This window comes from Salmo salar, chromosome 14 (genome assembly GCF_965601325.2).
Source record: "Salmo salar chromosome 14, fSalSal1, whole genome shotgun sequence".
In the NCBI taxonomy this organism is placed as follows: domain Eukaryota; kingdom Metazoa; phylum Chordata; class Actinopteri; order Salmoniformes; family Salmonidae; genus Salmo; species Salmo salar.
The window spans coordinates 94,809,016-94,881,104 of NC_138304.1; the positions used below are offsets into that span (position 1 = coordinate 94,809,016).

Genomic DNA, 72,089 nt, shown 5'->3' on the forward strand with positions numbered 1-72,089 from the left:
TGGCTGGCCCTCGCTTCATACTCGTCGCCAAACCCACTGGCTCCAGGTCATCTACAAGACCCTGCTAGGTAAAGTTCCCCCTTATCTCAGCTCGCTGGTCACCATAGCAGCACCCACCTGTAGCACGCGCTCCAGCAGGTATATCTCTCTGGTCACCCCCAAAGCCAATTCATCCTTCGGCCGCCTCTCCTTCCAGTTCTCTGCTGCCAATGACTGGAACGAACTAGAAAAATCTCTAAAACTGGAAACACTTATCTCCCTCACTAGCTTTAAGCACCAGCTGTCAGAGCAGCTCACAGATTACTGCACCTGTACATAGCCCATCTATAATTTAGCCCAAACAACTACCGCTTCCACTACTGTATTTATTTATTTATTTATTTTGCTCCTTTGCACCCCATTATTTCTATTTCTACTTTGCACTTTCTTCCACTGCAAATCTACCAATCCAGTGTTTTACTTGCTATATTGTATTTACTTTGCCACCATGGCCTTTTTTGCCTTTACCTCCCTTATCTCACCTCCATTTGCTCACTTTGTATATAGACTTATTTTTCTACTATATTATTGACTGTATGTTTGTTTTACTCCATGTGTAACTCTGTGTTGTTGTATGTGTCAAACTGCTTGCTTTATCTTGGCCAGGTCGCAATTGTAAATGAGAACTTGTTCTCAACTTGCCTACCTGGTTAAATAAAGGTGAAATAAATAAATAAATAAAATTTAACACAAAATCCGGGGAGAGCCCAGCTGAGTATAAGACTGTCATCTGCATAAAAATGGATGAGAGAGCTTCCTACTGCCTGAGCTATGTTGTTGATGTACATTGAGAAGCCTTGGGGTACTCCCTTGGTGACAGGCAGTGGCTGAGACAGCAGATTCTCTGACTTTATACACTGCACTCTTTGAGAGAGGTAGTTAGCAAACCAGGCCAAAGACCCCTCAGAGACACCAATACTCCTTAGCCGGCCCACAATAATGGAATAGTCTACTGTATCAAAAGATTTGGCTAAGTCAATAAAAATAGCAGCAAAACATTGCTTAGAATCATGGGCAATGGTGACATCATTGAGTTCTTTTAAGGTTGCAGTGACACATCCATAACCTGAGTGGAAACCAGATTGCATTCCAGAGAGAATACTATAGGCATCAAGAAAGCCAGTCAGTTGATTATCAACAAGTTTTTCCAACACTTTTGATAAACAGGGCAAAATAGAAATAGGCCTATAACAGTTAGGATCAGCTTGATCTCACCCTCTAAATAAAGGACAATCGTGGCTGCCTTTCAAGCAATGGGAACCTCCCCAGAAAGTAGAGACAGGGGGCAGCAACCTTAAAGAAGAAAGGCTCTAAACCATCTGACCCAGATGTTTTTTTTGGGGTCAAGTTTCAGGAGCTCCTTTAGCACCTCAGACTCAGTGACTGCCTGCAGGGGGAAACTTTGTAGCGGGACAGGGGAAAAAGAGGGAGAAGCATTGGGGATAGCCGCATTAGAAGGGGTGGGAGATGAGGAAATGTTGGACGGGTAAGAAGGCATGGCTGAGTTAAATAGGAATCCTGACTTAATGAAGTGGTGATTAAAGAGCTCAGCCATGTGCTTCTTGTCAGTAACAACCACATCAACATTAAGGGACATGAGCAGCTGTGAGGAGGATTTAATCGCCAGGTCTTTAACCATTTTCCAGAACTTCTTGGGGTTAGACCTACAGAGAGAGAACTGCTCCTTAAAGTAACTCATTTGGCGTTCCGGATAGCCTGAGTGCACTTATTTCTCATTTGCCTGAACGAGAGCCAGTTAGCCTGAGTGTGCGTGTGCCGAGCCTTTTGCCAAATGCAGCCAAATGCAATTATTGAGGTGGAGTAACTCTGTAAGATCGCGGTGGAATCTGTTTTTAATTCTCGTTTTCTTTATGGGGGCGGGTTAACAATATCACTGAAAATATCAAAAAAGAAGGTCCAAGCGTCTTCGACAGAGGGGATCAAGCTGATTCTATACCATTTTACAGAGGCCAGTTCATGAAGGAAGGTTTGCTCATTAAAGTTTTTTAGCAAGCGACTATGACAAATCAGGACAGGTCGTTTCACTGTGCAGCCATTACGAACACAGGCTGTAAAACAGTGATCAGTGAGGTCATTACAGAAAACACCAGTCTGATACCTACAGTTGAAGTCGGAAGTCTACATACACATAGGTTGGAGTCATAAACTCGTTTTTCAACCACTCCACAAATTTCTTGTTACAAACCATAGTTTTGGCAAGTCGGTTAGGACATCTACTTTGTGCATGACACAAGTCATTTTTTAACAATTGTTTACAGACAGATTATTTCACTTATAATTCACTGTATCACAATTCCAGTGGGTCAGAAGTTTACATACACTAAGTTGACTATGCCTTTAAACAGCTTCCAGAAAATGATGTCATTGCTTTAGAAGCTTCTGATAGGCTAATTGACATAATTTGAGTCAATTGAAGGTGTACCTGTGGATGTATTTCAAGGCCTACCATCAAACTCAATGCCACTTTGCTTGACTTCATGGGAAAATCAAAAGAAATCAGCCAAGACCTAAAAAAAAAATCGCAACCCTCCACAAGGCTGGTTCATCTTTGGGAGCAATTTCCAAACCACATTCATCTGTACAAACAATAGTACGCAAGTATAAACACCATGGGACCACACAGCCGTCATACCGCTCCGGAAGAAGACGCCTTCTGTGTCCTGGAGATGAACCAACTTTGGTGCGAAAAGTACAAATCAATCCCAGAACGACAGCAAAGGACCTGAAGATGCTGGAGGAAACAGGTACAAAAGTATCTATATCCACAGTAAAACAAGTCCTATATTGACATAACCTGAAAAGCTGCTCAGCAAGGAAGAAGCCACTGCTCCAAAATGTCCATAAGACTACGGTTCGCAACTGCACATCGGGACAAAGATCAACCTTTTTGGAGAAATGACCTCTGGTCTGATGAATCAAAAATAGAACTGTTTGGCCATAATGACCATTATGTTTGGAGGAAAAAGGGGGAGGCTTGCAAGCGGAAGAACACCATCCCAACCGTGAAGCACGGGGTTGGCAGCATCATGTTGTGGGGGTGCTTTGCTGTAGGAGGGACTGGTGCACTTCACAAAATAGATGTCATGAGGAAAATTATGTGGATATATTGAAGCAACATCTCAAGACAGTCAGGAAGTTGAAGCTTGGTCGCAAATGGGTCTTCCAAATGGACATTGACCCCAAGCATACTTCCAAAGTTGTGGAAAAATGGCTTAAGGACAAAAGTCAAGGTATTGTAGTGGCCATCACAAAGCCCTGACCTCAATCCTATAGAAAATTTGTGGGCAGAACTGAAAAAGCGTGTGCGAGCAAGAAGGCCTATAAACCCGACTCAGTTACACCAGCTCTGTCAGGAGGAATGGGCCAAAATTCACCCAATTTTTGGTGGGAAGCTTGTGGAAGGCTACCCGAAACATTTGACCCAAGTTAAACAATTTAAAGGCAATGCTACCAAATACTAATTGAGTGTATGTCAACTTCTGACCCACTGGGAATGTGATGAAAGAAAATTATATTATTCTGACATTTCACATTCTTAAAATAAAGTGATCTTCATAGATTTAGGACAGTACACATCTCCTTCCTGAGCGGTATGATGGCTGCATGGTCCTGTTTATACCTGCGTACTATTGTTTGTACAGAGTAACACGGTACCGTCAGGCGTTTGGAAATTGCTCCCAAGGATGAACCAGACTTGTCTACAATTCCCCCCCCCCCCCCCCCCCGAGGTCTTGGCTGATTACTTTTGATTTTCCCATGTCAAGCAGAGGCACTGAGTATGACAGCAGTTTTTTAAATACATCCACAGGTACACCGCCAATTGACTGAAATGATGTCAATTAGCCTATCAGAAGCTTCTAAAGCCACGCTGTTTAAAGGCAGTCAACTTAGTGTATGTAAACTTTTGACCCACTGGAATTGAGAGAGCGAAGAGTTTGACTCCAACCTATGTATATTTCCAACTATACGTCATCTCAACCAGCCTCCCGCCTTCCATTTACATTTAAGTCATTTAGCAGACGCTCTTATCCAGAGCGATTTACAAATGGGTGCATTCACCTTATGATATCCAGTGGAACAACCACTTTACAATAGTGCATCTAAATCTTTTAAGGTGGGGGGGGGGGGGGGGGGGTTAGAAGGATTACTTTATCCTATCCTAGGTATTCCTTAAAGAGGTGGGGTTTCAGGTGTCTCCGGAAGGTGGTGATTGACTCCGCTGTCCTGGCGTCGTGAGGGAGCTTGTTCCACCATTGGGGTGCCAGAGCAGCGAACAGTTTTGACTGGGCTGAGCGGGAACTGTGCTTCCTCAGAGGTAGGGGGGCCAGCAGGCCAGAGGTGGATGAACGCAGTGCCCTTCCCTCTGGAGACTTCTAGTGCAGATCTACACTGATCTCAAACTTCTCCAGAATCAGAATGAAAAAGTTCTGTCACTGTGCCAGATTTCTAATCCCAGCACAACTATCTTCTGACAGAGTTCTAGTCTATGGTTACTAGTCATGAGCCATAACAGTTACAACTACACTAGTGTTAGGTCATTGCTTTGTAACAAAACTCAGCCCAGGCAGAGGGGGTGGTAAAATGAAGCATATAAACCTTTATTGAACAGCTTCTTGAAAAAAATATTTACAAAGTGAATATACAGCAAAAGACACTGTTCAAGGGATTCAAGTATGCAACCATAGGGGGGAAAACTAGTTTCATGGGAGGGAGAAGATGGGAAAGGGGGCTAAACAGTGAACAGCCATGCACCACCTTGAAAATACATGTCTGACAAGTGATTATATGGGTGGGGGAGAAATAAATCAAGATTTCATATGATCCACGGTGTTCATTTTCAAACATAACTATATAATCGACTGAGGAACTAGTCCCTGACAGTTTTGGATGAGGAATAGGTCCATGAAAAGAGAAATCACCCATACCCTTATTTCCACATCCTACCCATTTCTCCACATAATTCTCAGTCCCTTTCCCAGTAAACAATGTTGTCCTATCACTAAAATATGTACCAAAGCACAGGCTTTCACCCAACTGCTCTGCACTAACACTATGGCTAAACATATTGTAAATGTCAAAAAAGTACAGGGGGCGAGAGAAGCGACATGAGAACAGTCCTGAGAGGCAGGATCAGGATGGAGGTCGAAGGTCAGGGGCCAACAGCTGGGCAAGGAAGGGGTGCTACTGCGCCTCATCCTCAGGACAGGAGTGCCAGGTCAGCCTCTCCTCGTAGAAGGAGATGACCACCTGAGGGCAGCGGGTGTTGGCCTCCCGGGCCGGGACTAGGTCTGCCTCGTCCGAGTCTTTCCTGAAGAGCCATGGGACAGTGGTTGGTGTTTACTACTGGCTACTGATAGGAATAATAAGGTTGACCTATTCAGCTAGTAGCACTATTCAGTATAATGAAGTCCAGGTGCACATTATAAAAATAGAATGCCAAGTACCCCAAAGCAGTCATTTTAGGAGGTGAATATTGTTATAAACAGGGAAGATAAATTACATGAGGAATGGCTTGGGCTGTGCAACACTGAAAAGGGGGTGATATTTAAGAGGAACAGCACAAGCTAGGAGGTTATGTTTCACAATTTGAGACTCACCACTTCATCAAGAACATAAGTTCTCCACTACTGTCAGTTGCACCGATGATCCTCTCTGGGTCCAGGCTCCTGGCAAAGCCCCGTGGCTTGTCACTCTGAAACACACAGTACAGAAATAAACCACAGCTTCCATGCAACCCATCTGGAAGATAATTCTGATGCAACCCATCAGAAGATAATGATACAATAACCATTGCACACAGACTAGCCTACACAACACCACCCTACAATGATTTTAAACACTCACCACATCCTTCTTCTTCTTGGCTTTGTTTTCCTCTGACTCTGGCTCATCTGTTGAGGACTTCCTCTTGTTGGAGTCAGGCTTTTCTACTACGTTCTTCTGGGCTTCCAGGAAGGCCGAGATCAGCTCAGGACAGTCCAGGTTATCCTCTGGCTCCCAAGTGTTATCCGCTCTGAAGGGAAAGAATAGTAAGTGTATATTTCTACAACAGACCATCAGCATGCTGGTACGAAGTCAGGGGCCACCAGCCCCTGACACATGCTCTAGAAATGCAGCAGACTTAACATTTTTCAAGTGAGCTATAACTAACTAAAATGGCAGTCAAATTCAATTCACAACTCAGATTAAACTAGCTAGGTTCTGCAAGATAAGCATGCCACAGACAAGCACAACCCCATATCAGGGAAGCACTTCCAGGCCATCAAGGCAGTGGGCCTGGGTCCCCGGAACTGTACACTCACTCTGTAAATCCTTTCCACTTGAGGAAAAATTCCACCTTCCCATTGACGATGCGCTGGTCCATCACCTTCTCCACAACATACTCCTCCGGCGGCTCTGCCTCCAGCACCTCCTTCTTGCCTTTGCCATTCTGCTTTTTACCCATGTTAGGCTGCGAAACAAGAGGGGAGGAGGTTTTCATCTTTTTAAAGAGACGAATTTGGGTTTTAATAACATGAGACCACCTGACAATGTTTACACAGGTTATTGTTCAGAACAGGGTTTCCCAAACTCTGTCCTGCACCCCTCCCGTCCCCATGCATGCTTTGTTTTACCCTCTAGCACTACACAGATGATTCAAACAACCAACTCATTCAAGCTTTGATTTTAGTCAGCTGTGTAGAGCTGGGGCAAAAACCAAAATGTGCACTCAGGACTGAGTTTGGGAAACCCTGGTCCAGAATATCAATACAATAATTATAACACTTGTAGTTTGCTGTACGCCCACAATAAACTGGCCAGTGAAAAGCTCCAAGTAAAACGGGGGGGCAAGAGTGTGCTTTAAGACCATGCAGACCACTCCGAGCGGTTGAGTCGGCTGTTGAGTGTTTATCCAACTGGATAATACATATACACTACCGTTCAAACATTTGGGGTCACTTAGAAATGTCCCTATTTTTGAAAAGCACATTTTTTGTCCATTAAAATAACAAATTGATCAGAAATACAATATAGACACCGTTAATGTTGTAAATGACTATTGTAGCTGGAAACGGCAGATTTTTTTTAATGGAATATCTACATATGTGTACAGAGGCCCATTGTCAGCAACCATCACTCCTGTGTTCCAATGGCACGTTGTGTTAACTAATCCAAGTTAATCATTTTAAAAAGGCTAATTGATCATTAGAAAACCCTTTTGCAATTATGTTAGCGCAGCTGAAAACTGTTGTTCTAATTAAAGAAGCAATAAAACTGGCCTTTGTTTAGACTAGTTGAGTATCTGGAGCCTCAGCATCTGTGGGTTCGATTACAGGCTCAAAATGGCCAGAAACAAAGGACTTTCTTCTGAAACTCGTCAGTCTAATCTTGTTCTGAGAAATTAAGGCTATTCCATGCAAGAAATTGAAGATCTCGTACAACGCAGTGTACTACACCCTTCACAGAACAGTGCAAACTGGCTCTAACCAGAATAGAAAGAGTGGGAGGCCCCTGTGCACAACTGAGCAAGAGGACAAGTACCTTAGTGTCTAGTTTGAGAAACAGACGACTCACAAGTCCTCAACTGGCAGCTTCATTAACCTGTTTAGGATAGGGGGCAGTATTGTCACGGCTGGATAAAAAAAACGTACCCGATTTAATCTGGTTATTACTCCTGCCCAGAAACTAGAATATGCGTATAATTATTTCATTTGGATAGAAAACACCCTAAAGTTTCTAAAACTGTTTGAATGGTGTCTGAGTATAACAGAACTCATATGGCAGGACAAAACTCCATACAGGAAGTGCCCTCTCTGACCATTTCTTGGCCTTCTATAACCTCTTTATCAAAAATACAGGATCTCTGCTGTAACGTGACATTTTCTAAGGCTCCCATAGGCTCTCAGAAGGCGCCAGAACGGGGAATGATGACTCTGCAGTCCCTGGGCGAAAAACAGTAGGGCTTCTGAGAACAATGACACGGGCGCGCGCGTGCATGTGAAGACTCCATTTTCTATTTTTAGTGTTTGAACGAAAACAAGGTCTCCCGGTCGGAATATTATCGCTATTTTACGAGAGAAATCGCATAAAAATTGATTTTAAACAGCGTTTGACATGCTTCGAAGTACGGTAATGGAATATTTTGAATTTTTTTGTCACGATATGCGCCGGCGCGTCACCCTTCGGATAGTGTCTTGAACGCAAGAACAAAACGCAGCTATTTGGATATAACTATGGATTACTTGGAACCAAAACATTGGGTGTTGAAGTAGAAGTCCTGGGAGTGCATTCTGACAAATAACAGCAAAGGTAATCCAATTTTTCTTATAGTAAATCTGAGTTCGGTGAGTGCCAAACTTGGTGGGTGTCAAAATAGCTAGCCATGATGGCCGGGCTATCTACTCAGAATATTGCAAAATGTGCTTTAATAATAATAAGTAATTTAGTAAATTCACCGGAAGTTTGCGGTGGGTATGCTAGTTCTGAACGTCACATGGTAATGTAAAAAGCTGGTTTTTGATATAAATATGAACTTCATTGAACAAAACATGCATGTATTGTATAACATAATGTCCTAGGAGTGTCATCTGATGAAGATCAAAGGTTAGTGCTGCATTTAGCTGTGGTTTGGGTTTATGTGACATTATATGCTAGCTTGAAAAAATGGGTGTGTGATTATGTCTGGCTGGGTACTCCTGACATAATCTAATGTTTTGCTTTCGTTGTAAAGCCTTTTGAAATCAGACAATGTGGTTAGATAAAGGAGAGTCTTGTCTTTAAAATGGTGTAAAATAGTCATATGTTTGAAAAATGGAAGTCTTTGGATTTCTGAGGTGTTTGTAATTCGCGCCACGCTCCATTATTGGATATTGGCGAGGCGTTCCGCTAGCGGCACATCTAGATGTAAGAGGTTAAATAGTACCCGCAAGATACCAGTCTCAACATCAACAGTGCAGCGGTAACTACGGGATGCTGGCCTTCTAGGCAGAGTTCCTCTGTCCAGTGTGATTTATTTTGCCTATCTTCATCTTTTTTTTATTGGCCAGTCAGATATGGCTTTTTCTTTGCAACTCTTTCATTTCTTTGCTTATTTTAGCAGTTCTTGCCATAATATGGACTCGGTCTTTTACCAAATAGGGCTCTTTGTATACCACCCCTACATTGTCTTAACACAACTGATTTTCTCAAACGCATTAAGGAAAGAAATTCCACAAATTAACAAGGCACACCTGTTAACTTCTTTGGGATCTAGGGGCAGTATTGAGTAGCTTGGATGAATAAGGTGCCCAGAGTAAACTGCCTGCTACTCAGGCCCAGAAGCTAGGATATGCATATTATTTGTAGATTTGGATAGAAAACAATGAAGTTTCTAAAACTGTTTGAATGATGTCTGAGTATAATAGAACTCAGATGGCAGGCAAAAACCTGAGAAAACTCCAACCAGGAAGTGGGAAATCTGAGGTTTGTAGTTTTCCAATTGCCTATCCTATATACAGTGTCTGTGGGGTCATATTGCACTTCCTAAGGCTTCCACTAGACGTCAGTCTTTAGAACGTTGTTTCAGGCTTCTACTGTGAATGGGGAGAGAATAAGAGCCATTTGAACCAGGTGTCTGGAAAAATGGCATTAGCTCAGTCACGTGCGCAGAGTTCCTTTTCATTTCTGAAGACAAAGGAATTGTCCAGTTGGAATATTATTGAAGATTTATGATAAAAACAGCCTAAAGATTGATTCTATACATCGTTTGACATGTTTCTACAAACTGTAATGCAACTTTTGACTTTCCGTCTGGACTTAGGCATTTGGAATAGTGAACTGAACGCGTGAACAAAAAGGAGGTATTTGGACATATGACTTTATCGAAACAAAACAAACATTTATTCTGGAACTGGGATTCCTGGGAGTGCATTCCGATGAAGATCAAAGGTAAGTGAATATTTATAATGCTATTTCTGACTTTTATTGACTCCACAACATGGCGGGTATCTGTATGGCTTGTTTTGGTGTCTGAGCGCTGTACTCAGATTATAGCATGGTGTGCTTTTGCCGTAAAGCTTCTTTGAAATCTGACACAGCGGTTGCATTAAGGAGAAGTGCATCTTTAATTCTATGTAAAACACTTGTATCAACGTTTATGATGAGTATTTCTGTAAATTGATGTGGCTCCCTGCAAAATCACTGGATGTTTTAGAGGCAAACATTACCGAACATAACGAGCCAATGTAAACAGATTTTTGGATACAAATATGAACTTTATCGAACAAAACATACACGTATTGTGTAACATGAAGTCCTATGAGCGCCATCTGATGAAGATCAAAGGTTAGTGATTCATTTTCTCTTTCTGCTTTGTGTGACTCCTCTCTTTGGCTGGAAAATGGCTATGGTTTTTTTGTTGTGACTAGGCGCTGACCTAACAATCATATGGTATGCTTTCGCCGTAAAGCCTTTTTGAAATCAGACACTGTGGCTGGATTAACAAGTTAAGCTTTTAAAATGGTGTTTAATACCTGTATGTTTGAGGAATTTGATTTATGAGATTTGTTGTTTTGAATTTGGCGCCCTGCAATTTCACTGGCTGTTGTTGAGGTGGGACACTAGTGTCCCACATATCCCAGAGAGGTTAATTGAAATGCATTCCAGGTGACTACCGCATGAAGCTGGTTGAGAGAATTCCAAGAGTGTGCAAAGCTGCCAAGACCAAAAGGTTGGCTACATAATCTCAACTATATTTATTTGTTTAACACTTTGTTACTACATGATTCCGTATGTGTAATTTCATAGTTGATGTCTTAACTATTATTCTACAATATAGAACATAGTATAAATAAAGAACCCTTGAATGAGTAGGTGCCCAAACTTTTTACTGGTCTATATATTTACCCCCCCCCCCCCCCCAAAACCGATGCATAAATTGGAGAAAAACTTCCTCAAACGTTTCAAAAATGCTTGCCATTATCCTCCTGAGGAAGATGGGGTGGCCAATAAGCTGTGTACTTTAATATTTTAAATGACCAGTACAGGTCCACAGGTACTCCCAAACCATTCCAACACAAAAGCTGCTTTTTAAAATGGTTACGTACTCACCATCTTTTGGAAATAAAACGATTTCACTCGTAGCGCAAATAATTGGTAATATTTCATAGAAATCTGAAAACACAGGACAGTTACTTTAAAGCTAAAAGTAGTGATACCGCTGTCCCATCGTTGTTTTATTATCCTTACCGAGCTATGAACAAGTCTAGTTGCCAAGCAACATTAGATCATTCGATCAGAATGCTCAAAGTGGCGGGAATCACAGAGCTCGTGCGCCTTGCACTTCATCAATATCCTCAGACAATGCTAACAACATAAATATTAGCTAAACAAAGGGCACACAGCTTGTCATTTTATTCTCGGTAACGTTTGCTAGTTATATTAAATTATAAACGTTTAAGCGCACAGAATCTAACGTTATGCACGATCCGTTGAGCCCCCTCCCCCAAAGCCATTTTTTTAATCAGGCCTAGTCTAATGCCTGTATTGTTTTTGCTAGCAAAGTTAAGTAGCTACTCAATTTTATATTTTTGTTTAACGTTCACTAGCATATAAACGTTACTTTCTAAACTATATTGTAGCTATATTGTCTAAACTCTTAATTTTACTCATTACGATCTATCCTGATGCCTAGTCACTTCACCATGCCTTCACACATCTACCTCAAAAACCTCGTACCTCTGCACAGCGATCTGGTACCCCTGTATATACAGTAATACATTCTTGTATTTTATTCCTCGTGTTACCGTTCAGATTTTGCATTGTAGGGAAGGGCTCGTAAGCAAGCATTTCACCTTAGTTCTAAACAAGCGCATGTGACCAAATTTGATTTGATTTGAAACAACCGGCGGGACCTTAGCCAACTAGGTAGTGTGCCAACATTAGCTAGCTAAATAAACGTTTATCCAGTTATGGTGGTAACTTGCTAGGTAAGTGGAATGTAACTATGTTCGCTAGCAAGCTTCCAGACGTTAGGTTAACAAAGGCCGGACAATTGTGATTGCAAGGCCCAAAACCTGCAACCTGAAAATAGCTACCCCAAGTTACCTAGTTGATTGGTCAGTGAGAATTAGACTGTCCTTTCCTAAGATGGCAGCTACCTAACAAGTTACATAAGCTTCCTAGCTAACACAATGGAAATCACTTTGTCAGTGTAGTTAGCTAGCTAAACTGTAGCAAGTTGGCTACTGGTGGCTAGCATGACCGTCCGCTAAAGCAAAAATAAAGACGACACATATGCATCACATCAATTATAAGTGTACAGCCTATACTTTGCATAATCATTTGACGTTGGATCTTGAGGGACTCACCTTGCAAATCACGAAAAAGCTGATGCAGAATGTACGACGGAAAAAGAACAAGCAGCTTCCTTCTTACCCGCGTGCGGTGCAGAATATATGTTGCTGCTGCGCGCGCGCCAAAAAATAAACCTCCCTTTTCTACGGGTGCCGCAGGGGTAACTAAACTTCCTTATGTGGTTGTTTCAAAATGAATCCAAACCCAGGAAGGTTCTTTAAATCCACAGTATGTAAAATGCACCCCCGGAAAACGCAATGAGATACAACGTAATCGTTTTACCTTTAAATCAAATAATCTAAATCAATCAAATGTTATTAGTCACACACACACATGTTTAGCAGATGTTATTGTGTAGCGAAATGCTTGTGTTTCTAGCTCCAACAGTGCAGTAATATCTAGCAAGTAATATCTAACAATTTCACAACAATACAATTTGGTCTGGACCTGGTTTCCCAAAAGCATCTTAAAAATAAAACTCCACCAAAAAAACTGTCTTTTGGTATTTGTTTCATTACTCCATTGTTGACATAGTCCCAAAATGTTTTACTTGTCAGCAATCAAGTTTTCAAACTACACTACAGTGCATTCGGAAAGTATTCAGACCCCTTTACTTTTTTCACATTTTGTTACAATACATACAGCCTTACTAGTTAAATATATACATTTTTTAAATAATCATTCTAAAATTTTGTAAATTGAGTAAATAAAAATAATATTTACTCATACACACAATACTCCAAAATGACAATGCAAAAACAGTTTTTTATACATTTTAGATGGAAAACATTTACATAATTACTCAGACCCTTTACTCAATACTTTGTTGAAGCTCCTTTTGCAGCGATTACAGCCTTCTTGGGTATGATGCTACAAGCTTGGCACACCTGTATTTGGGGAATTTCTCCCATTCTTCACTGCAGATCCTCTCAAGCTCTGTCAGGTTGGATGGAGAGGGTCGCTGCACAACTATATTCAGGTCTCTCCAGAGATGTTAGATAGGGTTCAAGTCCGGGCTCTGGTTGGGCCACTCAAGGACATTCAGAGACTTCCAAATCATGTCCAATCAATTGAGTTTACCACAGTTGGACTCCAATCAAATTGTAGAAATATCTCAAGGATGATCAATGGAAACAGGATGCACCTGAGCTCAATTTCAAGTCTCATAGCAAAGGGTCTGAATACTTATGTACTTATACTCAAGTTATTTGTTTTTATACATTTCTAAAAACCTGTTTTCGCTTTGTTATTATGGGGTGTGTGTAGATTGATGAGTAAAAATAAATAATTAAATATTTTAAAATAAGGCTGTAACATAACAAAATCTGGAAAAAGGGAAGGGATCTGAATACTTTCTGATTGAAATGTATATGTATATAAAAAAATATGTGGACACCCTTTCAAATGAGTGGATTCGGCTCTTTCAGCCACACCCGTTGCTGACAGGTGTATAAAATCAAGCATACAGCCATGAAATCGCCATAGACAAACATTTGGCAGTAGAATGGCCTTACTGAAGAGCTTAGTGACTTTCAATGTGGCACTGTCATTGGATACCACCTTTCCAACAAGTCAGTTCGTCAAATTTCCAGAGTGGTGCAGCGGTCTAAGGCACTGTGTCTCAGTGCTAGAGGCGTCACTACAGACCCTGGTTCGATTCCAGACTGTATCACAACCAACCGTGATCGGGAGTCCCATAGGGCGGCACACAATTGGCCCAGAGTTCGTCCGGGCTGGGTTTGGCCGGGATAGGCCGTCATTGTAAAAAAAGGATTTGTTCTTAACTGACTTGCCTAGTTAAAGGTTAAATTAAAAAAAGTAGCTCACAGAATGGGACCATCAAGTGCTGAAGTGCATAGCGTGTAAAAATTGTCTGTCCTCGGTTGCAACACTCACTACCGAGTTCCAAACTGCCGCTGGAAGCAACGTCAGCACAAGAACTGTTCGTTGGAAGCGTCATGAAATGGGTTTCCAGGGCCGAGCAGCCGCACACAAGCCTAAGACCACCAAGCACAATGCCAATCGTCGACTGGAGTGGTGTAAAGCTCACCGCCATTGAACTCTGGAGCAGTGGAAACACATTCTCTGGAGTGATAAATCACTCACCATCTGGCAGTCTGACGGACGAATCTGGGTTTGGCGGATGCCAAGAGAACGCTACCTGCCCCAATGGAAGTGCCAACTGTAAAGTTTAGTGGAGGAGGAATAATGGTCTGGGGCTTTTTAGGTTTTACAAGGTTAGGGCTAGGCCCCTTAGTTCCAGTGAAGGGAAATCTTAATGCAACAGCATACAATGACATTCTAGACGATTCTGCTTCCAACTTTGTGGTAACAGTCTTGGTAAGGCCCTTTCCTGTTTCAGCATGAAAATGCCCCCATGCACAAAGCGAGGTCTGTACAGAAGTGGTTTGTCGAGATCTGTGTGGAAGAACTTGACTGGCCTGCACAGAGCCCTGACCTCAACCCCTTTGAACACCTTTGGGAGGAATTGGAACGCTGACGGTGAGCCAGGCCTAATCACCTAACCTCACGAATGCTCATGGCTGAGTGGAATCAATGTTCCAACATCTACTGGAAAGCATTCCCAGAAGAGTGGAGGCTGTTATAGCGGCAAAGGGGTCCCCATGATTGCCCATGATTTTGGAATGAGACGTTCGCCAAGCAATTGTCCACATACTTTGTCATGCAGTGTTTGTAACTTTCAAAATCATCCCCTTATGATGCATTTTCTATCATATGATGCAAAATGTATCATACAGAGATGATGTCTGTATTTTGAAAGTTACATATCTTTTAAACTTGATTGCTGACAAGCAAAACATTTTGGGACTGTGTCAGCATTGGAGTAATGAAACAAATACCAAAAGATAGTTTTTGGGTGCAGTTTTCCTTTAAGTTCATCAATAGAACCATGAAACCAGGCCCTGCTGCAGTAGAGTAGCCTGTGTGTATATTGAGAGTGAGTCTTGAGGTGGGCTAAACATGCCGTCAATACGATTCCACATAGATGTGTTCAGACCAAAGACCTAACACAGACAACTTCGTTTTGTTAAACATTTAATTTTTTTTCTTAGGAAAGAACCATATCACCAAGAACATCATTAGTGCTCTTAGAAAAAGGAGATTTAAGTCACATAACTCAGTTTAACATCCTGCCTCGTACAGCTTTAACACAAATCAATCCCAGTCGAGCTAAGCCATGTTTATATATAAAACAATAAAGAAAAAAATGTTTTATTTATGGATTTTTTTAATTCATTCAGCCTCATTTACTCGAACACACATGGCAATCAGAAAACACACAAAACTAAAAGTGCCAAAAAATAAAAATAAAAAATACAATTCGAAAATGAAAAGATCTGTTCAACCTGGGAATCGGATTGGTTTTGTCCAAGGCAAAACTAACTTCTGAGACGTAAAGAAAATCTTCAATAAAGACCACATGTTTTCACTTGCTTGATGTAGGTACTATATAGCCTACCTTCGACTTTCTTGTACAACTCTGCACAGTATACTTTTTTTCTGGTTTTATCTTTCAGTACACATTTTCTTCAATCTCTGTGAGCATTTCTCAAATAATACACACACATACAACAAGAACACTTTACTTCGGAACACAAAAGTGGGTGAAGGAATTGTTTCAAGAAGTTAAGGAGGGTAAGGTCAGTTGTATCACCAACCTTGACCTACAGTGAAGCGTTTGCAGTGACTTGAGTGCACTTGTGTTCCCCAACCACTCATCTCCCCATGGAATAAAAAAAAATGGTCTCTCCCAAAATCAGCCCAAACCATCCATATAAATCCATTGTAGTTGTGAGGTAGAATGAAAACCATCAAACTCAAAGCCCTGTTTCAAAATATCAGAGAGAGGATGCATACAGTGCTTAAAAAAAATACAAATTGAATAAAAACATATAAAAAGTGATCATACATAAAGCAATATCTACATCTATGCATCACTTTTTTTTGAAAATGTAAAGTCTCAAATGTCATATTTCAAATGACATGTCTAACATGTCGCCAGTTAGATTCAGTTTTGAAAGAATTTCAACTTAAAACTCCAGAACTAGGATGTATGGGGGAACATTGGTCTTTAGAACTTTTCAGAATGTTAGAAATCTTTATCAGATGCCAAAAAACTACTATCAATTTCCAGTTGAGGTTAAAGGCCCAGTGCAGTCAACATTCTGTTTTTCCTGTGTTGTGTATCATATTGTAAAACAGCTGATGAAACAACACTATAAAAGTGTGAAAAAATGTGATCAGTGTTATTTTCTCATAGATGCTGGTTGAAAATCTACACAGGACCTTCTACATCAGCAGGCTTTGCATGGGTGGTGTTTCAACTTGCCTGGCGATATCACCAGGTGTTAAATTAGTTAATAGACCAACAAATTGAGTTCCAAACCGCTCTGCCAATAACAGCTAGTTTTCAGTGCCCCCCCCCCCCCCAGACAGTCCAAGCAAAATTCTTGCCAGCATTTTAATGGAAAACTATTACAGTAAGGTACTTCATTGTCACGCAGAAATGATTTGATATAAAAAGTCTGCATTAAGCCTTTAAGCTATATAATTGAAATTCCCTTTTTAACTAGCCTATAATTTATTTTAGTTGGAAATATTACAATTCTCCTTGTAAGAAATGCTTTAAATGATAAAACCCTTTCATTTATATAGCAAGAAACCATTAGAGTCCAGTGTTTGAGCTACGTTTCTTTTTCCAGAAAAAAAATCTCCATCATTCACACATATTCCGTAATATTTGTATTTACATGCACGTTTTTGGGTTACATTTTTTTCTGCATTTCTGTCCTTTTAGGCTCCCAAGGTCAGAGAGTCCAGACAAGAAGGAAGAGAAAGATCCGGAAACACAGTCACATGACCAGAATCTGGCCCATAAGTTCAGAGAAAACAATAGCACATCCTTAAAACTTCAAGTCTCAGCATCAAGGCTTCTTGTCCTTCTTCCTCTTGTCCGTTTTACCTCCAGCTGTCGTCGAGGCAACACCAGGCCGCCTGATCTGCTGCACCACGACCCTCCCATTGGCCCCACACTGCACGGTGTATCTCTCTGGGGTCAGGGGTCGTCCGGAGTCGTCCCTCAGCCTGGAAAGGACGTCCCTGGAGAGGTGCTCCATGCGCTGGCCTGCAGCTCCCAGAGCCTTGGCCGTGTGCTGCCTCTCCCTGAGCAGCCGATTCCTCTGGGCCTGCAGCCTCTCCACCTCCTCCTGGAGCCCTGTGATGGCATCCAGCTTGCGCTTGCGGCAGTTCTGTGCCGCCAGCTTGTTCTTCCCTCGCCTCCGGATATCCCTCAGGAGGGTGACCTGGGCTGCAGATAGGCCACGTCCCTCCAGCAGCTCCAGGAATTCCTCCACGGGCATGCTGACGATCTCCGTTGCCGAGAGCGGGACGTGCAACTCCCGGGCGCGGAGTTCGTCGCGGCTAAGCTCTCGATCTTCGTAATCCTCCCTGTCATCGTCTTCGTCGCTGAAAGGCTCCTGTTTGATGGTTTTGTGGGGGAATGTGGTGGCTGATGGGTGCGAGAAGGCTGGGGTGGAGTAGCTGTGGTCGTGCCACACACTCTCACTGAGGTCCACAGGTGACCATGTTGTGTCGTAGTCGGCGATGCCCTTGGAGGGGAGGGAGTCTGCCTCGCTGCTGTAGCCCGTAGCTCCGCCCTCATCCTCACAGAACGAACTGGAAGACGCTGACGACACCTCCGACGCACCTGGGAGTCAAATGTACATAGGAATATGTAAGCTACTTTAGAATGGAGATGTAGTATGCTCAACTAGCTATTCAAAAGTGTGCAATGCTTAGAATGCTGCAGATATACAGTACCAGTCAAAAGTTGACACCATTTTCTACATTGTAGAATAATAGTGAAGACAAACTATGAAATAACACATAAGGAATCATGTAGTAACCAAAAGAAGTGTAAAACAAATCAAAATATATATTATATATTCTTCAAAGTAGCTACCCTTTGCCTTGATGACAGCTTTACACACTCTTGGCATTCTCTCAGCTAGCTCTTCCAACAGTCTTGAAGGAGAACCCACATATGCGGAGCACTTGTTGGCTGCTTTTCCTTTCAAATGGTATCAAGAATATGCATATCCTTGCTTCAGGTCCTGAGCTACAGACAGTTAGATTTGGGTATGTCATTTTAGGTGAACATTTAAAAAAAAAAAAAATGTTTGGATCCTTTTAAACAAATCCAAATATATTTGAGATTCTTAAAAGTAGCGACCCTTCGCCTTGATAGCAGTTTTTCACACTCTTGGCATTCTCTCATCCAGCTCCACCTGGAATGCTTTTCCAATAGTCTCAAAGGAGTTCCCACATATGCTGAGCACTTGTTGGCTGCTTTTCCTTCACTCTGCGGTCCAACTCATCCCAAACCACCTCAATTGGGTTGAGGTAGGGTGATTTTGGAGGCCAGGTCATCTTATGCAGTACTCCAACTCTCCCCTTATTGGTCAAATATCCCATAGACAGCCAGGAGGCATGTTTGGGTCATTGTCCTGTTGAAAAACAAATGATAGTGTGACTAAGCGCAAACCCGATCGGATGACGTGTCACTGTAGAATGCTGTGGTAGCCATGCTAGTTAAGTGTGCCTTGAATTCCAAATTAATCAGCAACAGCGCCACCAGCAAAGCACCTCCACACCTCATCCTACATACTTCACGGTGGGAACCACACATGCAAAGATTTTAGTTTAAATCTTTATTTAACTAGGCAAGTCAGTTAAGAACAAATTCTTATTTACAATGACGGCTTACCCCGGCCAAACCCTAAACCGGATGATGCTGGGCCAATTGTGTGCTGTCCTATGGGACTCCCAATCACGGCCAGTTGTGATAGAGCCTGGAATCGAACCAGGGTCTGTAGTGACACCTCTAGTACTGAGATGCACTGCCTTAGACCGCTGCGCCACTCGGGAGCCAACATCTGTTCAGCTACTCTGCGTCTCACAAAGACACGGCGGTTGGAACCAAAAATCTCAAATTTGGACTCAGACTAAAGGACAGATTTCCACCTGTCTAAGTGCCCATTGCTTGTGGTTCTTGGCCCAAGCAAGTCTTCTTATTGGTGTCTTTTAGTAGTGGTTTCTTTGCAGCAATTTGACCATGAAGGCCTGATTCACGCAGTCTCCTCTGAACAGTTTATGTTGAGATGTTTGTTACTTGAACTCTGAAGCATTTATTTGGGCTGCAATTTCTGAGGCTGGTAAGTCTAATGAACTTATCCTCTGCAGCAGAGGCAACTCTGGGTCTTCATTTCCTGTGGCGGTCCTGATGAGAGCCAGTTTCATCATAGCGCTTGATGGTTTTTGCAACTGCACTTGAAGAAACTTTAATTTCTTGAAATTTTTCAGATAGACTGACCTTCATGTCTTAAATTAACGATGGACTGTCATTTCTCTTTGCTTATTTGAGCTGTTCTTGCTATAATATGGACTTGGTCTTTTACCAAATAGGGCTATCTTCTGTATACCACCTCTACCTTGTCACAAAACTGATTGGCTCAAACGCATTGAGGAAAGAAATTCCACAAATTAACTTTGAACAAGGCACACCTGTTAATTGAAATGCATTCCAGGTGACTACCTCATGGTTGAGAGAATGCCAAGAGTGCACAAAACTGTCATCAAGGCAAAGGGTGGCTACTTTGAAAAATCTAAAATATATTTTAATTTGTTTAACACTTTTTTGGTTACTACATGATTCCATATGTGTTATTTCACAGTTTTGATTTCTTCACTATTATTCTACAATGTAGAAAATAGTAAAAATAAAGAAAAACCCTGGTATGAGTCTAAACTTTTGACTGGTACTGTATGTGTGTAATCTATAGGCTACGGTTGAGGAGATTCCTTCTCTTGCAAATCAGAGGATCATCATGTCCCCTATCTGAACATTGCACCTTTCTAAAGCAGCCCCATAAGTCTGCCAACTCACCTGGGGAGGTTGGGCCTCGAGAGCTGCTCTCCAGAGAGAGGCCGGAGTCTGAGTCAAGGTCCTCCAGGACCCGAGGGTCGATGCCCTGTAGATTCCCCAGGAGCTGGGCATCCATATTGTCCAGGCAGCCCTCCAGCCCCAGTAGGTTGATCTGGTCAAACACTGCCTCGTCCAGACAGCCACCTAGTGCACCATGGGATAACATTCCGTTACTCATTCCGTTGACCACCGTGGACAACGGTAGTGCAGCCAGCCCCGTGGTCGTCCCTGGTGATGAGTCAGAGGAGTTTGTGGATTCTAGTTGGAAAAGGGGCCCTCTTGGTTGTCGGGCGACCAGGGTCCTGACTCCACCCCTTGGTGGGATCATATCGTAGGTGGAACCTGTTACCATGGCGTCACGGAGACTGACGTCCTGGCTGATGGCGCTGGAGATGTCGGCGTCGAGGTCAGACAGCTGCTGAGGAACCAGCGGGTCTAAATCCTGGGTAACACAAAACACACATTATGATGACGGGCCTGAAATACAAAGAGCAGAACACAGTATTACACAGCTAAATCACAGCATCTCCCAGGCAAGTCACAGCAACTCCCAGGCAAGTCACAGCAACTCCCAGGCAAGTCCCAGCAACTCCCAGGTAAGTCACAGCAACTCCCAGGTAAGTCACAGCAACTCCCAGGTAAAACCTAACATCTTTGGGGTATGAAACAGTTATGACTATAACTACAGTTCCCTGAAGGAGGGAAATTGGGTACAACATACTATGGGGGAGTCGCACTCTCACGACTTCAGTTGAAGGATCTACAATCCTGCCTGACAAGGCCAATAAAAATCAGACCTCGCTGGAGGCCCGGCCTTCCACAGGTGATAAGCGTGAGGTTCGGAATCATTCCTTCGATTTAATACCGCTCTTCACCGTGCCCAGGAACAGGCGGTACGGAGACAAATAGGTGTTGTACCTTGTTACCCTCCTTTAGGGAACAGTAGTTATAGTCATAATACTGGGAGCAGTGACTATATACTGGGAGCAGTAACATCCAAGCAATAAAACCTCCCAAAAGTGTATGGTGATCCACTGACTCCAGAGCCTTAAAAAGGGGGCCTCACACAGTGCCTCCAAAACCAGTGCCAAAGTTTAGAGGCGGGTCTAAGATGACATACACCTCTCACAAAATGCACCACCAGGGGATGAGCCCCTGCTGTGGTTCCGGCCCACATGACACGCTGAGACCACTTTTTCATTACATTTTTTATTTTAATTTGAACCTTTAACTAGGCAAGTCAGTTAAGAACAAATTCTTATTTACAATGACGGCCAACGCTGGTCCAATTGTGTGCCGCCCTATGGGACTCCCAATCACGGCCGGATGTGATGCAGCCTGGATTCGAACCAGGGACCGCAGTGACGCCTCTTGCACTGAGATGCAGTGCCTTGGTCTCCCAAGTGGCACAGCGGTCTAAGTGGAGAATGCTTGAAAAGCTCCTGTAGGAACATAAGGATGTCCCTCAGAGCACTGAAAAGTCCTTTATCTTGGGACTAGAGCTCAAACGCTTGCCACTTCTACACATACAGCCCTCTACAACTCTTGCAGACAATGGTAGCAATAACTTTCGGAGGTAAACCTTTAACCATCAGATCAGCCCTCTCAGGGGCCAAGCCCATGGGAACCAAATCTCTGGCCTCGATTGCCAAACCTGCCTGCGCGCCTAGGACAACATGAGTTTCCACAGATCCCCGCCTAAAAGCCGAATGATCTCCGCGAACCAAGGTTGCCTGGGCCAATGGGGAGCAACAAGACTCAATGGTAAGCCCTACCTGCGCACCCTCTCCAACGTGGGCTGAATCAGAACCACTGGCGGAAATGTGGAAAAGAGGGTCTGAGGGGCCCTCAACGTGCAATCGCATCTAGAGTCCGACCCATATTTTTTGGATCCGATTCCGATTTTAGAGTGGAATATTAACCGATAACATATCTGCCAATATTTTTATTCTTATAGTTGGAGTGGAATCTTTTTTATTTTTCTGTATGGATTGTGCTTAATTCCTTAGAGTCTAAGACGTTGGGGGTGCTAATGTGACATATGGAATTGTTTAAGATGGTCATACCATTACTACTAAAGCCCATAGAAACAAATAGAATAACACACACATGGCAAAAAGAAACAAGGTTGAATTATCTGTCCTATATCTAGGAGATTTTTTTTATTATATATATTTTTTTAAATCAGGAAATATATATATATATATATACTTCCTGAGTTTATAAACAGTACCAGTCACAAGTCTGAACACAACACCTCATTCCAGGGTTTTTCTTTATTTTTACATTATAGAATAATAGTGAAGACATCAAAACTATGAAATAACACATATGGAATTATGTAGTAACCAAATAGTGTTAAAGAAATCAAAATATTGAGATTCTTCAAAGTAGCCTCCCTTTGCCTTGATGACAGCTTTGCACATAAAAGTTAATTTGTGGAATTTCTTTCCTTATGTGTTTGAGCCAATCAGTTGTGTTATGACAAGGTAGGGGTGGTATACAGAAGATAGCCCTATTTGGTAAAAGACCAAGTCCATATTATGGCAAGAGGAGCTCAAATAAGCAAAGAGAAATGACAGTCCATCATTACTTTAAGACATGAAGGTCAGTCAATCCAAAACATTTCAAGAACCTTGAAAGTTTCTTCAAGTGCAGTCGCAAAAACCATCAAGCGCTATGATGAAACCGGCTCTCGTGAGGACCGTCACAGGAAATGAAGACCCAGAGTTACCTCTGCTGCAGAGGATAAGTTCATTAGACTTACCAGCCTCAGAAATTGCAGCCCAAATAAATGCTTCAGAGTTCAAGTAACAGACACATCTCAACATCAACTGTTCAGAGGAGACTGTGTGAATCAGGCCTTCATGGTGGATTTGCTGCAAAGAAACCACTACCAAAGGACACCAATAAGAAGACACTTGTTTGGGCCAAGAAACACGAGCATTGGACATTAGACAGGTGGAAATCTGTCCTTTGAGATTTTTGGTTCCACCCACTGGTTCCACCCACTGAAAGGCTGAGTAGCTGAACGGTTGATCTCTGCATGTGTGGTTCCCACCATGAAGCATGGAGGAAGTGGTGTGATGGTGCTTTGCTGGTGGCACTGTCGCTGATTTATTTAGAATTCAAGGCACACTTAACCAGCATGGCTACCACAGGATTCTGCAGAGATACGCCATCCCATCTGGTTTGCGCTTAGTGGGACTATAATTTGTTTTTCAACAGGACAATGACCCAACACACCTCCAGGCTGTGTAAAGGCTATTTGACCAAGGAGAGTGATGGAGTGCTGCATCAGATGACCTGGCCTCAACAATAACCTTACCTCAACCCAATTGAGATGGTTTGGGATGAGTCGGACCGCAGAGTGAAGGAAAAGCAGCCAAAAAGTGCTCAGCATATGTGGGAACTCCTTGAAGACTGTTGGAAAAACATTCCAGGTGAAGCTGGTTGAGAGAATGCCAAGAGTATGCAAAGCCGTCATCAAGGCAAATGTTGGCTACTTTGAAGAATCTAAAATAAAATATATTTGGATGTGTTAAAAACACTTTTTGGGTTACTACATAATTCCATGTGTTATTTCATAGTTTTGATAACTTCACTATTATCATACAATGTAGAAAGTAGTAAAAATAAAGAAAAACCCTTGAATGAGTAGGTGTGTACAAACTTTTGACTGTAACTGCATACGTGTGTGTGTGTGTGTAATATACACACACACACACAGTTGAAGTCAGAAGTTTACATACACCTTAGCCAAATACATTTAAACTCAGTTTCACAATTCCTGACATTTAATCCTAGTAAAAATTCCCTGTTTTAGGTCAGGTAAGATTACTTTATTTTAGAATGTGAAATGTCAGAATAAAAGTAGAGAGAATGATTTATTTCAGCTTTTATTCATTTCATCACATTCCCAGTGGGTCAGAAGTTTACATGCTACCAAATACTAATTGAGTGTATTGCCTTTAAATTGTTTAACTTCAAAATCAAATTTGTCACATACACATTGTTAGTAGATGTTAATGCGAGTGTAGCGAAATGCTTGTGCTTCTAGTTCCGACCGTGCAGTAATATCTAACAAGTAATCTAACAATTTCACAACAACTACCTTATACACACACACAAGTGTAAAGGAATGAATAAGAATATGTACATAAAAATATGTGGATGAGCGATGGCCGAACGGCATAGGCAAGATGCAATAGATGGTATAGAGTACAGTATATACATATGAGATGAGTAATGTAGGGTATGTAAGCATTATATAAAGTGGCCAGTGATACATTTATTACATCAATTTTTCATTATTAAAGTGGCTAGAGCTGAGTCAGTATGTTGGCAGCAGCCACTCAATGTTAGTGATAGCTGTTTAACAGTCTGATGGCCTTGAGATAGAAGCTGATTTTCAGTCTCTCGGTCCCCGCTTTGATGCACCTGTACTGACCTCGCCTTCTGGATGATAGCGGGGTGAACATGCAGTGGCTCGGGTGGTTGTTGTCCTTGATGATCTTTTTGGCCTTCCTGTGACATCGGGTGCTGTAGGTATCCGGGAGGAAAGGTAGTTTTCTCCCAGTGATGCGTTGTGCAGACCGCACCACCCTCTGGAGAGCCTTACGGTTGTAGGCGGAGCAGTTGCCGTACCAGGCGGTGATACAGCCCGACAGGATGCTCTCGATTGTGCATCTGTAAAAGTTGAGTGTTTTTGGTGACAAGCCAAATTTCTTTAGCCTCCTGAGGTTGAAGAGGCGCTGCTGCGCCTTCTTCACCACGCTGTCTGTGTGGGTGGACCATTTCAGTTTGTCCGTGATGTGTACGCCGAGGAACTTAAAACTTTCCACCTTCTCCACTACTGTCCCGTCGATGTGGATAGGGGGGTGCTCCCTCTGCTGTTTCCTGAAGTCCACAATCATCTCCTTTGTTTTGTTGACATTGAGTGTGAGGTTATTTTCCTGACACCACACTCCGAGGGCCCTCAACTCCTCCCTGTAGGCCATCCCGTCGTTGTTGGTAATCAATCCTACCACTGTAGTGTCGTCTGCAAACTTGATGATTGAGTTGGAGGCGTGCATGGCCACGCAGTCATGGGTGAACAGGGAGTACAGGAGAGGGCTGAGAACGCACCCTTGTGGGGCCCCAGTGTTGAGGATCAGCGGGGTGGAGATGTTACCTACCCTCACCACCTGGGGGCGGCCCGTCACGAAGTCCAGGACCAAGTTGCACAGGGCGGGGTCGAGACCCAGGGTCTCGAGCTTAATGACGAGTTTGGAGGGTACTATGGTGTTAAATGCTGAGCTGTAGTCAATGAAAAGCATTCTTACATAGGTATTCCTCTTGTCCAGATGGGTTAGGGCAGTGTGCAGTGTGATTGCGTCATCTGCAGACCTATTGGGGCAGTAAGCAAATTGGAGTGGGTCTAGGGTGTCAGTTAAGGTGGAGGTGATATGATCCTTGATTAGTCTCTCAAAGCACTTCATGATGACGGAAGTGAGTGCTACGGGGCGATAGTCATTTAGTTCAGTTACCTTCGCTTTCTTGGGAACAGGAACAATGGTGGCCCTCTTGAAGCATGTGGGAACAGCAGACTGGGATAAGGATTGATTGAATATGTCCGTAAACACACCAGCCAGCTGGTCTGCGCATGCTCTGAGGACGCGGCTGGGGATGCCGTCTGGGCCGGCAGCCTTGCGAGGGTTAACGCGTTTAAATGTTTCTCACGTTGGCTGCAGTGAAGGAGAGCCCGCAGGTTTTGGTAGCGGGCCGTGTCATTGGCACTGTGTTGTCCTCAAAGCGAGCAAAAAAGTTGTATAGTTTGTCTGGGAGCAAAACATCGTGGTCCACGACGGGGCTGGTTTTCCTTTTGTAGTCCGTGATTGACTACACCCTGCCACATACCTCTCGTGTCTGAGCCGTTGAATTGCGACTCTACTTTGTCTCTATACTGTCGCTTAGCTTGTTTGATTGCTTTGCGGAGGGAATAGCTACACTGTTTGTATTCGGTCATGTTTCCGGTCACTTTGCCCTGATGAAAAGCAGTGGTTCGCGCTTTCAGTTTTGCGCGAATGCTGCCATCAATCCACGGTTTCTGGTTGGGGAATGTTTTAATAGATGCTGTATGTACAACATCACCGATGCACTTGCTAATAAATTCGCTCACCGAATCAGCGTACTCGATGTTATTGTCCGACGCTATGCGGAACATATCCCAGTCCACATGATCGAAGCAATCTTGAAGCGTGGAATCCAATTGTTCGGACCAGCGTTGAACAGACCTGAGCACGGGCGCTTCCTGTTTTAGTTTCTGTCTATAGGCTGGGAACAACAAAATGTAGTCGTGGTCAGATTTTCCAAAAGGAGGACGGGGGAAGGCTTTATATGCGTCTCGGAAGTTAGAATAACAATGATCCAGGGTTTTGCCAGCCCGGGTCGCACATTCAATATGCTGATAAAATTTAGGGAGCTTTGTTTTCAGATTAGCCTTGTTAAAATCCCCAGCTACAATAAATGCAGTCTCAGGATATGTGGATTCCAGTTTACATAGAGTCAAATCAAGTTCTTTCAGGGCCTTCAAATGTGTCTGCTTAGGGGGGGGGGGAATATACACAACTGATTATGATCACAGAGAATTCTCTTAGTAGATAATGCGGTCGGCATTTGATTGTAAGGAATTCTAGGTCAGGTGAACAAAAGGACTTGAGTTCCTGTATGTTGTTATGATCACACCACGCCTCGTTAATCATAAGGCATACACCCCCGCCCTTCTTAGCAGAGTGATGTTTGTTTATGTTGGCGCGATGTCTGAAGAAGCCTGTTGGCTGTACTGACTCTGACGTATCCCAAGTGAGTCATGTTTCCGTGAAACAGAGATCGTTACAATCTCTGATGTCTCTCTGGAAGGCAACCCTTGCTCGGATTTGGTCTACCTTGTTGTCAAGAAGCTGGACATTGGCGAGATGTAGGCTCGGGAGCGGTGCGCGATGTGCCCGTCTACGGAGCCTGACCAGAAGACCGCTCCGTCTGCCCCTTCTGCGGCGCCGTTGTTTTGGGTCGCCGGCTGGGATCCAAGCCATTGATCCGCCTCGGGAAAGTCGTATTCCTGGTCATAATGTTGGTGAGTTGACGTTGCTCTTATATCCAATAGTTCCTCCCAACTGTATGTAATAAAACCTAATATTTCCTGGGGTAACAATGTAAGAAATAACACATAAAACAACTAAATACAGCATAGTTTCCTAGGAACGCGAAGCGAGGCGGCCATCTCTGTCGGCGCCGGAAGTCTAACAATTCGGGTAGCCTTCCACAAGACAAGTTGGGTGAATTTTTGCCCATTCCTCCTGACAGAGCTGGAGTAACTGAGTCAGGTTTGTAGGCTTCCTTGCTCACACACGCTTTTTCAGTTCTGCACACAAATTTTCTATGGGATTGAGGTCAGAGCTTTGTGATGGCCACTCCAACACCTTGACTTTGTTGTCCTTATTGTTGTCCTTTTGCCACAACTTTGGAAGTATGCTTGGGGTCATTGTCCATTTGGAAGACCCATTTGTGACCAAGCTTTAAATTCCTGACTGATGTCTTGAGATGTTGCTTCAATATATCCACATAATTTTCCATCCTCATGATGCCAATCCATCCTTTTTCCTCCAAACATAACGATGGTCATTATGGCCAAACAGTTCTATTTTTGTTTCATCAGACCAGAGGACACTTCTCCAAAAAGTCCCCATGTGCAGTTGCAAACCGTAGTCTGGATTTTTTTATGGCGGTTTTGGAGCAGTGGCTTCTTCCTTGCTGAGCAGCCTTTCATGTTATGTCGATATAAGACTCCTTTTACTGTGGATATAGATACTTTTGTACCCGTTTCCTCCAGCAACTTCACAAGGTCCTTCGCTGTTGTTCTGGGATTGATTTGCACTTTTCGCACCAAAGTACGTTAATCTCTAGGAGACAGTACGCGTCTCCTTCCTGAGCGGTATGATGGCTATGCGGTCCTATGTTGTTTATGCTTGCGTACTATTGTTTGTACAGATGAACGTGGTACCTTCAGGCGTTTGGAAATTGCTCCCAAGGATGAACCAGACTTGTGGAGGTCCACAATTTTTTTTCTGAGGTCTTGGCTGATTTTCCCATGATGTAAAGCAAAAAGACACTGAGTTTGAAGGTAGGCCTTGAAATACATCCACAGGTACACCTCCAATTGACTCAAATGATGTCAATTAGCCTATCAGAAGCTTCTAAAGCCATGACATTTTCTGGAATTTTCCAAGCTATTTAAGACACAGTCAACTTAGTGTATGTAAACTTCTGACCCACTATGATACAGTGAATTATAAGTGAACTAATCTGTCTGTAAACAATTGTTGGAAAAATGACTGGGGTCATGCACAAAATAGATGTCCTAACCGACTTGCCAAAACTATAGTTTAACAAGAAATTTGTGGAGTGGTTGAAAAACGAGTTTTAATGACCCCAACCTAAGTGTATGTAAACTTCCGACTTCAACTGTGTGTGTACATACACATATATATTTTCTTTTTTTTGTTACACATATTTAGCCTCTTCAGCATCTGATCCCGTTAGCGGGATCAAAATCCAGCGAAAAATCATATCGCCAATTAGCATTAAAAAAATATCATAATTTTTTTTTTTTTTTAAATATATATATATATTTTTTTTATAGATACACCTCTCCTGAATCGACCCACGTCGTCCGATTTCAAAAAGGTTTTACAGGAAAAGCAAATCATTAGATTATATTAGATGAGTCCATCGTAAAAAGCAGCTTCATAGCCATTTTCCGACCAACCACTTGCATCACATATAATCCATAAACAGCTAAATGCAGCACTAACCTTTTACAAACTTCATCAGATGGCACCCCTAGGACATCATGTTATACAATGCATGCATTCTTTTGTTCAATAAAGGTCATATTTATATATAAAACAGCATTTTACATCTCTGTCTGACGTTGACTACCTAATTTCCCCTCAAAAGCGTCCCGGTAAACAATGCTACATTTCAATAAATTGCTATACTATAACGATTTTTTAAATGTATATTGTCAATCTAACATTTATAGATGAATATCTCTTGAGAACACCCGTCATACCAGATTTTAAATTAACTTTACTGGGTAATCACACTTTGCGATAAAAGGAGATGCGATACTCAGAAAATGAGCTAATATACAGAGCTCGGCGCCATCTTGGACGCAACAACATGAACCATCTCATCTTCTATAATATTGTCAATAATCGCCTACCTTTAGTTGTCTTCATCAGAAAGCATCCCAGGTCCACAACAGATGTATTTTCGGTCAAAAAGTCCATACTTCACGTTCCATTAGCCTGATGTTGGTAGCGCGTCCTATGGCTCTCTCCAAGCGCAGCTCTGAAGTTCAGAATAAAAGCAATCCTCGCGCATGTAGGTTCGTTCAAACATGTCAAACGTTGTATAAAATAAATCTTCAGGGCCTCTAACACCAAGAGAGCCAATAAGATTCGAGGGGGATGATGTCATGGCCTTTAAAACCGTTTCCAAAGGTGGGGGCAGACATGGCCGCCGGCGTCATAATGGTGATGGCCCATCCCCTGTGACCAATTTCAAACTCGTGTCATTCACTGAGTTTTGACTCTATAAGGCTCAAACCACTGTGAAAGGACTGGCGACATCTAGTGGAAGCAATAGGAAGTGCTCACTGAACCATGGTTAACGGTGTGATTAATAAGGAAAGATGAGAAGTCAAGTCCACAATTCAGAATTCCACTTCTTGTTTCAATCGGTCTCGGGGTTTTGACTGCCATTTGAGTTCTGTTATACTCACAGACACCATTCAAACAGTTTTAGAAACTTTAGAGTGTTTTCTATCCATATATAATAAGTATATGCATGCCCTATCTTCTGAGTTTGATTAGTAGGCCGTTGAAAATGGGAACGATTTTTTTTTCAAAATGCGCTGTGGCGCCCCCTATCCTAGGGTATCCTCAACCCCTTTTTCTGGGTAGGACACAACTACCTTAATTCTTCCATTTTTTTAAACTGGTACTGGTTACCTTCAGACAAGTCCCGTGACACTGGTGGGTGAGCAAAACAGAGAACACCATCATGTTAATGAGAGTCTCCCCTTTCTATAATAGTTTATAGGCCAAACCTTTCAGATGCTACAGATGTTTTCGCGAGTAGACCAATTTTCAGAATGTCTCATGGTCTGACAAACACCGCTCTAGCTCTGCCACCTTTCATTGCAGATGCGGAAGTACGACATCGGTGGATTGAGATACATCCAATGCAAAAAAACATCTCTAGCTAAAACTGAACGACTTCCATCACAGAAGGCATCATCCTCAGTAGGCATAGGCACTGGCGAAAACAGAGCAGAGCCGGAACCCGGGCACCCTCTGTGGGGATAGAAAAGTGTGATACGCGAGTGAGTCTAGCTCAATACCCAGAAACAGGAATGCGCTGAGATGGAGTCAGACAGCTCTTTTTCTGGTTTCTTATGAAGCCTAGAATGAATATGGGACAGTAGCAAGGATGTGTGTAACACTGCTTGTACCATGGACTCTGCTCTAATAGCAGGCGACTGAGGTGCTTGCTGAGAGCACATATGTTTAGAATGGGATGGAAAGTCCAGCCCCTTTTCGTAACCAGAAAATATCATCTGTACCAGCCGTTCCGGATCTTCGTCATAGGAACCACTCAGATTTCCTGCTTCTGGAGACAGGAGTATATTTCCTCCCTTAAAACTGTTGCTGAGGCCTGGGGAACAGTCGACGTGATGATACTGCAGAAGCGTGGGGTATGCACAACAAATTGTAGCCTGTACCCTGACGTCACTGGTCACATGATCCAGGGCAACACTGTGCATGCGAGCCATTGGTTAGAGCCAGAGTATGTGAGCAGAGTTGAGCAGTCGGAAATCCCGCTCATCGCTCATGGAGCGGAGCCTCCACATCCATTCCAACCATTCCCCCAAAAAATTGTGTCGCTTCAAATTCGCTCCATTAATAAAAAATAAAACACAATTTAACCAACACCCATCTATTTGTGTGACTGTCTGGACCTTCCATTTAGTTAAGCATTGAAACCAAATCATATGATTTGAATGAAAAGTATTATAACAAACTATAAGACGCGCTCGTCATTTGAAATAGGCTACATGTTGTATTAAATGGAAGCCAGACAGGTAGCCTAAGGAACGAACATTTAATTGTTTAGGCTATATGATTTCAATTATTTCAAGGTTGTAGCCTACAAAGAAATACATTGAAGCATCTGCGAGTTTGACACTAGGCTGGCAGGGACATAAAGTGCTCAGCATTTAAACATTTCGTTGTATTAAATCATTATAGTCAATAAATTGCCCATATAGTCTGTGACTTAGAATGAAATACAAATGAAATGAAAAATTCAGTGCCTTTGAATTAATTTTTAGAAACAGGAGTTTGGCTAGAGTCTGGCTTCAGGCTCGTGCGATTGTGCCTGGAGAGCCGGCCAGCAGCAGAGAATATCCTTTCAGCGCTTGCAGAGCCACTGGGGATGCTAAACAGCCTTCAGGCCACTCGTCAGGCTGGGCAGGGATGCAGATTTGGTTTTTTACAGTTTTCTATAGGTAGGCAAAATAACCCTAAAAACCTTTAGGCCTATCAAAATGGAAAGCTCATTGAAAGAGGTAATGTCAGGCCTATTGGGCCAAAATCAATTATAGCCTATTGAATAGATAACTTTTCAGAGATCTGATGTTTAGTTTATAAATACTTTCCTACAATGACACAGCTAGCTACCCTCCTTGTTCCTTTCTGTTAGCATGTGCTAGTAAGTACACCATTATGCTTTCGGGATAGGTGTCTTTTCAGATTCCACAATGATTCTTTAGTTGTGGACATAACTTCACCGCACTCCCTCTCTTGCTCTTCCTCATCTTCGTAAGTCAGCTTGATATTGCACCTTTTTAAAATCTGTTTCATTATGAAAATATTTAGTGAACTCCATGACAGTAGCTAAATCAAGGCGCTATAGCAGCACACAAGTAGACTACAGATGTATGCTGGGCCGGGCATGCCCCGAGATCGTGAAGTGAGCAGGACTGGAGCTCCAGCCTTTGGGAAACTTGCTCCATGCGCCAGTCAAATTGGGCACGCTCCGCTCATCACTCATACTCTGGTCGGAGCAGACAGCGAGACTCCCGTGAAGTGCCCTCTGAAGGGGCGGGACCTTGTGGACTGGGAAAGATTGGAAATGGATGAAGAACCACCACTCTAGACAACCGTGTGTCTGAACATGGAGAAGGAACACTTCATCGAACTCGCATACGCGAGACAACGCTTAACCTCTCTAGGGTAGGGGGCAGTATTTTCACATCCGGATAAAAAAAAAACGTACCCGATTTAATCTGGTTATTACTCCTGCCCAGAAACTAGAATATGCATATAATTGTTTGATTTGGATAGAAAACACCCTAAAGTTTCTAAAACTGTTTGAATGGTGTCTGTGAGTATAACAGAACTCATATGGCAGGCCAAAACCTGAGAAGATTCTGTACAGGAAGTGCCCTCTCTGACCATTTCTTGGCCTTCTATAGCCTCTTTATCGAAAACAGAGGATCTCTGCTGTAACGTGACATTTTCTAAGGCTCCCATAGGCTCTCAGAAGGCGCCAGAACGGGGAATGATGACTCTGCAGTCCCTGGCTGAAAAACAGTAGCGCATTTGGATAGTGGTCGATCTGAGAACAATGACACGGGTGCGCGCTGGCACGTGAAGAGTCCATTTTCTTCTTTCAGTCTTTGAACGAAAACAACGTCTCCCGGTCGGAATATTATCGCTATTTTATGAGAAAAATCGCATAAATATTGATTTTAAACAGCGTTTGACATGCTTCGAAGTACGGTAATGGAATATTTTGAATTTTTTTGTCACGACATGCGTCCTCGCGTCACCGTTCGGATAGGGACCTGAATGCAAGAACAAAACAGAGGATATTTGAACATAACTATGGATTATTTTGAACCAAAACAACATTTGTGGATGAAGTAGAAGTCCTGGGAGTGCATTCTGACGAAGAACAGCAAAGGTAATCCAATTTTTCTTATAGTAATTCTGAGTTTAGTGAACGCCAAACTTGGTGGGTGTCAAATTAGCTAGCCCGTGATGGCGAGCTATCTACTCAGAATATTGCAAAATGTGCTTTTGCCGAAAAGCTATTTTAAAATCTGACACCGCGATTGCATAAAGGAGTTCTGTATCTATAATTCTTAAAATAATTGTTATGTTTTTTGTGAACGTTTATCGTGAGTAATTTAGTAAATTCACCGGAAGTTTTCGGTATGTTTGCTAGTTCTGAACGTCACATGCTAATGTAAAAAGCTGGTTTATGATATAAATATGAACTTGATTGAACAAAACATGCATGTATTGTATAACAATGTCCTAGGAGTGTCATCTGATAAAGATCAAAGGTTAGTGCTGCATTTAGCTGTGGTTTTTGTGACATTATATGCTAGCTTGAAAAATGGGTGTGTGATTATTTCTGTCTGGGTACTCTCCTGACATAATCTAAATGTTTTGCTTTCGTTGTAAAGCCTTTTTGAAAATCGGACAATGTGGTTGGATTAACGAGAGTCTTGTCTTTAAAATGGTGTAAAATAGTCATATATTTGAGAAATTGAAGTAATAGCATTTTTAAGGTTTTTGAATATCGCGCCACTCGATTCCACTGGCTGTTGACTAGGTGGGACGATTTCGTCCCACATACCCTAGAGAGGTTAACACCCGTGAACACTGGAACTTGGTAAAAAAAATAAATAAAAAATAACTCTACATGTGCCAAGATTTGCCTAAAGCCTGGCCCACTCTGGGTACACGGGCTCTGGCGATCAGTGACGTGCCCCGATTGGCTGTGCCACCTGGGGGTACTGTTGTCACAATGAGCCTCACTCGGTTTAGGCGGTAAGATGCGGTCTGGTAACTGTCTGGCACCCATCTCTGGACCACACGCATTGAATATTAACCCAAAGAAAAAGTATTTCATCATGGAGGTCACCCTACCGACCAGTCATAGGTACTGGCGACAAAGCGCCTCGTAACCTAGCTGGGAATGGGACCGACAGCCCTTCTGTTGTAACAGACAGGGGCGATTCATAATTGTATCTAATTCCTAGGAGTGTGGGATAATAGTGTGGGCGTGTCCAACCCTTCTCATTCCCTCGACTCCGCTAGAAACAACCAATCACCTATAGAGGCCATAAACTGAATCCCTAGACACATCATAGGGACGGCAGGTATCCTAGTTGTTAGAGCGCTGGGCCAGTAACCGAAAGGTTGCTGGATCGAATCCCCAAGCCGACAAGGCAAAAATCAGTCGTTCTGCCCCTGAACAAGGCAGTTAACCCACTGTTCCCCGGTAGGCTGTCATTGTAAATAATAATTTGTTCTTAAGTGACTTGCCTAGTTAAATAAAAAGGTAAACATTTTTTTTTTTTTATAAATAAAAACTAGTGAGCTATATGTAAGAATCAGCAAGGAATCCCAGTAATGAGCCAATTATGGGGGAGGGGCGCCCCATTGTGGACAGTGACCCAACTTATCACTCATCGTGGGGAGATCGATATAGACCGTGAACACCGTGGAACACGGGGTAACAGAGGGGGCAGGATTAAACATGGACAAGCTTCCAACATACGTTGTGCTTCCGTGAGACTGTATAGCCTGCATGAAGCCCGGCCCCTTTAAGTGCTCAGGAGGCTCTGGCAATTGCTGACGTAGTACCCAGTTTGCCAAACGTGGGGGTACGGTTGTCACAGTAATGTTTTTATGGAGGGGCACACTGGTCACTCAGACCCGTGTCACAGCCCCTCGGTCCGGGGGTTACCCCAGCTAAGTGCTCGGGGGGCTGCTTCTTCATCTGAGGTGCTCGCAAACCCAATTTCCATCACTCCAGGAACTGAAAATAAGAACGTGGTTGCCATAATGCTGGGGGAAAGCAAGTAAGTTACACTCGCCAGAAGTTAAGCATGCTAGCTGACACTAGCCAGGAGACTTTTTAGCATAAGCTAGGCTCACTAGCCTGACTGCAGCACAGTCCATTTAGAATGTCCAAGCGACTTAACACTACGTATACTAAACAAGAGCGCTACCCCAGCAACTCTACTGTGGGGAGGCAGGAATAAACAGTAATACAGTAGCTAGCTCACCTCTGCGAGTTAGCCAACCTGGCTAGCACGCTATGCAGCGCTCGTTTAGCTAGCCCGGTCTCGAAAAGTCCACGGAGGACCAGATCACTGAAGTGGGACCGGACTCTTCATCAACAAGTCTGGGAAGAGGGACAAGTGGTGTTTGGCCGAGGCAGACACAGGCGGCGGGGGGTACCCACCGAACCTGGCCACCCTCTCTCTTTGAGTAGCCTCCCGTAACTGGTGACAGAGCGCCCAGGAGCTGGGTTGGGCGCAGGCAGCCACCGCATAACCCAGGCAGCCACCGCATATGCTCTGACCACCCCATCCATTTCTGCTTCCTGCTCCTTGGTCCCAGCTGAGGTACCGACATCCAAGAAAGGAAAGTCGCCATCAGTAATGCCAAGCTTCCTCAAGAAGGCTACATGTGTTTCCAGAGAGTTTGTACGAAGTGCGTGAATATGCACACATGGACTGTTTCGAGCGGGGGCCGCCTGAGCGTACTCTAAGCCGAGACAAACCACACAGAGCGTAAGTATCTTTCAGAGAAATGCTATAACCGCCTGACTGGGCCATGACCTCCACCCAGAACCCGGCTTAGCCATCGTTGTCTCAGTGCGCCAGGAAATTAATGAATAACTAATTGTTTGTGATTCGAAAATATATGATAACTACAACCTTCCGCACACAACTCCCAGGGCGTGAGCACGCTCTACTACGGGACAGTTTAGTTGGTGCAACGCAGTCTCGTTTTCCAATTGTTTGTTTTAGTTAATCGTTCCTGTTCACACTGAGGTGAAGAGCGGAATAATTCAAGAAATGAATCTGAGCCTCACGCTTATCACCTGTGGAAGGCGGGGCTTCCAGAGAGGCGTGAATTGAATTTCATTGGCCTTGTCAGGCATAATTGTAGATCCTTCAAAACTAAGTCGTAAGAATACGACTCCCCCATAGTATGTACCGAAAACTGACTGACAAAGGGAACCATAATACCTAACTAACAAATTTCAAATCGCCTTCTCTATTGCCAAATATCACCATGACATCATCATCAAGGGACACCACTTACGTCAAATTCAGAGACGGGTAGAGACAGGAAGTGGCTCCAGTGCTGGTGGATGTCGATGGCAGGGGAACGGGGGTCCTCAGGACAAGTGAGAGAAGCTCCGCTAGTGAACAAACCCTGGAATCAACAACACACAGTCAACAAACACAGTAAAATCTGTGATGAAAAACATGCAACATGCACACAATGAAAAAATGTGACAAGGCAAGCACAGCACATACTGCACACACAAAACATGAGGGTCATCACAGACTGAGCTAATAGTATGATAAATGAAGACATGCCTACCTGTTCTCTAGCTAGCCTACATTCCAAGACACATTTATTTGAATTCTGTCTCGTCGCTGTGCGTACCTCTTGTTCTAGTGCTGAACTGAGAGCCAGCTGAGTCAGGGAAACCGGTTCCTCTCTGGCTTCATCACCATCAATCTGCCCATTCAGTAACTCAACCTCCTGATAACAGGAAAAGATGGAAAGGAACAACCAGAATAAATTGAGGAAGTGAGAAGTAGAGAGAAAGAAATATGTGGGGTGGATAATGAGAGTACAGAGGAAAAGGGAAGAAAGAGGACAGAAGATGAAGGTGGGAGAAAGAGACCAGGACAAAGAAAGACATTTGTTAGCCATTAGTGTTGCACGGTATATACCGAAACTTCTGTACAATTCCGATACTAGAACATGAAAAACGGTTCGGTACTAGAATTGGTTACTTTCGGTACTTCTGTCAAATGTGTCTTACGTCATATACGGATTGAGAGGACCGAGTCTGACAAATTACTAGACAATCTCCTCATGGGGGCAATAGCTAGGCAGGCTGCACTTGTGCATGCAGCTGACACAGCACGAGCCACTTTTGAGAAGCAGCACTACAGGGAGACAGGACGGACAGCTGATTGTCCTCGCAGTGGCAGACCACGTGTAAGACCTGCACAGCATCGGTACATCCGAACATCACACCTGCGGGACAGGTACAGGATGGCAACAACAACTGCCTGAGTTACACCAGGAACGCATGATCCCGCCATCAATGCTCAGACTGTCCGCAATAGGCTGAGAGGCTAGACTGAGGGCTTGTAGGCTTGTTGTAAGGCAGGTCCTCACCAGACATCACCGGCAACATCGCCTATGGGCACAAACCCGCTGTCACTGGACCAGACAGGACTGGCAAAAAGTGCTCTTCACTGACGAGTCGTGGTTTTGTCTCAGAGGTGATGGTCGGATTTGCGTTTATCGTCAAAGGAATGAGCGTTACACAGAGGCCTGATCTTTGGAGCGGGATCAATTGAGGTGGAGGGTCCGTCATGGTCTGGGGCGGCGTGCATCATCGGACTGAGCTCGTTGTCATTGCATGCAATCTCAACGCTGTGCGTTACAGGGAAGACATCCTCCTCCCTCATGTGGTACCCTTCCTGCAGGCTCATCCTGACATGACCCTCCAGCATGACAATGCCACCGGCCATACTGCTCGTTCTGTGCGTGATTTCCTGCAAGACAGGAATGTCAGTGTTCTGCCATGGCCAGCAAAGAGCCCGAATCTCAATCCCATTGAGCACGTCTGGGACCTGTTGGATCGGAGGGTGAGGGCTAGGGCCATTCCCCCCAGAAATGTCCGGAAACTTGCAGGTGCCTTGGTGGAAGAGTGGGGTAACATCTCACAGCAAAAACTGGCAAATCTGGTGCAGTCCATGAGGAGATGCACTGCAGTACTTAATGCAGCTGGTGGCCACACCAGATACTGACTGTTACTTTTGATTTTTAACCCCCCCCTCCCCCTCCCTTTATTCAGGGACACATTATTCCATCTGTTAGTCACATGTCTGTGGAACTTGTTCAGTTTATGTCTCAGTTGTTGAATCGTATGTTCATACAAATATTTACATGTTAAGTTTGCTGAAAATAAACGCAGTTGACAGTGAGAGGACATTTCTTTTTTTGCTGAGTTTAGAATATAATGTCAGTAAGTTACAGACCCAACAACATATTGTAGTATGCCCTTCACGTAACCATGTTTTCCAGTGACAATCTCTTCCCATTCAAATATTTTTGTTCAACACACAGTTCAGTAATAGACCCATGTAATTCTAGTTCATAGTGCGATGGTTGTTTTGTTTGAAATGTGCTGTCAGTGCGTCTGTATATTGTCTATAAAAGTGGATTGTCCTTCCTTTTAAAAGACCACATACGCCTAATAAAATACTTCAAATGGTAGGCTAACCGCAGAGTCAGGGTCTACCTCATGGCAGCTTGTTTGCTTGCACTTGCTTTAAGCTAAGGTGTTAATTATATAAGAACAAACATGAATTTACTGAACATAAATGTAATACTGTTTGTGTATGGTTCAAAACTCACATCGACATTCATTATTATTCAAGGAGAACGCGGTTCTTACCCAGTTACACAAATCCACAAGGAGTCAGCAGAAACCACATTTATTTAAGCAAGTCAGCCATAAGCTCCACTCTCGGGACAGCTTGGTGTAGACTAAACGTTTGTGGGCACCATTTATCACTGTTCTACTTAATTTAATGTACTGTTTAGAGTTGTGTAGTGGCTTCGCTGGCATGCATCTAAAAAAAAATGGGTTGTTTGCCTCACCAAGATTGACATGTTGAAATCGCCACTGATAACAGGAGGCGCTGTTTTCTGCTACAATGAACCCCAGTAGCGAAGTTAAATGACTCAGGCCCTACCTAACTGTTACTAGAGTGCTGTTAACCACAACTGTTATCCGTCTTGACAACTGCGGTCATTTACAAGGTTGATGCTAGGCTTCGATGGTACACTGTATACCGGGGTATTTGGAAATAGCCAGGGATGGTTTTTCAATACTGTTAAACTATTTCTTTGACGTTTTTCAATAAATATTATTTGTAGCTACTGCCTGCAGTCAACTGTGCAATAAGCTTGGAGATAAAGCAGATGGCGTACTTGATTTCACCTGTCACATTATGAAGCTTACAGTAGTTCCCCAGAACAGTTGAGCCAGTCATGAGTTTGTTTGTAAATAGCACAACGGGAAAAAGCAGGAGCAAGTGAGTACAGCTGTGTACTGACAGGGGTCGCGTTTTATCAGTGACGTGCAACTACAGTTTTCCTTAACAGAAAATACATTAGTGCAACACATTCAGAAGAAAATGGCTTCATTTTCATCAGATGATAACATATGTGCAATGCATTTGGCTGGCAGCCACACAAGTAAAATGAGCTACAATGAAAAAGAAAAGTAAAAACAATGCATGGCCATAATATTTCTAATGTTTAGCATAGAAAGAATGTAGCCAGCTACATTTCCTAGGGTTTTGCTTAAAGCTTGCATTTTACCAGAGAAAAGTAGGCTGGCTACAATGAGAAAATACAGAACAGAAATTACAATAAGAAGTATTTTAGATCTGCGTTTACAAAATGCAGGAAGATATTTCTTTGGCATGATCTTTTTTCCTGCGTGAAAACTAGGAAGGTAAACTTCATTTATCTAAGTATGTTACTGAATTGATAAGGTAACGGGGCATCATATTGTGTAAGTGTTCTGCCGTGTTTGAGAAGTCAAAGCCAATTGGATGGATGGATATATATATATATATATATAGTTTTTAATAAGATTATTTCATTCATTCAGATCTAGGATATGTTATTTTAGTGTTCCCTTTATTTTTTTGAGCAGTATATATATTATTTCTATAATATATATATATTATATATATAAGATATTATAGAAATAATATATATACTGCTCAAAAAAATAAAGGGAACACTAAAATAACATATCCTAGATCTGAATGAATGAAATAATCTTATTAAATACTTTTTCCTTTACATAGTTGAATGTGCTGACAACAAAATCACACAAAAATAATCAATGGAAATCCAATTTATCAACCCATGGAGGTCTGGATTTGGAGTCACACTCAAAATTAAAGTGGAAAACCACACTACAGGCTGATCCAACTTTGATGCAATGTCCTTAAAACAAGTCAAAATGAGGCTCAGTTGGTGTGTGTGGCCTCCACGTGCCTGTATGACCTCCCTACAACGCCTGGGCATGCTTCTGATGAGGTGGCGGATGGTCTCCTGAGGGATCTCCTCCCAGACCTGGACTAAACATCCGCCAACTCCTGGACAGTCTGTGGTGCAACGTGGCGTTGGTGGATGGAGCGAGACATGATGTCCCAGATGTGCTCAATTGGATTCAGGTCTGGGGAACGGGCGGGCCAGGCCATAGCATCAATGCCTTCCTCTTGCAGGAACTGCTGACACACTCCAGCCACATGAGGTCTAGCATTGTCTTGCATTAGGAGGAACCCAGGGCCAACCGCACCAGCATATGGTCTCACAAGGGGTCTGAGGATCTCATCTCAGTACCTAATGGCAGTCAGGCTACCTCTGGCGAGCACAGAGGGCTGTGCAGCCCCCCCAAAGAAATGCCACCCCACACCATGACTGACCCACCTCCAAACCGGTCATGCTGGAGGATGTTGCAGGCAGCAGAACGTTCTCCACGGCATCTCCAGACTCTGTCATGTCTGTCACATGTGCTCAGTGTGAACCTGCTTCATCTGTGAAGAGCACAGGGCGCCAGTGGCGAATTTCCCAATCTTGGTGTTCTCTGGCAAATGCCAAATGTCCTGCACGGTGTTGGGCTGTAAGCACAACCCCCACCTGTGGACGTCGGGCCCTCATACCACCCTCATGGAGTCTGTTTCTGACCGTTTGAGCAGACACATGCACATTTGTGGCCTGCTGGAGGTCATTTTGCAGGACTCTAGCAGTGCTCCTCCTGCTCCTCCTTGCACAAAGGCGGAGGTAGCGGTCCTGCTGCTGGGTTGTTGCCCTCCTTCGGCCTCCTCCACGTCTCCTGATGTACTGGCCTGTCTCCTGGTAGCGCCTCCATGATCTGGACACTACACTGACAGACACAGCAAACCTTCTTGCCACAGCTCGCATTGATGTGCCATCCTGGATGAGCTGCACTACCTGAGCCACTTGTGTGGGTTGTAGACTCCGTCTCATGCTACCACTAGAGTGAAAGCACCGCCAGCATTCAAAAGTGACCAAAACATCAGCCAGGAAGCATAGGAACTGAGAAGTGGTCTGTGGTCCCCACCTGCAGAACCACTCCTTTATTGGGGGTGTCTTGCTAATTGCCTATAATTTCCACCTGTTGTCTATTCCATTTGCACAACAGCATGTGACATTTATTGTCAATCAGTGTTGCTTCCTAAGTGGACAGTTTGATTTCACAGAAGTGTGATTGACTTGGTGTTACATTGTGTTGTTTAAGTGTTCCCTTTATTTTTTTTGAGCAGTATATATATATATATATATATATATATATATATATATATATATATATATATATATATATATACACACACACACACATATATGCCTAAAAAAATAACCCAATCAAAACAGAACGCTTCTTGAACATGGGAATATACCAGGCCTATTGGCCAAAAATCAATGATGACCTATTGTATATAGATAATAGAACAAAAATGAAAGAAACATTTAAGAGAACAGATTATTTATAAACCAAAACACTTTGCTACAAAAGACGTACTTAGTTATCTACCCAGCTCGTTCCTTTCTTTTAACATGTAGTAAGTACACCATCATGTTTTCAGGATAGGTGTCTTTTCAGATTCCACAATGATTCATTAGTTGTGGACACTACATCACAGCACTCCCCTCTTGGTTTTGGTCCTCATCTTTATAAGTCACCTTGATTTTGCACCTGTGTGTTTTATCAGTTTCTTTATGAAAATATTTTCTGAACTCCATGACAGTAGCTAGATCAAGTGGCTATGGCAGTACAGAAGTAGACTATAATGCATGCCCCGAGATCGTGAAGTGAGCGGTACTGGAGCTCCAGCCCTTGGGAAACTCACTCCACGCGCCAGTCAAATTGGGCACGCTCCGCTCCAGCTCTACTCACATACTCTGCTTCAGAGCCAGTGCCGTTCTTCCTTCAAACAAGCATGTGTCAAAATGTTGTTCATTTGCACAATGTCTCTTGTTCACATTCGCTTGGATATGACAGTCGGTAGCTCCTACCGACAATGCATTCGGGAAACTATTCAGGCCCCTTGACTTCTCCCACATTTTGTTACGTTACAACCTTATTCTATAATGGATGAAATCGTTTTTTCCCCCTCTCACTCTATACACAATACCTCATAATGACAAAACAAAAACTGGTATAGAAATATCACATTTACATAAGTATTCAGACCCTTTCCTCAGTATTTTGTTGAAGAACCTTTGGCAGCGATTACAGCCTAGAGTCTTCTTGGGTATGACGCTACAAGCTTGGCATACCAGTATTTGGGGAGATTCTCCCATTCTTCTCTGCAGAGCCTCTCAAGCTCTGTCCGGTTGGATTGGGGTGTCGCTGCACAGCTATTTTCAGGTCTCTCCAGAGATGTTCGATCGGGTTCAAGTCCAGGCTCTGGTTGGGCCACTCAAGGACATTGAGAGTTGTCCTGAAGGCACTCCTGCGTTGTCTTGGCTGTGTGCTTAGTGTCGTTTTCCTGTTGGAAGGTGAACCTTCACCCCAGTCTGAGGTCCGGAGTGCTCGGGAGCAGGTTTTCATCAAGGATCTCTCTGTACTTTGCTCCATTGATCTTCTCCTCTATCCCAACTAGGGTGGCAAAAGGTCGGAAACTTTCAGTGAAATTTCCCATGGGAAGTTATTTTGCAAATTTAGCTTAAATTCATCTAAAAAGTTAGCTTATAACAGTGAACCTTTTTTGTGGGTTACACATAAGGCAATTCTAGGTCTGTGGCATATTTTGGTTAAACTATCCCCAATTCAATGGAATTGCAACCCTCTGCATTCCTCCATCACATGTACAGCTGATTCTCAAGATCTTGCACACTAATGAGATGCTATTGAGCCCACACTACAACACTGTATGAGCCAAGGACTACATGCTTTCTGGTAAGATTTGATTACAATACTGGGTGGGGTGAATATATTTTATATGACATACAGGATTTTTTGTTAACTAGTAAATAGTAGCCTACAGCAAAGTGTGTTTAAATAATTTGTAATTTGTTAACATTTTCTGCTAGTTAGTTTTAGCTTGCTTCAGCCTGCTAACTGAGGAGTGTTAATTCACCTGTTTCCATACATGTTTCATTTAAAAACATTTACTCGGGGTTACAAAAGGAGTTGTTTAATCTAACTGCTTAATGGTACTTGTTTCCCCCCCCTAATCTTTACAGGAAAATGCCACGTACACTATGTGATGTGTGGAGACACTTCACTGCAGCTAATGTAGAAGGAAAAGCTGTGTACATTTGCAAATAATGTGCCAAATCATATGTGAAGAATGCAACAAAGATGCAGAATCATCGGGCCAAGTGCATAAAGTTCCCTCAGCGCTCACAACAAGCAACCTCTGACAAAAGTCCCTCTACTTCTATTCGAGGTGAAAATTATGAACCAGGCACTTTATCGATAGCAACAGCCCATGGTCCTCCTGGAATCGGATGTTTTCTTGACTCAATGGAGGAACGTAGTCAGCGAAATGCTGATGAATGTCTTGCTCGAGCTGTGTATGCAACTGGTTCACCTCTGATGCTCAAAGGCAATGTGTATTGGAAGAGATTAATGAATGATCTTCGCCCAGCATACACCCCTCCAACCAGACATGCTTTATCTACTCATTTGCTGGATGCAGAGTTCAGAATTCAAGTGAAGGTCAAGCAAATCATAGAGAAAGCAGACTGTATTGCAATCATCTCTGATGGGTGGTCGAATGTTCGTGGGCAAGGAATAATTAACATCATCGCCACCCCTCAACCAGTATTCTACCAGAGCAGACAAGGGACAGACACCGGTCTCTACATTGCAGATGAGCTGAAGGCAGTCAATGACCTTGGACCACAGAAGGTATTTGCACTGGTGGCAGACAATGCTGTGAACATGAAGGCTGCTTGGTCTAAAGTGGAGGCCCATTGGCTGTGCTGCTCATGCATTGAATCTGCTCAAGAACATATCACTGAAAACAATGGATACACTCAACAAGAGAGTCAAGGAAATGGTTAGGTATGTGAAGGGTCATCAAATTATAGCAGCAATCTACCTCACCAAGCAAAGTGGGAAGAATAAGAGCACCACATTGAAGCTGCCCAGCAACACCCGTTGGGGTGATGTCATCATGTTGGACAGTCTCCTGGAGGGGATAGAGTCTCTCCAAGAAAATGGCTAGATCACAGTCTGCCAATATGGCCAGCCCCATCAAGAGGATCCTCCTAGATTATGTATTTTGGGAGAGTAGTAAGCAGCCTGAAACCAATAGCAGTAGCCATTGCACAGATTGAGGGAGACAATGCCATCCTGTCTGATGTTCAGACTCTGCTTGCAGATGTAAGTGAAGAAATCCATACTGCCCTGCCCACTTCACTGTTGCTCCAAGCAGAGGAAATTGCAGTTCTGAAATACATCAAAAAGCGTTAAGACTTATGCCTGAAGCCCATACACACCGCAGCGTACATGTTGGACCCCAAGTATGCTGGAAAGAGCATCCTGTCTGGTGTAGAGATCAACAAGGCCTATGGTGTCATCACTACCGTGTCTCACCACCTTGGCCTGGATGAAGGCAAGGCTCTTGGCAGTCTGGAAGAGTACACTTCCAAGCAAGGGCTTTGGGATGGAGATGTAATATGGCAGTTGTGCCAACATATCTCATCAGCCACCTGGTGGAAGGGACTTTGTGGATCTGAGGCTCTTTCCCCTGTTGCCTCCATCATACTCCAAATCCCGCCAACATCAGCCATCTCAGAGCGCAACTGGTCCTTGTTTGGGAACACACACACCAAAGCAAGCAACAGGCTGACCAATACAAGGGTTGAAAAATTGGTGGCCATCCAGACAAATGAGGCTTTTTGAGCCTGACAAGCCATCCTCAACAAGGTTGGAAAGTGACGATGAGGCCACAGAGTCTGATGTTCAAGAGGTGGACATTGAGGAGGTCCAGGGAGAAGACATGGAAGCCTGAGAGGAAGACAACCAAAGCTTTAGTTTCTAGACTATCATTTTACAGATGTATGTTGAAAATGTTTTTGGGATATGTGATGGATCATTGGGGGATCATTCAATATTCCCTTTCTTTTGTTGTTCAGTGAGCTAATCCCATGTGAGGAGTCAACTCAATTAAGTTCAATTCGTAAAAACATTTTTATTTAATTTTTTTCTATTGGAAGGATTTAATCATTTGCAATTATGTCTACTTATGATAAGGTTTATGTTTCTGTCTCCATATGATATGGTAAATATATCCAATGGAAAAAAACAACTACATTTAAATGGTATTAATATTAATTTGCAAATATTCCCGTTAATTCCCAAATATTCCTGTTAATTCCCACGGAAAGTTTCCACCTCTGAATATTCCCAAAATTGGCAACCCTTATCCTGACTGGGCTCCCAGTCCCTGGTGCTGAAAAACATCCCCACAGCATGATGCTGGCACCACCATGCTTCACCGTGGGGATGCTGCAAGGTTTCCTCCAGATGTGACGCTTGGTATTTCAGGACAAAGAGTTCAATCTGTGTTTCATCAGATCAGAAAATCTTGTTTCTCATGGTCTGAGAGTCCTTTCGGTGCCTTTTGGCAAACTCCAAGCAGGCTGTCATGTGCCTTTTACTGGAGGAGTGGCTTCAGTCTGGCCACTCTACCATAAAGGCCTGATTGGTGGAGTGCTGCAGAGATGGTTGTCCTTCTGGAAGGTTCTCCCATCTCCACAGAGGAACTCTGGAGCTCAGTCAGAGTTACCATTGGGTTCTTGGTCACCTCCCTGACCAAGGCCCTTCTCCCCCGATTGCTGAGGTTGGCCGGGCGGCCAGATCTAGGAAGAGTCTTGGTGGTTACAAACTTCTTCCATTTAAAAATGGAGGCCACTGTGTTCTTGGGGACCTTCAATGCTGCAGACATTTTTTGGTACCTTTCCCCAGATCTATGCCTTGACACAATCCTGTCTGGGAGCTCTACGAACAATTCCATCGACCTTTGAGCTTGGTTTTTGCTCTGACATGCACTGTCAACTGTGGGACCTTATATAAAACAGGTGTGCGCCTTTCCAAAACATGTGCAATCAATTGAATTTACCACAGGTAGACTCCAAGTTGTAGAAACATGTCAAGGATGATCAACAGAAACAGGATGCACCGGAGCACAATTTCCAGTCTCATAGCAAAGGTCTGAATACTTAAGTAAATACATTTACAAAGAATTCTAAAAACCAGTTTTTGCTGTGTCATTATGGGGTATTATGCATAGATTGATGAGGGGGAAAATATTGATTTAAATGGACAGTGCTTTCTAAGGTGATGATTGGGCGGAATATCACCGGTCACACAGCTCCTCAAACATCAACTTTTGTTACAACGCTCTCCGTGTGTTATCTAGCCTATGCAATGGTCTATATAAAATGGGGTGTTACTAAGGCTGTTGAGGTAACCGTATTACAGCCACACTGGCCGTCATGAGTCTTGACCGCAGTAAACATGCTAATGACGACCAGGTCCTAATGGCCTGGTACTCAGGGCTCTATTGTCTCTCCATCAGGTCCTGATTAGAGGTTGACCGATTATGATTTTTTGATGCCGATTATTGGAGGACCAAAAAAATCTGATACCGATTTAAATCGGAGAATTTTTTTTAATGTATTTATTTATATGCAATAATGACAATTACAACAATACTGAATGAACACTTATTTTAACTTAATATAATACATCAATCAAATCAATTTAGCCTCAAATAAATAATGAAACGTTCAATTTGGTTTAAATAATGCAAAAACAACATGTTGGAGAAGAAAGTAAAAGTGCAACATGTGCCATGTAAAAAAGCTAAGTTTAAGTTCCTTGCTCAGAACACATGAAAGCTGGTGGTTCCTTTTAACATGAATCTTCAATATTCCCAGGTAAGAAGTTTTAGGTTATTACAGAACTATTTTTCTCTATACCATTTGTATTTCATATACCTTTGACTATTGGATGTTCTTATAGGCACTATAGTATTGCCAGTGTAACAGTATAGCTTCCTTCCCTCTCCTCGCCCCTTCCTGGGCTCGAACCAGGAACACATCGAAAACAGCCACCCTCGAAGCAGCGTTACCCATGCAGAGCAAGGGGAACAACTACTCCAAGTCTCAGAGCGAGAGACGTTTGAAACGCTATTAGCACACACCCCGCTAACTAGCTAGCCATTTCACATCGGTTACACCAGCCTAATCTCGGGAGTTGATAGGCTTGAAGTCATAAACAGAGCTGTGCTCGAAGCATTGCGAAGAGCTGCTGGCAAACGCACAAAAGCGCTGTTTGAATGAATGCTTACGAGCCTGCTGCTGCCTACCACCGCTCAGTCAGACTGCTCTATCAAATATCAAATCATAGACTTAATTATAACATAACACACAGAAATACGAGCCTTAGGTCATTAATATGGTCAAATCTGGAAACTATCATTTCGAAAATAAAACGGTTATTCTTTCAGTGAAATACGGAACCGCCCCGTATTTTATCTAACGGGTGGCACCCATAAGTCTAAATATTCCTGTTACATTGCACAACCTTCAATGTTATGTCATAATTACGTAAAATTCAGGCAAATTAGTAAGCAACGAGCCAGCCGGCCCAATCTGTTGCATATACCCTGACTCTGCGTGCAATGAACGCAAGAGAAGTGACACAATTTCCCTAGTTTAATATTGCCTGCTAACATGAATTTCTTTTAACTAAATATGCAGGTTTAAAAAAAGATATACTTCTGTGTATTGATTTTAAGAAAGGCATTGATGTTTATGGTTAGGTACATTTGTGCAACGATTGTGCTTTTTTCGCAAATGCGCTTTTGTTAAATCATCCCCCATTTGGCGAAGTTGGCTGTCTTTGTTAGGAAGAAATAGTCTTCACACAGTTCGTAATGAGCCAGGCAGCCCAAACTGCTGCATATACCCTGACTCTGTTGCACAGAACGCAAGAGAAGTGACACAATTTCCCTAGTTAAAATAAATTAATGTTAGCAGGCAATATTAACTAAATATGGAGGTTCAAAAATATATGCTTGTGTATTGATTTTAAGAAAGGCTCTTTTTTCGCGAATGCGCTTGTTAAATCAATTGTTAACAGACAGATTATTTCACTATATAACAATTCCAGTGGGTCAGAAGTTTACATACACTAAGTTGACTGTGCCTTTAAACAGCTTGGAAAATTCCAGAAAATGTCATGGCTTTAGAAGCTTCTGATAGGCTAATTGATATCATTTGAGTCAATTGGAGGTGTACCTGCGGATGTATTTCAAGGCCTACCTTCAAACTCAGTGCCTCTTTGCTTGACATCATGGGAAAATCAAAAGAAATCAGCCAAGACCTCAGAAAAAAAACATTTGTAGACCTCCACATGTCTGGTTCATCCTTGGGATCAATTTCCAAATGCCTGAAGGTACCACGTTAATCTGTACAAACAATAGTACGCAAGTATAAGCACCATGGGACCACGCAGCCGTCATACCGCTTAGGTGCGAAAAGTGCAAATCAATCCCAGAACAGCAGCAAAGGACAGGCAGCCATCATACCGCTCAGGAAGGAGACTCGTTTTGTCTCCTAGAGATGAACGTACTATTCTGCGAAAAGTGCAAATCAATCCCAGAACAACAGCAAAGGACATTGTGAAGATGCTGGAGGAAACAGGTACAAACGTATCTATATCCACAGTAAAACGAGTCCTATATCGACATAACCTGAAAGGCCGCTCAGCAAGGAAGAAGCCACTGCTCCAAAACCGCCATTAAAAAAAGCCAGACTACGGTTTGCTACTGCACTTGGGGACAGAGATCGTACTTTTTGGAGAAATGTCCTCTGGCCTGATGAAACAAAAATAGAATTGTTTGGCCATAATGACCATCGCTATGCTTGGAGGAAAAAGGGGTAGGCTTGCAAGCCGAAGAACACCATCCCAACCGTGAAGCACGAGGGTGGCAGCATCATGTTGTGTGGGTGCTTTGCTACACGAGGGACTGGTGCACTTCATAAAATAGATGGCATCATGAGGGAGGAAAATTATGTGGATATATTGAAGCTACATCTCAAGACATCAGTCAGGAAGTCAAAGATTGGTTGCAAATGGGTCTTCCAAATGGACAATGACCCCAAGCATACTTCCAATGTTGTGGCAAAATGGCATAAGGACAACAAAGTCAAGGTATTGGAGTGGCCATCACAGAGCCCTGACCTCAATCCTATAGAAAATGTGTTGGCAGAACTGAAAAAGCGTGTGCGAGCAAGGAGGCCTACAAACCTGACTCAGTTACTCCAGCTCTGTCAGGAGGAATGGTCCAAAATTCACCCAACTTATTGTGGGAAGCTTGTGGAAGGCTACCCGAAACGTTTGACCCAAGTTAAACAATTTAAAGGCAATGCTACCAAATACTAATTGAGTGTATATAAACATCTGACCCACTGGGAATGTGATGAAAGAAATAAAAGCTGAAATAAATCACTCTCTACTATTATTCTGACATTTCACATTCTTCAAATAAAGTGGTGGTCCTAACTGACCTAAGATAGGACATTTTTACTAAGATTAAATGCCAGGAATTGTGAAAAACTGAGTTTAAATGCATTTGGCTAAGGTGTATGTAAACTTCAGACTTCAACTGTAAGTGTTCTTATGCTTATTTCTCAGCTGCTCATATTAAGTACAGCTCCGCTGTAAAAACGAAGTAGTCTACCAGGCATCATTGAAAAATGGACTGGCAGGAAAGCATGCTGCCTCTATTCGCTATTCCTGCCCATTGGATAATGGTCCATTTAAATTAAAACAAATTTGACATATTAGTAAAGACAAGATTACATTTTGAATAGTCTGATGTGTGAAAATATGGTCACTTGATGAGAAAACAGCTGTGCAGCCTGAGGGAAGTCTTCCCTGTGGCTCAGTTGGTAGAGCATGGTGTTTGCAACGCCAGGGTTGTGGGTTCGATTCCCATGGGGGGCCAGTACAAAAAATAATATATATTTAAAAAATGCATGAAATGAAATGAATGAAATGTATGCATTCACTACTGTAAGTCGCTCTGGATAAGAGCGTCTGCTAAATGACTAAAATGTAAATGGAATGTAAATGGAAGGAACAGTGCACAAGCTTTTTCTGCGACTCTTTCAAATCAATAGGCTATTGTCAAATCATATGTATTTATAAAGCCCTTCTTACATCAGCTGATATCTCAAAGTGCTGTACAGAAACCCAGCCTAAAACCCCAAACAGCAAGCAATGCAGGTGTATAAGCACGGTGGCTAGGAAAAACTCCCTAGAAAGACCAGTACCTAGGAAGAAACCTAGAGAGGAACCAGGCTATGAGGGGTGGACAGTCCTCTTCTGGCTGTGCCGGGTGGAGATTATAACAGAGCATGGCCAAGATGTTCAAACGTTCATAGATGATCACATCATGCAGCCCAGATACGTTTTTCATTTCTAAAACATTAAGGTTTGTATCATTCACAATTAAAGTTGCCAAACAACTCTAAACCTAGCATATAGGACCTGTTTCAAATGATCACTTTTACACTCAACATGGCCAATTTACTAGGCACACTCTTGCTCCGGAAAGGGAAAAATATCCTTTCTATTTTAGTCAATTATATTCAAAGGTTAAATTATATTCTTCATACTATAAAATCATAAAATAATAGCACGGGACTTATGCATATCTTGTCTTCTAAATGAACCAGCCTACAGCATGGAGCATAGCCAGGCCAACTCATTCTGTTCTTAGGACTTGACTCAAATAAATTATGGATTTATTGTGATGTACAGTATATTAAATTGATTTACTATACTTTTTAAATGTAAATGTTTCGAAGGCGGGCATCAGTAGCTTGTATGCATGGATGCCTGGAAATGCTAAACGTGCTTATGTTAATTAACGGTCAATTACCGTGAGACCGGCACGCTTTTGCATGACAATAACCAGCAGACAAAATGTCATGACCGCCACAGCCCTAGGTTACACAACACAAATCTAACAGCTGCAAGTGAAGTCGTGGGGGATAAGATAACCCGGTCTTTGACATTGGACACTCCCAAGCCACAGCAGTGTTTTTCACCACAGTGAGTGTGGGCCTTTGTCCCTACAAAAACACACCCAAGGCCCAAAGAGTGTAACCCTATGGGTGGAGAGAATAAGTCATTCAAAACCCACAACTTACATAACAGGGTCCGTCATGTTTTACCACAGGGGTGGATGAGAAAACAGCAAGAGTAGTGTTTGCATATACGTTAATGCCAGAGGCAAAGGGGATGACTAAAATTGAACTTAATCCCAGTCCTCTTCTGACTAGCTCTGTCTGGACATGTAAATTGTGAAAGTGGAACTTCAACTATAAGAAACAAAGTTTTGTAGCCTAAATCCAACTGTCATTGTTGTAAGAATGTAGAATTCCCTGCACCTTCTTTGGAAAGTGTTAGTATGTGATCTTCTGAACAGAAAAACTGAAACAAGGTTAGTATTAAATTAAACTCCCAGACCAAAAAAAATCGAAGTAAATTGATGTCATCCAAATCGTCTTTAACCTGTTGGGGATAGGGGGCAGTATTTACACGGCCGGATAAAAAACGTACCCGATTTAATCTGGTTACCACTCCTACCCAGTAACTAGAATATGCATATACTTATTACATATGGATAGAAAACACCCTAAAGTTTCTAAAACTGTTTGAATGGTGTCTGTGTGTATAACAGAACTCATTTGGCAGGCAAAAACCTGAGAAGGTTTCATGCAGGAAGTGGCCTGTCTGACAAGGTGTTGTTGTTCTTGCTTCTGTTTATTGAAGAGTCAGGATCTTAGCTGTAACGTGACATTTCCTACGGCTCCAATAGGCTCTCAGAGCCCGGGAAAAACCTGAACGATGACGAGGCAGCCTCAGGCTGAAACACATAATCGCCTTTGCCAAGTGGCCCATCAGAGGACAATGGAATTAGGCGCGTGCCCGATTCGACCCAGTGATATATTTTCCTTCGGCTGTTTACCTAATTGCAGATTCCCGGTCGGAATATTATCGCTTTTTTACGAGAAAAATGGCATAAAAATTGATTTTAAACAGCGGTTGACATGCTTCGAAGTACGGTAATGAAATATTTAGAAATCTTTTGTCACGAAATGCGCCGTGCGCACGACCGTTATTTACCATTGGGATAGTGTCTAGAACGCACGAACAAAACGTCGCTGTTGGAACATAACTATGGATTATTTTGGACCAAACCTACATTTGTTATTGAAGTAGAAGTCCTGGGAGTGCATTCTGACGAAGAACAGGAAAGGTAAGACCATTTTTCTTATAGTAAATCTGATTTTGGTGAAGGCTAAACTTGCCGGGTGTCTAAATAGCTAGCCCATGATGGCTGGGCTATGTACTTAAAATATTGCAAAATGTGCTTTCACCGAAAAGCTATTTTAAAATCGGACATAGAGTGCATAGAGGAGTAATGCATCTATAATTCTTAAAATAATTGTTATGCTTTTTGTGAACGTTTATCGTGAGTAATTTAGTAAATTGTTAGTAAATTCGCCGGAAGTTTGCGGGGTATGCTAGTTCTGAACGTCACATGCTAATGTAAAAAGCTGGTTTTTGATATAAATATGAACTTGATTGAACAAAACATGCATGTATTGTATAACATAATGTCCTAGGTGTGTCATCTGATGAAGATCATCAAAGGTTAGTGCTGCATTGAGCTGTCTTCTGGGTTTTTGTGACATTATATGCTAGCTTGAAAAATGGGTGTCTGATTATTTCTGGCTGGGTACTCTGCTGACATAATCTAATGTTTTGCTTTCGTTGTAAAGCCTTTTTGAAATCGGACAGTGTGGTTAGATTAACGAGAGTCTTGTCTTTAAATAGCTGTAAAATAGTCATATGTTTGAGAAATTGAAGTAATAGCATTTCAAAGGTTTTGAAAATCGCGCCACAGGATTCAACTGGCTGTTACGTAGATGGGCCGAATTCGTCCCGCCTAGCCCAGAGAGGTTAACTTCTTTGGGATAGGGGGCAGTATTTTCACGGCCGGATAAAAAACGTACCCGATTTAATCTGGTTACTACTCCTGCCCAGAAACTAGAATATGCATATAATTAGTAGATTTGGATAGAAAACACTCTAAAGTTTCAAAAACTGTTTGAATGGTGTCTGTGAGTATAACAGAACTCATATGGCAGGCCAAATCCTGAGAAGATTCCATACAGGAAGTGCCCTGTCTGACAATTTGTTGTCCTTCTGTTGCATCTCTATCGACATTACAGCATCTGTGTTGTAACGTGACACTTTCTAAGGCTTCCATTGGCTCTCTAAAGCCGACAGAAAGTGGAATGGGTTGTCTGCTGTCTCTGGGCAAAGTATAGGAGCAGAGTTTGTAAGTGGTCAGCCTGGGGACAGTGAGACTGGAGATGCGCGGTCACGAGAACTCGCCATGTTTTTCTTTCTCTCTTTGAATGAATACAACGTTGCCCGGTTGGAATATTATCGCTATTTTACGAGAAAAATAGCATAAAAATTTATTTTAAACAGTGTTTGACATGCTTCTAAGTACGGTAATGGAATATTTTGAATTTTTTTGTCACGAAATGCGCTCGCGCGTTACCGTTCGGATAGTGACCTGAACGCACGAACAAAATGGAGGTATTTGGATATAACTATGGATTATTTGGAACTAAAACAACATTTGTTGTTGAAGTAGAAGTCCTGGGAGTGCATTCTGATGAAGAACAGCAAAGGTAATCCAATGTTTCTAATAGTAATTCTGAGTTTAGGTGACCCCGAAGTTGGCGGATGTCAAAATAGCTAGCCGTGATGGCCGAGCTATGTACTCAGAATATTGCAAAATGTGCTTTCGCCGAAAAGCTATTTTAAAATCGGACATAGCGATTGCATAAAGGAGTTCTGTATCTATAATTCTTAAAATAATTATGTATTTTGTCAATGTTTATCATGAGTAATTTATTAAATTCACCGGAAGTTTTCGGTGGGTATGCTAGTTCTAAACATCACATGCTAATGTAAAAAGCTGTTTTTTGATATAAATATGAACAAAACATGCATGTATTGTATAACATAATGTCCTAGGAGTGTCATCTGATGAAGATCAAAGGTTAGTGCTGCATTTAGCTGTGGTTCGGGTTTATGTGACATATATGCTTGCTTGGAAAATGGCTGTGTGATTATTTGTGTCCATGTACTCTCCTAACAATCTAATGTTTTGCTTTCGCTGTAAAGCCTTTGAAATCGGACAATGTGGTTAGATTAACGAGAGTCTTATCTTTCAAATGGTGCAAAATAGTTGATTGTTTGAGAAAATTTAATTGTGGTATTTTAGTTTGTTTTGTATTTCGCGCCGTGCGATGCCATTGGCTGTTGGCTAGGGGTTCCGCTAGCGAAATGGCTGTCCTCAACAGGTTAACTAGACTTGCCTTGGGCCTGCTGTATTTAACTTTTTAGGGTATAGGTGGCAGTATTTTCGATTTCGGATGAAAAGCGTGCCCAGAGTAAATTGCCTAATACTCGGGCCCAGAGTAAAATATTTGAATATTATTAGTAGATTTGGATACAAGACAATGAAGTTTCTAAAAAACTGTTTGAATGATGTCTGTGGTATAACAGAACTCAAATGGCAGGCAAAAACCGGAGAAAAATCCAACCAGGAAGTGGGAAATCTGATGCTTGTAGTCTTTTCAAGTCATTGCCTATCTAACACACAGTGACTTAGGGCTCATTTTGCACTTCCTAAGGCTTCCACTAGATTTCAGCAGTCTTTAGAACCTTGTTTCAGGCTTTTGCAGTGAACAGAGAGCGAACAAGAAGGCCGGGAAGTTGGTGACTCAGAAAATGACATGAGTTCATTGGTGCGCATTGATGTGATGAGGTAGCTGTGTTCCATAATGTTTTTCAAGACATTGGAATCGTCCGGTTGGAATATTATTGAAGTTTTATGTTAAAAAGGCCATAAAGATTGATGCTATACAACGTTTGACATGTTTCTACGAACGTAAATATAACTTTTTTTTTACTTTTCGTCGTGCTTCCTACATTTGGAGTAGCTTATTGAACGCGCAAACAACAAGGAGGTATTTGGACATAAATTATGGACTTTATCGAACAAAACAACATTTATTGTGGACCTGGGATTCCTGGAAGTGCCTTCTGATGAGGATCAAAGGTAAGTGAATATTTATAATGCTATTTATGATTTTAGATGACTCAAATGGCGGGTATCTGTATTGCCTGATGTATTTTTCTGAGCGCAATACTCAGATTATTGCAAAGTGTGCTTTCCCGTGAAGCTTTTTTGAAATCTGTCACAGCGGTTGCATTAAGGAGATGTTTATCTATAATTCTTTGAATAACAGTTGTATATTATATCAACGTTTATGATGAGTATTTTTGTAAATTGTTGTGCTGATTCACCAGAAGTTTTGTTGGCAAAATATACTGCTCAAAAAAATAAAGGGAACACTTAAACAACACATCCTAGATCTGAATGAAAGAAATAATGTTATTAAATACTTTTTTCTTTACATAGTTGAATGTGCTGACAACAAAATCGCATAAAAATAATCAATGGAAATCCAATTTATCAACCCATGGAGGTCTGGATTTGGAGTCACACTCAAAATTAAAGTGGAAAACCACACTACAGGCTGATCCAACTTTGATGTAATGTCCTTAAAACAAGTGAAAATGAGGCTCCGTAGTGTGTGTGGCCTCCACGTGCCTGTATGACCTCCCTACAACGCCTGGGCATGCTTCTGATGAGGTGGCGGATGGTCTCCTGAGGGATCTCCTCCCAGACCTGGACTAAACATCCGCCAACTCCTGGACAGTCTGTGGTGCAACGTGGCGTTGGTGGATGGAGCGAGACATGATGTCCCAGATGTGCTCAATTGGATTCAGGTCTGGGGAACGGGCGGGCCAGGCCATAGCATCAATGCCTTCCTCTTGCAGGAACTGCTGACACACTCCAGCCACATGAGGTCTAGCATTGTCTTGCATTAGGAGGAACCCAGGGCCAACCGCACCAGCATATGGTCTCACAAGGGGTCTGAGGATCTCATCTCGGTACCTAATGGCAGTCAGGCTACCTCTGGCGAGCACAGAGGGCTGTGCAGCCCCCCCAAAGAAATGCCACCCCACACCATGACTGACCCACCTCCAAACCGGTCATGCTGGAGGATGTTGCAGGCAGCAGAACGTTCTCCACGGCGTCTCCAGACCTGTCACGTCTGTCACGTGCTCAGTGTGAACATGCTTTCATCTGTGAAGAGCACAGGGCGCCAGTGGCGAATTTGCCAATCTTGGTGTTCTCTGGCAAATGCCAAACGTTCTGCATGGTGTTGGGCTGTAAGCACAACCCCCACCTGTGGGCGTCGGGCCCTCATACCACCCTCATGGAGTCTGTTTCTGACCGTTTGAGCAGACACATGCACATTTGTGGCCTGCTGGACGTCATTTTGCAGGGCTCTGGCAGTGCTTCTCCTTGCACAAAGGCGGAGGTAGCGGTCCTGCTGCTGGGTTGTTGCCCTCCTACGGCCTCCTCCACATCTCCTGATGTACTGGCCTGTCTCCTGGTAGCGCCTTCATGCTCTGAACAGTACGCTGACAGACACAGCAAACCTTCTTGCCACAGCTCGCATTGATGTGCCATCCTGGATGAGCTGCACTACCTGAGCCACTTGTGTGGGTTGTAGACTCCGTCTCATGCTACCACTAGAGTGAAAGCACCGCCAGCATTCAAATGTGACCAAAACATCAGCCAGGAAGCATAGGAACTGAGAAGTGGTCTGTGGTCCCCACCTGCAGAACCACTCCTTTATTGGGGGTGTCTTGCTAATTGCCTATATTTTCCACCTGTTGTCTATTCCATTTGCACAACAGCATGTGACATTTATTGTCAATCAGTGTTGCTTCCTAAGTGGACAGTTTGATTTCACAGAAGTGTGATTGACTTGGAGTTACATTGTGTTGTTTAAGTGTTCCCTTTATTTTTTTGAGCAGTGTATTATCTGAACATCACACGCCAATGTAAAATGGGGTTTTTGGATATAAATATGAACTTTATCGAACAAAACATACATGTATTGTGTAACATTGAGTCCTAGGAGTGTCATCTGATGAAGATCGTCAAAGGTTAGTGCTTAATTTTAGCTATATTTCTGGTTTTTGTGACCCCTCTCCTGCTTGGAAAATGGCTGTGTGGTTTCTTGTTGACGCTCTGTCCTAACATAATCTAACTTTATGCTTTCGCCGTAAAGCCTTTTTGAAATCGGACAATGTGGTTGGATTAAGGACAAGTGTATCTTTAAAATGGTGTAAAATAGTTGTATGCTTGAGAAATTTGAATTATGAGATTTTGTTGTTTTGAATTTGCCGCCTTTCAGGCTGTAATGCCTGAGAGGCTTTCTGAAACCTTTGGGTCTTTCAACAAATCTTTCTGGAAAATGTCATGAAGTTAAAGTTAAGTAAAGATAAGGGGGAAATTAACTTGTTTTATGCAACAGGGCCCTGGCCCTTTAATTGCGCATCTAGCACGTGATGAATGTGCCAGTCCAGCAATGGTTCTGTACTGATGCTGCTCATTTCATGTCAACGTTTGAAAATAAATATATACAAATGATATACTTCTGCCAGGTTAGCCTACTTTGCCGTTAACATTTAATTGACAAGGGTTTGGGGAAAGTATTTCTGTCAACCCACAAGATGATTATCACATCAACTGGCTACACACGGGAGTGAGACAAACATGCACCAGAGACAAATGCTGGAAATGAATTGGCAGATATTGTGTTAGGTTTGGCCATGTAAGCCAATAGTGGCTAACCAGGGATGTGATAATGTCAATGATGATTAGATAGTAGCTTGCGGTGTCTGGTACTTGTGAAATTTGTTCGTGGCTGTTTGCGGTGGAACACTTAAATTGCATGTACTTTCAGAATTGTTTGGTGGGCTGCGCTGGTAGCTCGCTATCGACCTGTTGGAGAGGAGACTGTCGATAATTTATTACGTTGTGCTTAGTCAGGAGATACCAATCTAAAGGTCATCTAGTTTTAAAAAAAAAAACATTCAACGTGAAAGTGAATGTAAAAGTTCAGCATGCCATGTGCATAGAACCTCAGTTGGTGTCATAACAGCAAGTTAGCTAGCTGGTAACGTTATTGGCCTAACGTTAGCTGTTTAGCTGGCTATCACAATACACTTGTCATTCCCACTGTCAGCTACACTTAGTGTAGTTAAAGGCCTAGTTCGCATTTCATCACAATAACTTCATGGGCGACACATTAGTTAGAGTAGATTAAGTTTGAAACCAGAAAGTTAGCTAGCTGGCTGCAGTACTCGCCTGTTTGGGTATCTCGCAGGCTCCGGTGCTGGGATAAGGCCCCGGCTCGGTGCTTAGTTGGGTGGCAGTCTGGCACTCCTCCTGCCGGCCTCTCAACCTAGCGCTAACAGTAGAACAGCTCTCGTCCTCGGCGAGAAGGTCAGAGTCGCTGGTCTCTTCCCCGGTGCTCTCTGACGACAGCCCCGCGTTAACATTACTGCTACTCGTGCTGTTCGGTGGCTCTCCGAATTCCGATCTGTCAGGTACTTGGTGCACGAGCCACGCGCTCAACTGCGTAGGGAACCGGGCGGGCGACCCAAGCGCCCTCACCTCGTCCAGAAGCCGCCGGCTGGCGAAGAAATAGTCCAACTCCGGACATTTGGGGTGCACGCTGTACCCGTCCCAATTGTCCCTCAAACTGTGAAACGGTGTCTGGATAAAGGCTGAGCTGGGACCCTCGTTAATCTCTAACGGTGAGTAGTAGCCGTTCCAGTAGCTGTCGACATCCACGCGAACTCCGATCAAACTGAGTAAGATCGTAAACTGGATTAGTCCCTCTGTGAAGTATTTCTTCACGTTTTGCATCTTTTTATTTTTTGGTGGAAGAACGTCAATAAAGAGAAACGCTGGTCCCAGAGTTCCCTTTAGCTCACTAAACAAAGACAATGCAAAACAAAAGAGCACGAGTTCCTTTCCCCTGTCAGACAAAGAGGTCCGCCCGTCCTCGGCGAAAACGTTAGCTAGCTACTGCACTACCGGCTTCTGATAACTTCCTGACAGAAACATGCTCTTAAACGAACAACTGTACCACGATCACATATAATTAACAATTTAATCATAGATGAAACTATAATTCACTGGAATCTCCCTTGTTTATTTGTCTGCCTTGTTTTAATCTAATTATAATATAAAATATATTCCGAATCGGTTCTCTCCAGGGTTTAACGTTTATGGCTCTCTCACTCCCTACCCGCGGCGTGGAGGAGTCTTGGGGAAAGATTTGCATAGTTTACACAAACTAGGCCCATAGCTCATCGCAACAGGCTGAAAATGTATTCTGTCATGTAGTGAGCCAATTGTAGCATCCCACCGCTCTTAGTTAAATAAAAAATAACGCCCCCTTCGTTGGATTTCTTGCCCAAACAAGAACATACATTTATACTTAGCAATGTGCTTGAAAGTAATTTTATTTAATCTTGCAATATCTTAAACGGTTTACAATGTGTATCACAAGAACATTACCGTTATTTTGGAATGTTACTTTGTCCTTTAGTGTCAGGGGCGGGACCTCGACAGTACTTCCGGTGACATTTTCTTCATGACGTTTGTCCCACTGTCCTGCTTTCAACACTACACAATATGCACAGTACAGTGTTCACAACCATGTACCAAACAGGTCATGTTGTTCTTGGGAACTCAGCAATTAATTCAAACATGTTTCAATAAAGTCTTTAGTTATGAATGATAGGTATGAAGAGGATTAAGTAACTATGTGAAACATAAGGCTTCCACGAGAGAGTGCTGCTGTTGCCAATCTATTGCCTGTCTGGAGGTTGTGTTCCATGACAGAACACAGTCCTTCATCTCCTTCTCCCACCCTCAATAATGATATATATTGGTACATTTGATTTGTATTTTCTCTCACACAATAAAAAATATTGATGCCTAGAAAAATAAAAATGTAAAGACAGAAATGGTTAGATTTCTATAAAATGTTGAACAAGTGCATGACACTTTCTTCAGTAGAGGTAGAGCTAGTGGGCCTAACTAAGTAGAATTATCAAATGTTTGATTTGAAAGTACAACACTGCCATCCTCTCTTGCTTAGCCAGCCAGACCCTGACAACAGATGATCCAATGGTGATGCATGTTCTGTGATCTTTTGGGAAACCAAGAGGCATAGTTGAAACAAAGCGCGTTATACAAATGCCACGTCAGCAAAACGATGACCATATTCTGTGAATGTTGTAAGGGATTAATGTAGTATTTATCAGGCTATGCTTGTGTCACAGAACACATAACTGACTTCCTTTCCATTCCTCCATGACGGAGAGAACAGTGTCAGGCAACACTTACTCCCACTAGGTATCACCCTCCAAATACTTTTAGATTCATGGGTGTGAAGGAACACAATAAGGAAAGGAAGCTTTGCTACAGTATTGGACCAGAGAGCACAATTCAAATCATGATGAATCAGTGAGTTGTAATGTTCACTTTTATCTAATTTCACATGGAATGTGAGCCTACTCTATAACCTACTCTGTAACCATATAGGACTTGGGACAAAATGTTGTTTGGATGATTTGACATAGGCTTGTTATAAGTTGTCAATTAAACAATAGCCAACAATCCACTGTGGTGGGGTGTGAGGTATGTGGTGGTGGTGATCATGATAATGATTTAGAAAAAAAAGCAGTAGGCTACTTTTGGTCAAATATGGCTCCTACACACCCCCTGCTGGTGGTTAATGGAACATTCAATGGCAATCAGACATTGGAAGGACCTTGCATGGGGGTTTGCCATCACATTCAGTGTGGACCAGCCATGACCTACTGTAGGTATACAGGTGAACAACGTGCTTATTTGCAGCACATTATGATACAGCATTATTTCCTCACAAAAATACCCCACTTTTCTATTCAATGCAGCATGTATGTCTACAGGCCTACTCTGTTTATCACCTCTTTTGATTCCATTGATTTCATTTTGTGCCATTGATAAATGTAGCTGTTTACTAATTGCTCCAACGGTCTATTTCGCCCTTTACATTTACATTTTAGTCATTTAGCAGACGCTCTTATCCAGAGCGACTTACAGTAGTGAATACATACATTTCATACATTTTTTTTCTGTACTTTAGTCATTAGGATGAGCTTCTTCAGTTAGGTCCTCCTTAGAATACGCTTTCCTTTGCTAATGTAGTTTACGATAGTTCAATTTGAATTGCTCGTCACTTTTACATTTATCTAGTAAGCACAATATAATTCACATCCTGTCTCACAGGCATAGCAGGTGTTCATATGGTAGCTTTTATAATGTTACCTCATTAGCAGAGCAGGTATTTATTTATATGGTAGCATAGGGCAATCTGTCATCAGCATCTGTCTGGAACTATCATGGTCCACACACATCAACACAAGCCGTGAAGAGGGCATGACGCTTCTTCCCCCTCAGGAGGCTGTAAAGATTCAGCATGGGCCCTCAGATCCTCCAAAAGTTCTACAGCTGCACCATTGAGAGCATCTTGACTGGCTGCGTCACCGCTTAGTATGGCAACTGTTGCGCATCCGACCGCAAGGCGCTACAGAGGGTAGTGCATACGGCCCAGTACATTACTGGAGCCGAGCTCCCTGCCATCCAGGACCTTTATACCAGGCGGTGTCAGAGGAAGGCCCTAAAAATGGTCAAAGACTGTTCTCACTCTCTGCTACCACACGGTAAGTGGTACCGATGCACCAAGTCTGGAACCAAACAGGACACTGAACAGCTATAAGACTGCTAAATAGTTAGTTGAATAGTTGACCAATAACTACCCAGAATATCTGCATTGACCCTTTTTGCGCTAATCTCTTTTGACTCATCACATATGCTGCTGTTACTGTTCATTATCTATCCGGTTGCCTAGTCACTTTATCCCTACCTATATGTACATATCTACCTCATATACCTTGTACACCAGCTCATCAACTTGGTACTGGTACCTCATGTACAGTGCCTTCAGAAAGTATTTATACCCCTTGACTTATTCTGACATTTGTTGTGTTACAGCGTGAATTCAAAATTGATGAAATATTTTCTTTTCTCACCCATCTACACACAGTACCCCATAAGTGAAAACATGTTTTTAGAAAATGTTCCTAATTTTTTTAAATGAAATACAGAAATATCTAATTTACATAAGTATTCACACCCGTCAGTCAATACTTTGTAGAAGCACCTTTGGCACCGATTACAGCTGTGAGTCTTTCTGGGTAAGTCTATAAGAGCTTTATACACCTGGATTGTGCAACATTTTCCCATTATTCTTTTCAAAATTCTTCAAGCTCTCTCAAATTGGTTGTGGATCATTGCTATACAACCACTTTCAGATCTTGCCATAGATTTTCATATAGATTTAAGTCAAAACTGTAACTCGGCCACTCAGGAACATTCACTGCCTTCTTGGTAAGCAACTCCTGTTTAGATTTGGCATTGAATTTTAGGTTATTGTCCTGCTGAAAGGTGAATTCATCTACTAGTGTCTGGTGGAAAGCATTCTAAACCAGGTTTTCCTCTAAGATTTTGCCTGTACTTAGCTCCATTCCATTTATTTTTTATCCTGAAAAACTCCCCAGTCGTTAACGATTACAAGCATACCCATAACATGATGCAGCCACCACTATGCTAAATATGGAGAGTGCTACTCAGCAATGTGTTGTGTTGAATTTGCCCCAAACATAACACTTTGTATTCAGAACAAAAAGTGAATTGCTTTACCAATTGTTTTGCAGTTTTACTTTAGTGCCTTGTTGCAGACAGAATGTATGTTTTGGAATATTTTTTATTCTGTACAGGCTTCCTTCTTTTCATTCTGTCAGTAAGGTTAGTATTGTGGAGTAACTACAATGTTGTTGATCCATCCTCAATTTTTATTATGGCCATTAAACTTTGTAACTGTTTTAAAGTCACCATTGGCCTCATGGTGAAATCCCTGAGCAGTTTCCTTCCTCTCCAGCAATGAAGTTAGGAAAGACACCTGTATCTTTGTAATGACTGGGTGTATTGATACACCATCCAAAGTGTAATTAATAACTTCACCATGCTCAAAGGAATATTCAATGTCTGCTATTCCATTTTAAATTCAGGCTGTAACACAACAAAATGTGGAAAAAGTCAAGGGGTGTGAATACTTATCATTACTCATTATATATTTATTCCTTGTGTTATTATTTTTCTATTTATTCCTGACTTATTGATTGTAAAACGAAATTGGAAGATTTTTCTTACTCTATAATATATATATTTATCTCTTTGGAAGGGCCCATAAGTAAGCATTTCACTGTTAGTCTACACCTGTTGTTTACTAAGCATATGACAAATACAATTTGATTTGGCCCCCGAGGAGCATACCTTGGAGATGAGGCCTACCCCAAACTATTCAATAAAATGCCATGTTCAATTCTGTCTCTGTTGTCATTCAGTTAAGACTGTACTTGATTGAACTCGTTTTGCTTATTTTCTGGGGTATGTAAAAAATTATTATTCAAGCATTTCGTAATCAATTTGCAATCATATATAGTGAAATTTGATTGGCTATTGATTTGGAGCCACGTTGTAGAAGACTTCTCAACATTTATCTGAAATTATTAATTTCTGTCTCTAGAATAATCACTAATCATTTCAAGTAATTGGTCAATATAAAGATATAAATAACATTATTAATTTGTCAATAATTATCTGTATATGTTTCTTGCATAAAACCATAGGATCATAAAGATTCCAAGACATTCCTTCACATCACTAACGTTATGTAGAAAAATGGCATGCCTTTTTCATGACGGTAGTATTTGAGGCAGAGATGACCAAATAGGGCAGGAGAGCACGTCCCAGTATGCTTCTTCGATTTTTCATTGGTTCAATTTAGTTTTGACCTCGCCCAGGGGTTGGGGGAATATTATTAAAACCACTCCCACATCTCCTTCTGATTGGCTTAACTGTGTACTAGGAACGCCCAGCTGTTGAATACTATGTTACCTACTTAACCACTTCGACGCTGGCGTCATCATGTCCAGGAATTCATAAAGCACATTCATTCGCATATTTTCGTTCGTTTGCTCAATAGTAAATACATTTAGTTGCATGTACAATTACAATTTCCTTTCCTGAAAATGTCTACAATTTATTTCTGATGTATTTGTAGCCTAGGCATATACTACACAGGGCTATTTTTATTGCAGAAGTATATACCAAAAATGTTCAGGCAAAAATGCATGCGTAAAAAAACAATTAATGTGGAGTACAATACATTATTAGCAATATTATTACACATTCATTTCTACACAATATAGACTACACGTTTGTAAAATTGTAGTTTTTAGGCCATGACTGATACTAAAAATATTTTCAAAGTGTAAAAGTGATTAAAATATAATGTTGGCCTACAATTTTAATAAAGCATGCAGCGCAAACTATAGGCCTAAACTGACCTTATTTTATAAGAATTACCTGGAATTAAATTACTTTTAGTCCTAAAACTATTAATCAAATCGAAGCAAACAATTTTGTAACTTTTTTATTAACACTTTAATTTGATTAATCTGTTAGAATTGACTTCAGGGCCACTGGATAACCAACACAAATAAAAGAAGAATGCATTCAGCATTTTAAGTTTGATAGTGAAGAAAACGAATTCTGTAGACTCAAACAACTTCAATTAGTTGCCCTGGTATAATAACTCAACTACAACAGTTTGGCAAAGCAGGGTTGCATTTAAGATCTGTCAATAAGAGAACATGCCAGCTTTTCAAATCCACTGGTTAGGGACGGTGCGACAAATCCAAAATGCATGAAGGCACGATCAAGTTTGAAGTCCTCAAGTTGTGGTGTTTAGCTTTGATATCCATAAATAATGATCGAGCTCGTTGATCTAACGCCAGCTTCCACGGCTTGATTAATCCGCAAGTATTTTCATAACGACGTGAAACACAGTTAAATCAACTTTGAGACGTTCTGGACAGATTTATTGTGGAAAGCTCTTAAATCACAGCGTGAGCTGCTCATAGAGAGAAGGGGATTGGTCGGCAAGCAAGTGACGTTTTGAAGAGTGACATGACAACCAGAGAGAATGCGCAGAAGTTGAATATTGCCGCAAGGAATCGTGGGATCTCAAGGGTAACAAATTGTAGAGAGGAAGAATTCGGTGCTCCTTTGCACTTCTCTTCGGCTATTCAATGAACTTCCCAAATGTTTTTATACCAAATGTTGGTCACTGAGCTGTAAAAAGACACTTTTCGTAAAATTCTGGAATAATAGACTGAGGCTGTCTTGATTTGCTCATACATCATTTCTAATAGGGTAATAGCTAGGTCTATAAAAAATATTGGCTTATTTCAGTTGGAGGGAAGAATGAATGCGCAAATACCCATATCAGCGAGAGAAACATAAATAATGAATAGGCTATAAACAATTATGAAAGTATAGAAAAGTTACAGAAAAACTGAAACAGCAAAACTTAGACATTTTACCACTTTATAATAGTCTATTGATTATTTAAGCTTGTTGCCCAAATAAAGTAACCTATTATACTAAATAAATCATGTAGCCTATGCTGATTGTGATGACAATGTGATGATTTTATGATAACATAAACTAAAATAGTTGTATTAAGTTACATATAGGTTGCATTAATTTCAATAAATATGAATAAGTATCGTGATTTATTTAATCTGTTTCCAAAATCTATTTCAGATTGTATTTCATCCCAATATGTAAAAACAATGGATTTTAAGCTACAGCCTAGTTCTATCTCATGGACATGATTTTACTTATTGTGATAATTTTAGTTTAAATAGACCAGTGACAAATATTCGTGTCATCATTTGGCTTAATTTTTTCTAACTAATCAATTAACTAAGTTTAGATCAATATAAAATGTTAATAAGCAGCAACCCTTGCCTATTAAATGTTAATTAAAGTGTATGCATGCAGCTTCAAATATGGTTCATGAACAATAAACAAAAATTCATAGCTAATCTATTCTTGGCGTTATTTGTATCCCATACAACAGAAGTTCTCCCATTGCTCTGCAGTGCTCAGAGCTCCGTCGCCCAACGCTTCAAACATTCAACTGGCGTCTTTCTCCCTCAAGAACCACAGCTGCTGCTTGATTGACAGCAAGCGCAATCCAATAAAATGACTGTGATTTAAATACAGTTTTTCTATTGGACAAATGTTTCATTCGTCAGAGATGAACTAAGCCAACCACAGAGTGTATATTACCATAGTTTCAAGGCCACATTTCTGACCAAGCTCTGTGGCGCCTCGCCGTGGACAGATATAGTCAATTTTTAAGGGGTGTTCTTTTTTGCAGAATGAGTAATAAAGAAAAATTTAAATGGTCAGCAGTTTTCTTTCTTTTTTTCATCCCCTTTCAATACTGGTCTTTGTTTTATGTTGATGGAAGAAGCAGCCCTCTTTAACTTAATATTTCCCCACGGTCTCTAGGAAATTGATTGAAAATGTTTTTGGTTTCTTTCGATAGGATAAAATGGAGAGAAATACAGTGCTTTTGCTATAATGCCAGGGTACTTTTGATGCAGTCATTGACGCAAATGGAGGTTAAATTTTCATTAGCCTATCTCTCATGGTTTTTGATAAACGCTTGCTATATATTGACGAATTCAAATATCTAACGCGATATTATGCTAGTAGGCAGCTACTGTGTGGAGCCCCATCCCTTTCCCAACAGGTGCATTCTTTATCATACCACAAGAGGCCGCTACTAACCCATATAATAGACCCAAAAACTAAGCATGACCACACTTTTGCTAACCACATTCAACTATTTGAATTAATTCAACTGATAAACTATGCATCGATGTACTTGTAGTGTATCTATGGAGTTAAAATTGAGAGAATGAGAAATACTGCACAATTAATAAGGCCTATATAGGCCTGTAGGTGACAGCAATGAATGAAAAAGCTAAACTGGTCAATCCATCTTTAAGACCCACCTCCCCCTCTCCCCCCCCCCCCCCCCTTTCCTCCCCCCTGTGGGCCTCTAGAAGTTGTGGAGGCCAGCACTCAGGCCAGGCGTTAACAGAAGGTTTCTCAGCCTGGGCAGCAGCTGCGGATTAGATGTGGGACCGTGAGATGGCTGCCTTGATAAAGCTTGCTTGGCTCACAGAGATTGGCAGTTTTCTCCCTGGAAAAGAAAACAAAAACCTCTTATGCAAACAGCAGAAAATGGCCTAGCTGCACAAGAAAACAGCCCTATGTGACGTGACCTGTGGTGCTGCGGAATTATATCAGCTATATACTTTACCAGTCAAAAGTTTGGACACACCTACTCATTCCAGGGTTTTTCTTTATTTTTACTATTTTCTACATTGTAGGATAATAGTGAAGACATCAAAACTATGAAGTAACACATATGGAGTCATGTAGTAACCAAAAAAGTGTTAAATAAACCAAAAAAGTGTTAAATAAATCAAAATATATTTTTCACAGGAAATGAAGACTCAGTTACCTGTGCTGCAGAGGATACGTTCATTAGAGTTAACTGCACCTCAGATTGCAGCCCAAATAAATACTTCACAGAGTTCAAGTAACAGACACATCTCAACATCAACTGTTCAGAGGAGACAGTGTGAATCAGGCCTGCATGATCGGATTGCTGCAAAGAACTAAAGGACACCAATAAGAAGAAGAGACTTGGTTGGTCCAAGAAACACAAGCAATGGACTTTAGACCGGTGGAAATCTGTCCTTTGGTCTGATGAGTCCACATTTGAGATTTTTGGTTCCAAATGCCGTGTCTTTGTGAGATGCAGAGTAGGTGAACGGATGATCTCCGCCTGTGTGGTTCCCACCATGAAGCATGGAGGTGTGATGATGTGGAGGTGCTTTGCAGGTGACACTGTCAGTGATTTATTTCGAATTCAAGGCACACTTAACCATCATTTCTACCACAGAATTCTGCAGCAATACACCATCCCATCTGGTTTGCAGTTAGTGGGACTATCATTTGTTTTTCAACAGAACAATGACCCAACACACCTCCAGGCTGTGTTAGGGCTATTTGACCAAGAAGGAGAGTGATGGAGTGCTGCATCAGATGACCTGGCCTCAACAATCACCCGACTTCAACCCAGTTGAGATGGTTTGGGGTGAGTTGGACCGCAGAGTGAACGAAAAGCAGCCAACAAGTGCTCAGCATATGTGGGAACTCCTTCAAGGCTGTTGGAAAAGCATTCCAAGTGAAGCTGGTTGAGAGAATGCCAAGAGTGTGCAAAGCTGTCATAAAGGCAAAAGATACTTTGAAGAATCTAAAATATATTTTGAATTGTTTAACACTTTTTTGGTTACTACATGATTCCATGTGTGTTATTTCATCGTTTTCATGTCTTCACTATTATTCACTATTAATGTAGAAAATGGTAACAATAAAGAAAAAACCCAAACTTTTGACTGGTACTATACGTAAATCACAGATATTTACACACACACACACACACACACACACACACACACACACACACACACACACACACACACACACACACACACACACACACACACACACACACACACACACACACACACACACACACACTGTTCATGAGGCGTAATCTGACTTCAATGCTCTCTAGATTTAGGTGAAGGGTCAGTGAAGCAGATGCCAGCTGTATCACTATCATATGCTTCTAGAATACAGAACATCAGACACCTCAGAGTGTTCTAGAATATAGAACATCAGACACATCAGAGTGATCTAGAATACAGAACATCAGACACCTCAGAGTGTTCTAGAATACAGAACATCAGACACCTCAGAGTGTTCTAGAATACAGAACATCAGACACATCAGAGTGATCTAGAACACAGAACATCAGACACATCAGAGTGATCTAGAACACAGAACATTAGACACCTCAGAGTGATCTAGAATACAGAACATCAGACACCTCAGAGTGTTCTAGAATACAGAACATCAGACACCTCAGAGTGATCTAGAATACAGAACATTAGACACCTCAGAGTGATCTAGAATACAGAACATCAGACACCTCAGAGTGTTCTAGAATACAGAACATCAGACATCTCAGAGTGATCTAGAATACAGAACATCAGACACCTCCGAGTGATCTAGAATACAGAACATCAGACACCTCAGAGTGTTCTAGAATACAGAACATCAGACACCTCAGAGTGTTCTAGAATACAGAACATCAGACACCTCAGAGTGATCTAGAATACAGAACATCAGACACCTCAGAGTGTTCTAGAATACAGAACATCAGACACCTCAGAGTGATCTAGAACACAGAACATCAGACACCTCAGAGTGATCTAGAATACAGAACATCAGACACCTCAGAGTGTTCTAGAATACAGAACATCAGACTCCTCAGAGTGATCTAGAATACAGAACATCAGACACCTCAGAGTGATCTAGAATACAGAACATCAGACACCTCAGAGTGATCTAGAACACAGAACATCAGACACCTCAGAGTGATCTAGAATACAGAACATCAGACACCTCAGAGTGATCTAGAATACAGAACATCAGACACATCACAGTGTTCTAGAATACAGAACATCAGACACCTCAGAGTGATCTAGAATACAGAACATCAGACTCCTCAGAGTGATCTAGAATACAGAACATCAGACACCTCAGAGTGATCTAGAACACAGAACATCAGACACCGCAGAGTGATCTAGAACACAGAACATCAGACACCTCAGAGTGTTCTGGAAGCACAAGGAGCCTTTCTTCCCCAGGACCTGAATAGTACATGCTTAATGCATGTCTGTTTAAAATGTGTGTTTATTGATGTAACAGTGCCTATATGGAATGACTGTCTATGTCTGTGATGTGTTTAGCTACTGTGTTTGTTCCACTAATGGATCCTCCTAAGCCCCCCCCACACCCCACCGCCCCTCTTATCATATCCATGTACTCCCGTGGGATCTGATTAAAAGGGTTTCCAGCCAGAGAGAGAAGAGGGGAGGGGATATGGGACAGTGGGAGAGTGATCCTCATTACCCCCTGGCTGCATCCCAAATGGCATCCTACTCCCTATATAGTGTACTACTTTTGACCGGAGCCCTATGGGCCCAGTTCAAAAAAGGTGCAGTACATAGGGAATAGGGTGCCATTTGAAACACAGACCCTATGTCAGGGATGAGCGTAACGGGTGGGATGGGTGCTCTCCTTCTTCTTCCTAATCAATACAGATAGCCCCACCCAGGTCTGCTCTCTCACACTAGACTAATGTGTCTGGCATTGACAGAGCCAAGTTATAAGACAAGGCTACAGTATTACACAGTGAATCTATATCAGCGCAGACAGAATGGGTCGATTTTCCAGATACAGATGGAGAATGTCTGGTCTACAGCAGTGCACTGTAAAGATGGTAGGGTACGTTGTAAACATTGCTAGGGTGCTTTCGATTGCATTCTAGCTTCAGTCAGTATTATTCCATTGTTGACCTGTAGGAAGGTGTTACCACCATCTCCCCTGCACAAGGGGTGTCACCCTACGGGAACCAAAGGGTCAAAGACCAAGAGCCGGAAACTTCTGAGGGATGCCTGGGGTGTCTGTGGAGGATGACCTCTGACCCCTGTGACCTCCTGACCTCACGACCTGGGGTCAGAGAGGGAGTGGCATCGGGGAAGGGGGGGGGGGGTGGGCTATGGAAGAGACGGGGTAATTGATGGAGTGATGGAGGGAGGCCTGGGGGTATGGGGGAGAAGGGGAGGGCTGGGGATATGGGTGAGGAAGGGAGGGCTGGGGCACGAACACCAGTGATGGGAGTGGTGTGTGTATATATGTGTGTGTGTGTGTGTGTGTGTGTGTGTGTGGCTCAATTGAAGGAAGGTCCAGTTCCATGGCCAGTGTCTGGTCGGTGAGTACACATGTGTCTCCCAGGATAAAATATATATTCGGTGCGAATCAATGAATATTAGAATTGTTCTTGAGTAATTTGTTAGAATCATATAAGCCACTCAGTACAGCTCTTTCAAAAACTCAGAGTTGCATTTTTTTCTGTTTGAGGTCAAAGGGCAGGCTGAATTGCGGGAGTCATAGAGAAGGGAGAGAGGAGGAGGGGGAGAGAAAACGAGAAAGGGGGGCAGACACGGGGAGAGTCTGTAATGGCTGACAGATGTTTACAGGGGCCTGACGGCACTTCTTTGATTGGGGGAAGAGGTGAGATAGGGTGTGTGTGTGTGTGTTTGTGTATGTTTTGTGTATGTGTGTTTGTGTGTGTGTGTGTGTGTGTGTGTGTGTGTGTGGGTGGGTGTGAGGGGTAATCATAACCCCCCAAAATTACCCCCTTCCCCCACCCGTCAGCCATGGGGACAGACTGTGAACGTCCCTCTTTTCTGCAGC

General features: G+C 42.4%; 2 protein-coding genes across 4 annotated transcripts; both read right to left on the bottom strand.

Annotated features, from left to right (window-relative positions):
- Window positions 1-4,632: 4,632 nt before the first annotated feature.
- cbx3 (Chromobox protein homolog 3) lies at window positions 4,633-12,526 on the bottom strand. Of its 3 annotated transcripts, none has more exons than XM_014142921.3 (5): window positions 12,387-12,526; window positions 6,363-6,511; window positions 5,905-6,073; window positions 5,658-5,752; window positions 4,633-5,368 (listed from the first exon to the last, which is right to left on the bottom strand). In XM_014142921.3, exons 2-5 carry the CDS (start codon window positions 6,503-6,505, stop codon window positions 5,242-5,244), a joined length of 534 nt encoding a protein of 177 aa, XP_013998396.1. In that variant the 5' UTR covers window positions 6,506-6,511; window positions 12,387-12,526; the 3' UTR covers window positions 4,633-5,241.
- A 2,886-nt stretch (window positions 12,527-15,412) lies between these two features.
- LOC106570514 (endoplasmic reticulum membrane sensor NFE2L1) lies at window positions 15,413-59,974 on the bottom strand. The gene is made up of 5 exons (XM_014142932.3): window positions 59,013-59,974; window positions 36,970-37,068; window positions 36,619-36,732; window positions 20,339-20,819; window positions 15,413-18,100 (listed from the first exon to the last, which is right to left on the bottom strand). The coding sequence occupies exons 1-5, from the start codon at window positions 59,574-59,576 to the stop codon at window positions 17,319-17,321; spliced, it is 2,040 nt and encodes a 679-aa protein (XP_013998407.1). The 5' UTR covers window positions 59,577-59,974; the 3' UTR covers window positions 15,413-17,318.
- Between the last annotated feature and the right edge of the window lie 12,115 nt (window positions 59,975-72,089).

Coding starts and splice junctions, on each gene's coding strand:
- cbx3 (XM_014142920.3), bottom strand. CDS start 11,184: ATGAAATATTACCAATTATTTGCGCTACGAGTGAAATCGTTTTATTTC. Junction 6,074..6,362: donor AAGTGGAAAGGATTTACAGA/GTGAGTGTACAG, acceptor CTTTCCCTTCAG/AGCGGATAACACTTGGGAGC. Junction 5,369..5,657: donor CTTATGTTCTTGATGAAGTG/GTGAGTCTCAAA, acceptor ATGGCTCTTCAG/GAAAGACTCGGACGAGGCAG.
- LOC106570514 (XM_014142932.3), bottom strand. CDS start 59,576: ATGCAAAACGTGAAGAAATACTTCACAGAGGGACTAATCCAGTTTACG. Junction 20,820..36,618: donor TACCCGTCTCTGAATTTGAC/GTAAGTGGTGTC, acceptor TGTGTTACCCAG/GATTTAGACCCGCTGGTTCC. Junction 18,101..20,338: donor TCGAGGCCCAACCTCCCCAG/GTGAGTTGGCAG, acceptor TTTGACTCCCAG/GTGCGTCGGAGGTGTCGTCA.